At 42.4% G+C, this 71,554-nt stretch overlaps 4 protein-coding genes, 3 non-coding genes and 1 pseudogene across 7 annotated transcripts; 2 read left to right on the plus strand and 6 right to left on the minus strand.

Moving 5' to 3' along the window:
* Positions 1–27,498: 27,498 nt before the first annotated feature.
* LOC121982949 (cytochrome P450 86B1-like) lies at positions 27,499–29,358 on the minus strand. The gene is made up of 3 exons (XM_042535948.1): positions 28,771–29,358; positions 28,049–28,708; positions 27,499–27,976 (listed from the first exon to the last, which is right to left on the minus strand). Exons 1-3 carry the CDS (start codon positions 29,344–29,346, stop codon positions 27,578–27,580), a joined length of 1,635 nt encoding a protein of 544 aa, XP_042391882.1. The 5' UTR covers positions 29,347–29,358; the 3' UTR covers positions 27,499–27,577.
* Positions 29,359–30,328: 970 nt separating this feature from the next.
* On the plus strand, positions 30,329–31,860 carry LOC121980742 (annotated as a pseudogene).
* A 323-nt stretch (positions 31,861–32,183) lies between these two features.
* On the plus strand, positions 32,184–32,698 carry LOC121979701. Its single transcript, XM_042531689.1, has 2 exons — positions 32,184–32,403; positions 32,484–32,698. Exons 1-2 carry the CDS (start codon positions 32,184–32,186, stop codon positions 32,696–32,698), a joined length of 435 nt encoding a protein of 144 aa, XP_042387623.1.
* Positions 32,699–32,797: 99 nt separating this feature from the next.
* Positions 32,798–35,408, minus strand: LOC121980741 (probable prefoldin subunit 5). Its single transcript, XM_042532931.1, has 4 exons — positions 35,105–35,408; positions 34,915–35,018; positions 33,218–33,295; positions 32,798–32,966 (listed from the first exon to the last, which is right to left on the minus strand). The coding sequence occupies exons 1-4, from the start codon at positions 35,319–35,321 to the stop codon at positions 32,883–32,885; spliced, it is 483 nt and encodes a 160-aa protein (XP_042388865.1). The 5' UTR covers positions 35,322–35,408; the 3' UTR covers positions 32,798–32,882.
* A 307-nt stretch (positions 35,409–35,715) lies between these two features.
* Positions 35,716–35,788, minus strand: TRNAF-GAA. The gene has a single exon. It is a non-coding gene; the product is annotated as a tRNA-Phe (tRNA).
* Positions 35,789–35,860: 72 nt separating this feature from the next.
* TRNAF-GAA lies at positions 35,861–35,933 on the minus strand. Its single transcript has one exon. It is a non-coding gene; the product is annotated as a tRNA-Phe (tRNA).
* Positions 35,934–36,005: 72 nt separating this feature from the next.
* Positions 36,006–36,078, minus strand: TRNAF-GAA. Its single transcript has one exon. It is a non-coding gene; the product is annotated as a tRNA-Phe (tRNA).
* A 27,878-nt stretch (positions 36,079–63,956) lies between these two features.
* On the minus strand, positions 63,957–65,787 carry LOC121980744 (DEAD-box ATP-dependent RNA helicase 47B-like). Its single transcript, XM_042532932.1, has one exon. The coding sequence runs from the start codon at positions 65,723–65,725 to the stop codon at positions 64,043–64,045; it is 1,683 nt and encodes a 560-aa protein (XP_042388866.1). The 5' UTR covers positions 65,726–65,787; the 3' UTR covers positions 63,957–64,042.
* Positions 65,788–71,554: the final 5,767 nt, after the last annotated feature.

The following is a 71,554-nucleotide window of genomic DNA, read 5'->3' on the forward strand; positions in this document are numbered from 1 at the left end:
CTAATAAACACTCTTTTTCGGTAACTACCGAAGGCGGAGAAGCCCTTCAAGACTCTCAATACAAGTAGAAGAAAGGGTAGTAATGAATAAGCAAAAGCTTACAAGAGATGCAGTAAAAACCCTAGCTTCTTCTTCTTCTCGTTGCAACTCGCCTCTTGACTTGGATGAACCTCCAAGAACCTTCAAGAACTGGCGGTGAGGAGCTTAGAGAGTGCTGGGGAGTGTTAGGATCTTTCGTACGGCTAGAGAGGGGGGTGTGAATAGCCGCCCCAAATCGCTCTCGTTTCTTCCTACAATTAGGTTAGTCGCAGCGGAAAATACAAAGAAACGAAAGAGAAGAAAACCAAACCTTAACACGAGGATGTAACGAGGTTCGGAGATTAGGGCTCCTACTCCTCGGCGTGTCCGTAAGGTGGACGAGTCCGGTCAATCCGTCGGTGGATGAGTCCCCGGAGAACCGGCTAATATAAACTCCTTATGGGTGGAGAAACCTCGCCACAATCTTTTGCAACAGCAAACAAAGGAGTACAACAATGGAGAAAACAAACAAGAACAATAGAAATTGTAATACACTTGCTTGCCTCTTGTTGTCGACTGGAACCTTGATGAAGCAGCAGCTTCTCGGATCCAGCAGCTAGAACACCAGCAGGAAACTCACGTAGAGCTTCGACGAGTTCAACAGAACTCAGCACAATGAGAGCTCAACCAAAGCTCAGCAGAAGCGAAAAGATTCAGAAGAGAGCGAAGCCTTTGGCTCGCAGTAACCCTCCTTTTATAACTGCGAAAGCGAAGAAAACACGAAGGAATCTGGCGGTTGTGTCGCGGCTAGTGCTGATCGATGCGTGGACCGATCGGGGCTCCATGGATCGGTCCCCGATCCATTCCCTAACTTCGTCCCGATCGGTCCATGGACCGATCGGGGAAAATCGATCCAGACCGATCCCCTTCCTTTCCTTCTCGCGATGCTGCGTCTCGATCGGTCGATCAGACCCGATCGGGCCTCTTTGATCGATGCGTGGACCGATCGGCCTCTCTTTGCCTCTGTTGCCGATCGGTCACCGATCGATCAAGAAAACTAGCTTGATGTCGATCGGTCACCGATCGAGCAAACAATATCCGATCGGTGCGGTGACCGATCCGAGCTGATTTGGCGAAACCAAGTCCCAAGACTTCAAACCAATATCCGGTCAACCTTGACCTATTGGTACTTCATCCCTAGCATCGGTCACCCTTGACTGCTAGAACTCCTCGCCAAGTGTCCGGTCAATCCCTTTGACCTACTTGGACTTTCCTCAACACCGGATGTCCGATCATCCCCGATCCATCTGGATTTTCCTGCCCGGCTTCACTTACGGGACTTTCACCGCTTCACTCACGAGATTTACACCGCCTAACATCCCGTTAGGACTTTCCCTCGGCTTCACTCACGGGACTTTCACCGGCTTCACTCACCGGGACTTTCCCTTTTACCTAGCTTCACTCACTAGGATTTTCACCGGCTTCACTCACCAGATTTTCCCACCGCCTAGCTTCACTCACTAGGTCTTTCCACCTGGCTTCACTCACGGGACTTTCTCCTGGCTTCACTCACCGGACTTTCCCATTGCCCGGCTTCACTCACTGGGACTTTCTCCCGTGCCAAACTCCTGTTTGGACTTTCCCGTGCCAAGTCTCCATACTTGGACTTTCCGTGCCAAGCTACCCGCTTGGACTTTTCCCGTGCCAAGTCTCCGTACTTGGACTTTTCCCCAAGTCTCCATACTTGGACTTTCCGCGTGCCAAGCTACGCTTGGACTTTTCCCGTGCCAAGTCTCCGTGCTTGGACTTTTCGCCAAGTCTCCATACTTGGACTTTTCGCCAAGCTCCCTGCTTGGACTTTTCCGTTGCCAAGTCTCCATACTTGGACTTTTCAGTCAACCAGTCAACCTTGACCTAGGGTTGCACCAATAATCTCCCAACCATCTATTCTTGTCTCACATCAAGAATACAACTCTTCCACGAGTGTCAAACATCAACATGCAACTCAACTAGGTCAATCTTGACCTAAGGTTGCATCAACAATCTTCCCAAGTCAAACATCAAAATACAACTCGAGTCAAGTCAACTCGAGTCGGGTCAAACTTGACCTAAGGTTGCACCAACAATCTCCCCCTTTTTGATGTTTGACAAAACTATAATCAAGTTAGGTTAACCCGATAACCTAACTTAGGTTTTCCAACCATCTTCCAATGTCCAATGTTCTTTCCTTGAACATTCTCCGGACATTCTCCCCTTAGGTTAACCCGATAACCTAACTTGGGTTCTCCAATAGTTCTCCCCCTTTTTGACACACATCAAAAAGAATTCCAATGTTCTTCCTTGAACATTCCTTGACATTCTTCCCTAGCTTAGGTTAAACCGATAACCTAACTTGGGTTCTCTAATAATTCTCCAATGAACACTCTCCCCTTTTTGACACACATCAAAAAGAAAAAGGAGGGTATCAAGGTCAAGAGTTTCTTCCTAATGAAAGTCCCATACCTTTCATTGAAACTCTTATTTTCCCTTTGATACTAAGTTCAACAATCCACTTAATGATAATCCCATATCACTAATCCTCAAGGAGTAAAAACTCCCCCTAAAAGCCAACTCCCCCTTGACCATTGCACCAACAATGTCTTGGAGAGTTTCAAACCCTTAGAAACCTAAACCACAAACTTTCACAGCCGGAATTTCAGATATACAGTTGAAATTCAGCTTTTGGCACGCCCTGATCGGTCACCAGACCGATCAGGATCCCATTGGATCGGTCCCCAGACCGATCCACATTCACTGGGATCGGACTGCCTCACTGCCTCTTACTGGATCGGTCTCCGGACCGATCCACACTTCCCTGGATCGGTCCAGTGACCGATCCACTCCTTCCTGGATCGGTCCAGTGACCGATCCAAGATCCCTTATCAGAATTCCTGAATTTTTACCCGAAATTCAGAAACCCATAAACAATTCCAGAAAATTTCAAAAATTATGAAACTTTGAGGATACACTCCTCATAACATATACTATCAAGGAAAAATAGTTTTCTATGAAAATAGTTTCCATTTTCAAATCTTGATACAAAATTCGAAAACTTTGAAATAGTTCAAAGTTAAGTCAGTTTTGTATCACAATGTTCAATGATGAGTGCTATCACTAGGAAAGCTTCATCAAGGTTTTTCAAATCAATTTCAAAATGATTTTAAACCTTTTAATTTTGGGACCACAATCTTAGGGCTATATGCACATGACTTGTACACAAGCTTTCCCTATGATCCCCCATTTCTTGAATTAGGCTCATCTAGGTACAAGAACTATGTACCTTGATCCTAACTCATGATCCTAATATCTCACACACATATAAGGTGTATCAAATCACATTCAAGTCAATTTGATGTGAGATATGGGTTTAGGTATCTTAGACTAAGGTCTCATGCGTTTTCTAAACACAAATTTGATCTTAATATCAAAATGTGTTTTTCATCCTTAAATCAATTTCATTGATTATTAATGCAAGAGATGATGACATGGCATAAAATGGTATCATAAATGAAAACATGTGCCAATGTCATGATGTCATGGCATAAAGTTTGAAACTAAACTAACACATGACATATAGATAACCTAAGCATTATCATGACATTTCAAATGATAATAAGATAAATATGATGTCATGGCATGCCATATGGCAACCAATCATGGTAAGTTAGCATAGATAAATATACCTAGATTACCTATCTAAGTATCCTTAACCACTTTGCTAACTTAAAATCTAACCCTAGATTGCCCAAAGTGCTCCAAGAAAATGTCAAAACCCAAATTGGCATTTCTTGATCTCTTGTTTGATTTATACCATTTAAAATTCTACAAGAGTAGCACTTCTAATTTAAGGCCCGGATTGCCTTGATTACCTAAGAGAATATCAAAATCCCAATTTGATATTTCTCTAGGTTTTTCAAAATTGTGTCAACTTAAAGTGAGATTAATATATTCTTACTTTGGCACAACTTACTCTTCCAAGGAGTGAATGATAAAGATTATTCCATTTCATTTTCAAAGGTTCCCAAAAACCTTGAAAATGCTCCTTGAGTGTCAATTTCCTTAAAGTTGGGTTAACTACCCTTCTTATTGGAGTTGACACTCTCTAACCCATCTATGGGGTAGAGAAAATGCTCCTAGGAACCCAATACCTACTTGAGCTCATTGGGTTCACTAAAAATTCACTAGGGATGACTTCCCTAGCAACCCTCCTAATGACCCTCTTAGGCTTTAAAGCCTTGGTCATTTGGGTCTCATCAAGGTCAACTATAGGGGTGACTCCCCTTGTGACCTTGGTAATGGTCTTCCTAGCCCTAGGTCTTGTTCCATAATCAAATGGAACATTATGATATGTGGGCTTGACCATTTGGGGCTTAGGTTTGTGACTCAAACCTTTCTTGTCCTTGGACTTGGGTTTTTGACTCTTAAACCCTAGAGATGGCTTCTCCATGTTTTTAAGAGCCTTTTCTAAATTATCAAGTCTTGACCTCAAGACTTGATTTGCCTCTCTCATACCTCAAGTTTTAATTTGTCATTTTCTCTTGAGATATTCCTAGGCATGTGTCTAGTTGATTTAGGGTTTCTACCTTGGTTTTCCTTAACCTTAGAAGTGTTAATCCTAGGGTTAGCATTCCTAGTAGTATCCCTATCTAGGTTGACATGTTTAGCACCTAAGCACATGTATTGATTTCTAAGGTTATCATGCTTGTCATTATCGACAAGTGCAATAAAATTCCTAGCATGCATTTTATTAGAATTGCAAAAATGAACCTTAGAGGTTACCTTAGGGTTTGCCCTAGCTCCCCCTATCGATGTGCCCGGTCTCTTGCCCTTGTGAGGTTGCCTCCCCCTCGGACAATGGCTCCTATAGTGTCCCCTTTGCTTGCATTGGAAGCACACGATGTGTTCCTTGCCCTTGCGTTTCGGGACTCCGGCTTCCTTGACCTTTGGCGCCGGTGGAGTCTTTCTTACCCTCTTTGGACACTTACTCTTGTAATGTCCATGTTCCCTACACTCAAAGCACATAATATGTAATTTAATTGAACTTAAATTGCTTGAGTTACCTAGGGTTGAGGGTGGATGCGAGCTCTCTTCTTCATCCCTCCCGGAGGTAGAAGCTTCTTCTTCTTGCTCCGAACTTGAAGAAGAACTCTCCTCCTCTTCTTCCTTGGATGTTGAGTAGCCCTCAACTCCCAATTCGCTTCTTCCATGATGTGAGCTACTTGACTCACTAGGCTCCTCTTCATGGCTTGAAGTGGAGCTCTCCTCATGGAGTTTGTCCAAGTTGTTCCACAACTCCTTGGCATTGTTGTACCTATCTATCTTGCACAAAACATTATTAGGTAAAGCAAATTCAATAATTTTTGTTACCTCGTCATTGATTTCGGATTGTCGGATTTGCTCTTTCGTCCACTCCTTCTTCTTGATAGGTTTTCCTTCCTCATCCATCGGAGGGGAAAACCCTTCTTGTACACAAAACCAATTTAACATATTAGTTCTAAGAAAATACATCATCCTTACCTTCCAATATGTGAAGTTGTCGTGAGACTCGTAGAAGGGTTGAATGGTGATGTCTTCTCCATAGAGATCCATCTCTAGCCCGTGCTCCCCCGGGTGTTGATCCGTCGAAGAGCGGCCTCGCTCTGATACCACTTGTTAGGATCTTTCGTACGGCTAGAGAGGGGGGTGTGAATAGCCGCCCCAAATCGCTCTCGTTTCTTCCTACAATTAGGTTAGTCGCAGCGGAAAATACAAAGAAACGAAAGAGAAGAAAACCAAACCTTAACACGAGGATGTAACGAGGTTCGGAGATTAGGGCTCCTACTCCTCGGCGTGTCCGTAAGGTGGACGAGTCCGGTCAATCCGTCGGTGGATGAGTCCCCGGAGAACCGGCTAATATAAACTCCTTATGGGTGGAGAAACCTCGCCACAATCTTTTGCAACAGCAAACAAAGGAGTACAACAATGGAGAAAACAAACAAGAACAATAGAAATTGTAATACACTTGCTTGCCTCTTGTTGTCGACTGGAACCTTGATGAAGCAGCAGCTTCTCGGATCCAGCAGCTAGAACACCAGCAGGAAACTCACGCAGAGCTTCGACGAGTTCAACAGAACTCAGCACAATGAGAGCTCAACCAAAGCTCAGCAGGAAGCAGAAAAGATTCAGCAGGAAGAGAGCAGAAGCCTTTGGCTCGCAGCCGTAACCCTCCTTTTATAACCTGCGAAGAAAGCGAAGAAAACACAGAAGGAATCTAGCCGTTGTGTCGCAACGGCTAGTGCCTGGATCGGTCTGTGGACCGATCAGGCTCCATGTGGATCGGTCCACAGACCGATCCATTCCCTAACTTCGCTTCTGTTCCGTCCCTGATCGGTCCATGGACCGATCGAGTGGATCGGTCCACGCCGATCCCTTCCTTCCTTCTCGCGATGCTGTCTCGATCGGCCTGATCGGACAGATGGCCCGATGCGTGGACCGATCACGCGCCTCTCTTTGCCTCTGTTTGGTCGATCGGTCACCGATCGATCAAGAATCGAACAGAGCTTCGGATCTCGATCGGTCACCGACCGATCGAGCAACAGACACCGATCGATGTCCGGTGACCGATCCGAGCTTGGTTTGGCGAAACCAAGTCCCAAGACTTCAAACCAATATCCGGTCAACCTTGACCTATTGGTACTTCATCCCTAGCATCCGGTCACTCCCTTGACCTGCTAGAACTCCTCGCCAAGTGTCCGGTCAATCCCTTTGACCTACTTGGACTTTCTCCACCGTGTCCAATTATCCGTCATCCCTTGACCTACTTGGACTTCACTCACCAGGACTTTCCACCTGGCTTCACTCACCAGGATTTCCACACTGCCTAACATCCCAGTTAGGACTTTCCCACTGCCTGGCTTCACTCACCAGGACTTTCACCTGGCTTCACTCACCAGGACTTTCCCTTTCACCTAGCTTCACTCACTAGGATTTTCACCTGGCTTCACTCACCAGGATTTCCACACTGCCTAGCTTCACTCACTAGGTCTTTCCCCTGCCTGGCTTCACTCACCAGGACTTTCTCCAACTGCCTGGCTTCACTCACCAGGACTTTCCGACTGCCTGGCTTCACTCACCAGGACTTTCTCCCGTGCCAAACTCCCTGTTTGGACTTTCCCCGTGCCAAGTCTCCATACTTGGACTTTCCGCGTGCCAAGCTCCCTGCTTGGACTTTTCCCCGTGCCAAGTCTCCGTGCCTGGCTTCACTCACCAGGACTTTCTCCCGTGCCAAGCTACCTGCTTGGACTTTTCCCCGTGCCAAGTCTCCGTACTTGGACTTTTCCAGTGCCAAGTCTCCATACTTGGACTTTTCGCGTGCCAAGCTCCCTGCTTGGACTTTTCCGTTTGCCAAGTCTCCATACTTGGACTTTTCAGGTCAACCAGGTCAACCTTGACCTAGGGTTGCACCAATAATCTCCCAACCATCTATTCTTGTCTCACATCAAGAATACAACTCTTCCACGAGTGTCAAACATCAACATGCAACTCAACTAGGTCAATCTTGACCTAAGGTTGCATCAACAATCTTCCCAAGTCAAACATCAAAATACAACTCGAGTCAAGTCAACTCGAGTCGGGTCAAACTTGACCTAAGGTTGCACCAACAGGGAGGAGCTGTGATGAATCTGGAATGAATCGGTGAAGTTCTGCTGAAGGAACCGCACGCCAACAGCTATAAACGACGCCAACGGTCGAATCCCAAACGATTGGATTGCTCCCAATCGATTGGGGAGGCTTTGGATCGATCCACGGATCGATCCAGAGCGCCTCTGTGCTATGGAAAAACACCTGGATCGATCCACGGATCGATCCAGCGCTTATCGCGCCAAGCAACAGCATCCCAATCGATCCACTGATCGATTGGGACCTCTGGATTGATCCACGGATCGATCCAGAGGGGTTCTGTTCGCGGGGACTCACCGGATCGATCGGCCGATCGATCCAGATCTTCTGGATCGATCCACTGATCGATCCAGATCTGCTGGATCGATCCACGGATCGATCCAAATCTGCTGGATCAATCCACGGATCAATCCAAATTTGCTGAATCAATCCACGGATCAATCCAAATCTGCTGGATCAATCGGCTGATCAATCCAGATCTTGGTTTTTGCCCAAAACCAAGTCCAAAGCCCCCTAAACCAACATCTAGTCAACCATGACTTGTTGGTACATAAGACCTAGCATCCGGTCACCCTTGACCAGCTAGGACTCACTCACCAAGTGTCTGGTCAATCCCTTTGACCCACTTGGACTTTTCTCTTCTTGCCAAGTATCCGGTCAATCCCTAAGACCTACTTGGACTTTTCTTCCTCGTGCCAAGTATCCGGTCAATCCCTTTGACCTACTTGGATTCTCACCAGATGTCTGGTCAACCTTGACCCCTCTGGATTTCTCCTGCCTGGCTTCACTCACCAGGACTTTCCCAATTGCCTAGCTTCACTCACTAGGTCTTTCACCTGGCTTCACTCACTAGGACTTCCCAATTGCCTAGCTTCACTCACTAGGTCTTTCACCTGGCTTCACTCACCAGGATTTTTCTCCTGCCTAGCTTCACTCACTAGGACTTCCCAATTGCCTAGCTTCACTCACTAGGTCTTTCACCTGGCTTCACTCACCAGGATTTTCCCTTCTGCCTAGCTTCACTCACTAGGACTTTCACCTGGCTTCACTCACCAGGATTTTCCCTTCTGCCTAGCTTCACTCACTAGGACTTCCTAGTCAAGTATCCGGTCAACCTTGACCTACTTGCCTCTTTTTCATCCAACCTGATCAGACCCTGATCAGAGGGGAATTGCACCAGACAATCTCCCCAAATGCACAACTGCATTGTCAAACATTGAAACTCAAACCAAGACTCAAGCTTGGTCAACCATGTCAGCCTTGACCTGAGGGATATTGCACCAACAGGTTCAACAATTATCTTCAGGCGCGAGAGCAAAACTCACTTATAACTCGCTTGATCAGGTCGAGAGTGTTTGACACGCCCAGTCTGAACACCGTGGCAATTACTTTCAAGCGCGAGAGCAACGCTCGCTTATAATTCGCGCGATCGGGTCGAGAATCTTTGACACTTAGTATTTTTTCATTCAAAGTTTCTTGCATCCATAGAATGAACAACAGTACAGGTTACTTCATTCTAGTTACAAACTTACTAGCCAGCCTGATAGAGCTGCAGATGATTCGTGCTCCATGGCCGGTCGAGCTTCCTTCCATTCTCATCTTGTAGATCATATGACCCCGAGCTGAGCTTCTAAATCATTTTGTAGGGCCCTCCCCATGGGGCTTCCAACTTGCTGACATCATCGACTGGCTTGACCATCTTGACATAGCATCGTCAAACGACCAACTGATGAATTTGACAGGCAAGTCGGTGACTATGAAAGTGGTAACCTGGCTGGATGAATTTGGACTTCTTCCTTCTCGTCGTACACCAGTGTGGGAGGTTCCTCTATGATTGCATTTACCTCAAGCCGTTGGGCCTTCCGAGAGGCTTTCAACTCAGTCTTGACCATCTCGACGTAGCATCGCCGAACAACCAACTGATTGCCTTTCACTTTTTTGACCGAGTTCTCAACGGGGAACTTGATCTTCTGGAAAAATGTGGAGACGACCACCCAGAATTCATTCAATGTTGGTTGACCCAGTATGACATTGTAGGCGGACAGAGAGTCCACCATGATGAAATTCGTCATCCTTGTCCTCTTGAACAGCTCTTCTCCGAGAGATATGGCTAGCCGAGCCTGACCGATCGGTAATACTTAGTTGCCGGTGAACCCGTATAAGGGAGTCGTCATGAGCTGCAACTCACTATAGTCAATTTGTAGCTAATCAAATACTTTTTTTGAAGATGATGTTTACCGAACTACCTGTATCTATGAAAGTACAGTAAATATTGTAGTTAGCAATTACCGCTTGGATGATTAGGGCGTCGTCGTGAGGGACCTCCACTTCCTCTAAGTCTCGAGGACCGAGACTGATCTCTGGCCCGACTGCTGCTGCTCTACTCTGCTACACTAGATAACGTGGATTTTTAGGCATCGAGTGTGTGACTTCTGGGCTCGATTGGAGTCGTTGTCGATCGAGCCTCTTGCAATAAATCCTATGTGGCCCCGAGTGGCACTGTGGTGCTTCTCCTCTTCTCGAGCTGAGGTTCGCGGCCGCTCAGTTAATGTTCTCCTGCTCTGCGTCGACTGTCGATGTTCTTCGACTGAGGGCCTTCTCTCTTCCGGCTGTCCTCCTGATCGCATGTGATGATGATGGTTAAGAGACGGGGATCGGCGGTGCGGTCTTGGCGAGGCCACTCATCGGTCATTCGACTTGAGATTGTAACAGTCTCTGGTGTTGTGTGTCGCTACCTGATGAATCAAGCATAAGAGTGGCGTCCATGGTCGTCTTTGGTTGTATCTTCCCTAAGCTTCCACATGTTGGACTGCATGTGTACGGGGTTCTTGTTACGATGCTCCCGCTCAGGGCCCTTTTGGTGGTGGTTTGAATGGGTTGTCTGACGTTCCGATACGATTACTGGCTCGAGGATCAGTTCCCTCCTCCGAGCTGCTTGGGTCTCCTCTACATTGATGTACTTGGTAACACGTTTGAGTTGATGACCGAAGACCTTAGGGGGCCTCTAGATGAGCGAACGGAAGAACTCGCCCTCCAATATCCCTTGTGGGAATGCACTCACAAGGATCTCCGGAGTGGCCGAAGAGACTTCCATAGATATCTGGTTAAATCTCATGATGTAGGTCCGCAGTGCCTCCTTGGGCCCCTTCTTGACCACGACTAGATTAACGTTCGTCTTCTGATGGTGGCGGCCGCTCGTGAAGTGTTGTAGGAACGCTGCTTGAAAGTCTTTAAAGATACATATAGAGTCGATCGACAGACGCCTGAACCACCTCTGAGCTAATCCAGAGAGTAGTGAGAAACACTCGGCATTTGACACCATCGAGTATTAATGGACTGTGCCCATGTTGTTAAACTTGATGAGGTGATCCTCGGGGTCGGTTGCCCATATGTATTCTTCGATATTGGTTAGTGGTGAGCAGTGTCGTTGTTAGGATGTATACTAAAAGCCTAGCTTTTGTATGAACATTTATTTTGAAATGAGAATCACATTGGTCAAATGCCTGCATTTAGTAAAATACAGTTGCCCATTTAATTTATATTGTAGATAACATGGTGTGTGGTGTCACACAGAAGATCATGTTTTCAGTTCCTTATAAATTATAAATAGTAGCTCACAACCAAGATGGATTAGGACAAACTATTGGAATGGTTGTAGTGTAATTTGGTACTAGTTTATCTTGACTATAAAATTACACTAGTATACTATGTGTGTATTGAGCAGGACCATTTGAGGTTGTTCTTTTTATACTGACTGTATAAAAGAACATAACCTCTGTTATTATGGATGTGCGTACTCTTAATCCCGATATAATAACAAGTACATATACTTAGTATTTATTTCTTTGATTTATCAATGGGTGAGATTTATTCGTTAAATCAATAGGCCCGATAAGTTGGGAAATAATATTATTTATATGGTGTGTTGTTGATTATAGAAGGAAATTGTGTCCTAGTTATCTAGGTTGATGATGTCCCCTTGAGGAGCTCATAAGGATTGTCATGTAAATCCTGCAGATGAACTTAGTCCAACATGACAATGAAGTTGAGTAGTACTACTCTTGAAGCTAGATATTAATTAAGTGAGTTGTCAGTAACTCATTTAATTAATGGACATTCGATATCTTAAACACAGGGAGATTAATGCACTCATGATAAGAAGGAGCTCATAATGTAATATGTGATTGGTGTGGTAGTTCAATAATAACTCTTTAGTAGTATGAGTTATTATTGATGAACTTGAGTTGGGTGTTCGGGTCGAACACAGGAAGCTCAAGCTCATCGAGAGGCCAAAACCAATTCCTCCTCTCGATCTCTGTTGTAGCCTCTATAAAGCCTCGTGTTCACCCGTTTTGATTTTCCTTCTTACCCAAATGAGGGGTCGGCCACATCCTTGCTTAGTGCCCAAGCAAGGGGTCGGCCAAGCCCTCTTGGTGCCCAAGATGTGGGTCGGCCAAGCCATGCTTGGTGCCCAAGCATGGGACCGACCATACAAGAAGAGAAAAGGAAGTTTTGTTGAAAACAAAATTTTGTTAAAATATTTCCTTTTATAGCTTTGAGAGATTTTAATTTTGTTAAAATCTTTCCTTTTTTGTAGTTATCTACAATGGTTAAAAGAGAGATTTTAATTTTGTTAAAATCTTTTCTTTTTTGTAGTTATCAACAATGGTTAAAAGAGAGATTTTAATTTTATTAAAATCTTTCATTTTATAGCTTTCTACAATGGTTAAAAGAGATATTTTAATTTTGTTAAAATCTTTCCTTTTTTGTAACCAACCATTATAAGAATAAAAGAAAGATTTTGTTTAAAACAAAATTTTGTTATAATCTTTCCTCTTATAGCTATTTACAATGATTTAAAAGAGATATTTTAATTTTTTTTTAAATCTTTCCTTTTTTTGTAACCATCTACATGTTGGATTTTTCGGGCCGCAAAAACCGCTTTTTACGTTGCGGAAACCCACCCCAGCCACCGGATCCGTGCGAAAATTAAAATTTCAAAAAATATTACGAGTACGAGTTTCTTACACTAGTTCTAAACTAGATCTACAAGGAGAAGGAATTTACCCTTGATGTGAAGCCCTTCGCAATCCTGCTCGTCCTCGGTTCACCGGATCTCGAAAGTGTCAAAGTAGACACTTCTCTATGTGTTTCCACACAAGCAAGAGATGGAGAAGAACCTCTAAGGATGTGCTAGCAACCTTAGAGATCAGTAATGAAGGAGAGGGAGAGCAAGAAAAAAACTAGAGAGGAAGAAGATGATGGAGTTACTCACACTAACACACAAAATGCACTAACTACTCATCAAAAGTGGCCGACCACTTTAAGGGGAATTGTAACCTCCATGGGATGCCAAGAGTCACAACTCTTGGTAACTCTCATGAGGTGGCATTTCACTTAAGTAACTATGATGATGTGGAGCATCATCATTGGACCACTTAATGCCAACTCATCAATGAGGTGGCAAATGGTCAAGTCAAAATTGACCATTCATCTTCCTCTCAAGTCAAGTCAAACTTGACCACTTCTCTCCCTTGGTTGATCTAATCTAACCATTGGTTCAAGTCAATTTTAATTTAATGAATCTCTATTCATTGAATTAAATTGATTAAATGAGTCTAAGTCCAAATTAGACTCACTTAATCAATGAACCAAATTGAGTCCAACTAAATTAGCCTACTTTGGATTACTCTTAATCCAATTTGGTTCATCATATGAACCTAATCATTTAGGTTCATCAAATGAACCTAATCTCCATCTAATTGCCCTTTGTGTGTGACCCTATAAGTTCTTGTAACGTTGGCAATGCTCCTAAACCCATTTAGAAGCATAAGTAATGAGCGGTATCTAGCAACACATCATTACTACCCAAGTTACAAGAATGTTGAGATCCAACATCACCTTGTGACTACTAATTGTGACTCCTCACAATATATGACAAGCGTCCTTCTATCCTAAACATCTAGATTGATTAATGTGAGGCATAGACCATGTCATCCTCTAATCAATCTAAATCTTGAACTCCAAGTAGACTCACTCGATCAAATGAGCTCAATATCTTATATTGACTCATTTGGGCATGGCCATGCACTTAGTGGTCTCACGCTATCAAGAATATCGATGTCTCTCCCGTCATATAGGAGGGATAGATCCCATCTACATCACTCACATCCCTCCGCATAATTTGTTACATACCCAGTAATCGCCTTTATAGTCCACCCAGTTACGGGTGACGTTTGACGAAGCCAAAGTATGTAACTCCTTATGTAGGGAACCATGGTGACTTCAGGTCCAAGGACTAGTAGTCATACTAATAGCCACATTAGAAAGTATATGACACTCATATAACGATCCATGATACTTTCTCATGGCGGGTCATTCAGTATACATTCTCCAATGCATACTCATGTGTCAACTTAATATCTCTATATCCATGACTTGTGAGATCAAGTCATCTAGTTGACCTACATGCAATTCTCGTCGCATTAACATTGTCCCTGAATGTTAATACTTGACTAGGAATGATTAAGAGTAGTGTTCCCTATATCATCTCACTATTGGTTCAACTAACCGATTGATATAGGTAAGAACTGAAAAATCGAAAGCGCTAGAGGAGGTGGTGGGTGGGGGGGGGGGGGGGGTGAATAGCGCTCATGGCTATTTTAGCGATTTAAAACTAAGAGTAGAAATGTAGCGGAAAGTAAATGCAAACACACAGAGACGCAAGTGGTTTACTTCGTTCGGAGCCTATCTCGACTCCTACTCGAAGGCCCGCAGTCCTTGACCGCTTTCGGTGGGCAAGAACTATATGTCAGAAAGATGATTACAAGTTGGAGTACAATTAGTGCAATAAAGGAACTATACCAATGAAAAAGAGAACAGAGAACTTTGGAGTGATTCGTTGGAGTAGCAGAGAGTTGTTGAGGCGTTAGCAGCATCACACGGAATAGCAGAGTTTTCTGTTCGAAAATCGATGATCTGAGCTGCACCTCGAGGCCTCCTTTTATAGCTCTGCAAAGTTTGATCCAGATCCCCAAGCTTCGGGATCAAGTTTGACCCAACGCGGATCGGTCGACCGATCCCAATGTTCGGTCGACCGATCAGGCGATCTTCTCCCAACCGATCCACCCGATCCTCTCGCTCCACTGGTCAAACTCTATCTGAGGTTCGGTCGACCGATCACCATTTTCGGTCGACCGATCAGCTGTTCTGACTCATCCCAGTCAGCTTGATCCAATCGACACCAAACTCAGGTTCGGTCGACCGATCACGAGGTCCGGTCGACCGATCATGAGGTCCGGTCGACTGATCCCCAGGTCGAGCCCAATCTAACCTCTGGAGATTTGATATGCTGGCTTGTGGGTTCGGTCGACCGATCCCGGTCACTTCTAACCCTGCACAAAATGGTTAGTCTCCTGCAAAACAGAGTTAGAGAAAAATAGATAATTTGTAAACAAATGAATTGACAGCCTTCGGACTGTCCGGGTCTGACTTCGGGTTTCCGACCGGAAATCCTAGGTCGACCCGACGCCTACTGTTCCCTCTATGGGGAACGCGTCCTCACCTACTCCACTCAGGAGATTTACCTGTTGTCAGTGCGATCCTCCAGATTGACTGGACTTTTTCTTGGCGCTCGTTGCCTCCGGACTTTCTGTTGGACGCCCGCTTCCCAACCCGTCCAGTCTTCCATCTGGTTCGCGACACCAGGATTTTTCACCTAGGGTTACCACCCCTAGGACTTTTACCTGAAGCACTCAACCTGCCAAGACTTTCCGTATAGGGTTACCACTCCCTATGACCTAGGATTACCACCCCCTAGGGTTTTTCCCTTGCCTAACCACAGCTAGAACTTTCCTGAGACACTCAATCATACACATTAGATAACAATTAAACTTAACTTTGAATCCCTTTGTCATTATCAAAACTTGAGTTCGATCATCGGATGCTTCCCGCACCAACAATCTCCCCCTTTTTTATTATGGCAACCGAAATTCAAAGTTAAGGAAAAAGAAAGAACAAAATGCAATAACGATAAAAGGTAAGCACAAAGCTCCCCCTTAACAAAAGTTTCTTTTTCTTTGAGCTTTCTTTAAATTTTCTTTGAATTTTACTACTCTCCTCCTTTGCCATCTATCAAAAACATATTTGAGAAAATACCAACTTTTCAAAAAGATTTGATAATCAGAGTGATAAAAAGTGTTTGGATAACACTTGGCTTTTAATAGAGTTTAATTTGGGGATAATTTTTGTTAAGTGAAAAATAGAGTTTAATAGAGTTTACTTGGCTCAATTTTGAATAAAATTTGAAAGATTATCTTTACTTTGAAAGTTTGAAAAATTTGATATATAAAATTTTCTCAAAAATTGACTAAGTTTAAAAGTATTTGCTAAAATATTTGCTAAAAATATATTTTCACGTAGCTAAGCATTTTGCAAATACTTTTAGTTGAAAATACTAAATTTTGAAGGATTCTAAAAGGATATTATTAATTTGATAAGATGTCTTAATACAGCTAAAGTTGGAAAGAGGGAGTAGTTAGACTTATAAAATTTTAAGTAAGGTTATTTATTCAAATTCAGTTGGTCCTTAAGTCCAAGCAAGAGTCAAGTTAAATATATTTCAGATTATCTAATTTACTTTAGAGAGGTATTAGAGCCCTAAAGTTCATGCCTGAGTAAACTCAAAAAGATTTAAATATCAAGCACGTTGTTTTGTGGCCACATGTCTAACCAGTTAGCTACTAGCTGATTACCTAGAGGACAACAACTTTCACTTGGTTAGTCAAGTTAAGTCAATAGATCCAGTTAGATTTGACTAGTGCTGGAAGACTTAACTTGATTACTGTTGACTTGGTGTTTAACGCCCAGACTCATATTGATGCACAGATATAAGCATTCTTGAGTCCAGGCTGTACCCTATGCATCTCACGTCGTTCTATATTTTTCAAACACAAGCAAGGTAAGCCTAGGTGTTTGTGAGATTCTCTGGCTAAAACTTAGGGGAGCAAGTTTTCTAAGGTAGAGCCTAAGCTAATTCCATATTTTGAAAATCTAGAAAAACTAGAATTTTAAAAACAATATTTTCCTAGAATGTTTAAAACCTTATTTTGAAAACAAGTAGAACATTGAAGCTAGGATACTGATTTGAAACTCAATACCTACTCTACCCAACACATTCTTATTTGTCTTCTAAGTGAGCTAAACTCAAGTTCAGGTAAGGGCTTTGTGAAGATGTCAGCTAGGTTTGATTTTGACTCAACATAGTTGAGTTCAATATCACCCTTAGGTACGTGATCCCTTACAAAATGGTGCTTCACTTCTATATATTTAGTCCTTGAGTGATGAATTGGGTTTTTTGTTAGATTTATTGAGCTTATATTATCAATTGAGATTTTAGTTTTATGATACTCCAGTTGATAGTCTTTAAGGGTATGCATCATCCATAGCAACTGAGATGTGCATTCACCTAAGGCTATATATTCAGCTTTAGTGGTAGATAAAGCAACACAGTGTTGCTTTCTACTTGACCAACTTACTAGGCATTGTCCTAGAAATTGACAGCTACCACTTGTACTTTTTCTATCTAACTTGCATCCGGCATAGTCTGAGTCAGAGTAGCCGGTTAGGTCAAGGGTACCAGATCTAGGGTACCATAGTCCTACATTTAGGGTTCCCTTAACATATCTAAGGATTCTTTTGACAAGGATTAAGTGAGACTCTTTTGCATAAGATTGGTATCGTGCACACATACCTACTGCGAAAATAATATCTGGTCGACTCGCAGTTAGGTACAGTAGACTTCCTATCGCACTTTGATAGTATTTCAAATCTACTGATTTACCTTCTAAGTCTGAGTCAATTTTAGCATTTGTAGTCATTGGTGTGTTAATTATTTTTAAGTTCTCCATGCCAAATTTTCTAACTAATTCCTTAGCATATTTAGTTTGATAAATATAAATTCCATCTTTAGTTTGCTTAATCTGTAAACCTAAGAAGAAATTAAGTTCTCCTACCAGACTCATTTCGAATTCATTTTCCATTAGTTTGGTGAATTCTTTTAGAAATTTAGAGTTTGTGGAACCGAAAATAATATCATCGACGTAGATTTGGGCGATAAAAATGTCATTTTCTAAGGTTTTTACGAAAAGGGTTGGGTCTATTTGACCTTGGTTAAATCCTTTTGATATTAGATAATTGGACAAATGTTCATACCAAGCCCTAGATGCTTGTTTTAGTCCGTATAGGGCCTTTTTTAATCTAAAGACATAATTTGGTTATTCTAAGTCCTCAAATCCTGGGGGTTGACCTACATATACTTCTTCTTTAATAAATCCGTTTAAAAATACGAATTTTACGTCCATTTGAAATAGCTTGAATCCTTTGTGTGCTGCATAGGCCAGCAACATCCTAATATATTCAAGTCTTGCTACAGGAGCATAGGTCTCATCATAGTCTAACCCTTCTACTTGACTGAATCCTTTAGCTACTAACCTAGCTTTGTTTCTAACTATTTCACCTTGATCATTTAATTTGTTTCTAAAAACCCATTTGGTGTCAATTATGGATTTATTAATGGGTTTAGGCACTAATTCCCAGACCTGATTTCTTTCAAATTGGGCAAATTCTTCTTGCATTGCTAGAGTCCAATCTGGGTCTGGTAGGGCTTCTTCTATGGTTTTGGGTTCGATTTTTGAAATCAGGGCTATTTGACTCTAGTTTCTATAGGATGACCTAGTTCTGACTGCTAAAGTTGGGTCACCCAAAATTTGGTCAGATGGGTGATTTGTGCTTGTTCTTGTTGGTCGTATACCATTTGAGTTGGTGATTTGTTCTTCAGATTCAATAGGTTCAGGTTGAATTTCGTCATCTTCTCTGTTTATTGGGTTAGCATTTTCTGTATTTTCATTTTCATTTATTGTGTTGGGTAATTTATTTTCTTCATCAAATATTATATTTATTGTTTCTTCTACTTTTAGGGTATTTTTGTTATACACTCTATATGCTCTACTGATTGTTGAATACCCTAAAAATATTCCCGGGGTTGTTTTTGATATAAATTTCCCTAAGTAGTCTTTAGTGTTTAAAATGAAGACTTTACACCCAAACACTTTTAAATAGTTTAAGTTGAGAATTTTATTATAATAAATTTCATAGGGTGTTTTATTTTGAAATTTGTTAATTAAAATCCTATTTTGAATGTAATATAATGTATTAACTGCTTCAACCCAGAATTGATTAGATAGTCTATATTCATTCAACATGGTCCTAGCAGCTTCTTGTAGGGTTCTGTTTTTACGTTCTACTAAACCATTTTGTTGAGGGGTCCTAGGGCAGGAGTATTCATGTTTGTACCCATTTATTTCACAAAATTCAGTAAAGTTGTGATTCTCAATTTCTCCTCCATGGTCACTTCTGATTCTTTTTATTTGAGTGTCTTTTTCATTTTCTATTAGTTTACAAAAATTACAAAAGACTTCAAAGGTTTCATCTTTTGTCTTTAGAAATTTTACCCAGGTGAACCTGGAGTAGTCATCGATTATAACTAAGCAATACTGGTTCTTGCTTAGTGACTTGGCTCCATGTGAATCAAATAGGTCTAGGTGAAGGAGCTCAAGTAGACAAGTGGTTCTAACTAAATTGGTTGACTTATGGGTTGACTTGGTTTGTTTTCCTTGTTGGCATGCATTACAGATTGAGTTTTCAATAACTTTTAATTTAGGCAACCCTCTAACTAGTCCATTTTGACTCATTTTTTAAATGAGTCTAGTGTGAGTGTGACCTAATCTTCTGTGCCACAACTCAGTTTCCTCTTATTGTGTTAGAAAACACTTTATTGAGGATGTTGGTAGATAAATGGTGTAGACATTATCTTTCCTAGTGCCCTTAAGTATGATTTTTGGATTTTCAATATATTTAACTATACATTCAGACTTGGTGAAATTAACTGAGTAACCAGTATCGCATAATTGACTTATACTTAATAAATTAAAATTGAGATTTTCAACTAATAAAACTTTTTGAATAATAAAATCGGAGTTAAGTTCGATATTACCTTTTCTGATTACCTTAAGTTTACTGTCGTTGCCGAATGCAACCGATCCTAAGTTCTTTAGTTTGAGCTTAGTAAATTTCAATTTATCTCCAATCATATGTCTGGAGCATCCATTGTCTAGTATCCATTGATCTAATTCCTACACATAAAGTAGTCGAATTGGATTTTTCCTCTTTGATCAAAAGACAGCTTAATTGACATAAACTCCCTAATTTTCAATTTTACCCAATCTAGGTTAATTATCAGTTAATCCTATGGGGGATTGTTAGATGGTTTGAATAATTAAAACATTAATCTTAAGGGTTTTGAGTTAATTAAGAAAAAAAATTTTAAGTTAATTGAATTTTGAAAAATATTTTAAGTTAATTAGTTTTTTTTTAAAAAAATATATATTTTAAGTTAATTTAATTTGAAAAATCTTTTAAGTTAATTATTTAAAAAAAAATATTTTAAGTTAATTGAAATTAAGTTTTATTTTAAAATATAATATTAATTACGAATTTGAATTTGAATTAATTATAATTATGAATTTCAATTAATTATAATTATGAATTTAATTTTGAATTTCAATTCCTTAGTCATCTCACCCGATCTAAATTTTCAATCAGGGACTCATATAATTTTTGTGAGATGAATTGAGGTTCAATTTTAGGATTATGTTTAACTTTGTGTTAGATTCAGGTTTAGCTTTGGGTTCAACAAGTAAGCATTCTTTGGATAAACTGCTGGGCTATGGTGAGTCACAAGGAACTCATTAAAGTAATCATGCCTTCGAGGTTTTCCAAATAGTCTTACTCATTGAACTTAATACTAAACTTTGGTCTAACTAGTTAGGATCCATTCAAGGGTAGCTTCGGTCAGTTCCACTTGGCCAAATGCACCATGTCAAAGTCATATCTTCCTAGACATGCGATGCCCAAGCTTCCCTAACGTACTATCATCCAAAAACTTCACCAGTACCGTGGGTCAAGTTAAACCTAGCATATTTTATCTAACCTTAATTACCCTGCCGGGTAGTCTACTCTTGTTTACCCATTTCGGGTAGATTAAGTTTGGTTACCCAGTCGGGTAGTTTAGTTGCAGGTGCCAGCTATTCTGGATCCTCCTTCTATTTTTAATTGAATTTAAAATGTTAAATTTAATTTTGAATTTTTAATTGAATTTTGAATTTTAATTTCGAAATTTTGATTGAATTTTAAATTTTGAATTTAATTTTGAATTTTTAATTGAATTTTGAATTTTAATTTCAAATTTTTAATTGAATTTTGAATTTTGAATTTTGAATTTGATTTTAATTTAATTTAAATTTAGTTTTATTTTAATCATTTTTCTTCTAGCTCTGATATCAATTGTAGGATCGAAAATAATTTAGATATCTCCACAATTGCATGATATTGTCCACTTTGGGCCTAAGCCCTCATGGTTTTACTCTTGGGCTCTCCCCAAAAGGCCTCGATATGGTCTATCGAGGTAATGTATTTGATCCTTAGGAATCCAATATTGTCCGAGTCCAACTTGATTGACCAGGTTGGACTTGGCAACCCATGCTTGAACCATTTTTCTATTTGTTCTTTGTATGAGAGATAAATATGACTTATACTTCTTTTTCGATTTGTATCCTAGTCCAGTTCAATTGTAGATTGTCCTTTGTGTTCCAAGAATCAAGTCAAGATTCTTGGACCCCAAGGAAAATCGTTCTAAGGTTGTCTTCAAATCCTTGACTTGACTTTTCAGGTTGGAATTCTCTTCCTCAAGTTTTTGAACTTGAGTTGAGGTTCCAGTCTGAACTGGATCAGTCAAGGATTCGTTATTAGTCGTTTCTTTAAGGAGTGTTACCTCCTTCAGAAGCGACTTGATTCGAATTTTGGACTTAGCTACTTTATGCATTAAATAATTAATTAAGCTATATAAACGATTTTTACTTCCAGAGGGGTTTGACCCTTTGGAAACAGATGTGGATCCGTGGCTTCTCTCGGACTCGGCTTCCGATTCGTCCTCGCTTCCAGATTCATTGGTGTAGTCCCGGGCTGTCAACGCGAGAAAATTCGTCTGCTCGAGTTCTTCGTTGTCGGATTCCTCGGAAGAATACTCGTCCCATGTTGCTTTCAAGGCCTTCTTCCTTTTTGGTTTCTTTGGATCCTTTTGGTTCGGGCAGTTTGCCTTGATGTGCCCCTTTTGATTGCACCCGTAGCAGGTCACTTCGAATTTGACCTTTGAGCTTGGTTGGGCTTCTTTGGACTAGATGGCCTTTCTGACATCCTTTTTGTTGAAGCCCTTTTTTTTGCAGAGTTTCTTTTCGATTGTAAGCTCATCGTCATCTTCCGAATCTGGTTCTTCTTCTGACTCTGGTTCGGTTCTGCGCTTTATCTTTGATTCGCGCATTCTCCCTGTTCCTGCAACCAAAGTCAACCCTTTCTCGGTCGGGCGTGCATTAGTCTGTTCATGAAGTTCGAATTCTGCAAAAAGTTCATCTAACTTAATGGTAGATAGGTCCTTAGAAACCTTGTAGGCATCTACCATGGATGCCCACAAGGTGTTCCTCGGAAAGGCGTTTAAAGAGTACCTTATGATGTCCCGGTTATCTACCTTCTGTCCAATTGCATGAAGACCGTTGAGCAGATCTTGAATCCGGGCGTGGAGTTGGGCAGCTGTCTCACCTTCCTGCAGTTTGATATTAAATAATTTATTGAACATTAGGTCTCTTTTACTTACTTTAGTGTCGGACGTTCCTTCGTGAAGTTCAATGAGCTTCTCCCATAGCTCCTTGGCATTGTTGAAGGGGCCGACGCGGTTAAGTTCTTCTTTTGATAGGCCACACTGAAGGGTGCAGGTCACCTTGGCATTAGCTTCCACCTTCTTAATCAGAGATGCGTCCCAGTCCTCGTATGGTAGTGGCTTGCCGGCGCTATCAGTTGGTAGTTGGAGTTTGGTTTTGACGATCATCCAGACTTCAAAATGAGTCTGGAGATATGCCTCCATCCGACCCTTCCAGTACCCGAAGTCGTCTCCGGTGAATAGCGGGGGGCGGGCTGTACTATAGTCTTCTTGAAGGGTCATTTTTGATCAACTATGAAAAAAAATAAACAACAAGAAAATTCCAGGACTTGGTCCTGGATTAGTAGTACGGGAAGAAAAAAATAGAACACAAACTCGGATGGTGTTGCACCAACCTCGAGCAAAAAACCTATTCGAGAAAAGAATTAGAATATAGCTATAAAGCTAAATTCTAATTGACTCCGAAAAATCTGAAAATACCACGAAAAAAAATTATTTTGAATGGTGGTTGTACCGATTCAAAACGACCTCGCTCTGATACCAATTGAAGGATCGAAAGCGCTAGAGGGGGTGAATAGCATTCGTGGCTATTTTAGCGATTTAAAACTAAGAGTAGAAACGCAGCGGAAAGTAAATGCAAACACACAGAGACGCAAGTGGTTTACTTCGTTCGGAGCCTATCTCGACTCCTACTCGAAGGCCCGCAGTCCTTGACCGCTTTCGGTGGGCAACAACTATATGTCGGAAAGATGATTACAAGTTGGAGTACAATTAGTGCAATAAAGGAACTATACCAACGAAAAAGAGAACAGAGAACTTTGGAGTGATTTGTTGGAGTAGTAGAGCGTTGTTGAGGCGTTAGCAGCAGCACACGGAATAGCAGAGTTTTCTGTTCGAAAATCGATGATCTGAGCTGCACCTCGAGGCCTCCTTTTATAGCTCTGCAAAGTCTGATCAAGATCCCCAAGCTTCGGGATCAAGTTTGACTCGACGCGGATCAGTCGACCGATCCCAATGTTCGGTCGACCGATCAGGCGATCTTCTCCCAACCGATCCGCCCGATCCTCTCGCTCTGCTGGTCAAACTCTATCTGAGGTTCGGTCGATCAATCGCCATTTTCAGTCGACCGATCAGCTGTTCTAACTCAGCCCAGTCAGCTTGATCCAGTCGACACCAAACTCAGGTTCGGTCGACTGATCACGAGGTCCGGTCGACCGATCCCCTGGTCGAGCCCGGTCCAACCTCTGGAGATCTGATCTGCTGGCTTGTGGGTTCGGTCGACCGATCCCAAGGTTCGGTTGACCGATCCCGGTCACTTCTAACCCTGCACAAAAAGGTTAGTCTCCTGCAAAACAGAGTTAGAGCAAAATAGATAATTTGTAAACAAATGAATTGACAGCCTTCGGACTGTCCGGGTCTGACTTCGGGTTTCCAACCGGAAACCCTAGGTCGACCCGACGCCTACTGTTCCCTCTACGGGGAACGCGTCCTCACCTACTCCACTCAGGAGATTTACCTGTTGCCAGTGCGATCCTCCAGATCGACTGGACTTTTGCTTGGCGCTCGTTGCCTCCGGACTTTCTGCTGGACGCCCGCTTCCCGACCCGTCCAGTCTTCCACCTGGTTCGCGACATCAGGATTTTCCACCTAGGGTTACCACCCCCTAGGACTTTTGCCTGAAGCACTCGACCTGCCAAGACTTTCCGTATAGGGTTACCACTCCCTATGACCTAGGATTACCACCCCCTAGGGTTTTTTTCCCTTGCCTAACCACAGCTAGGACTTTCCTGAGACACTCAATCATACACATTAGATAACAATTAAACTTAACTTTGAATCCCTTTGCCATTATCAAAACTTGACTTCGATCGTCGGATGTTTCCCGCACCAACAAGAATCCTCTACTCAAGGATGCTATTATACTTAGTTATTTGGCACCAATACAAGTAAGTATAATAACCAAAACAAATGCTTTTATTAATATATAAGAATATGATACAATGAGTCCATACAACAATCATCAAATGATTGGCTCTAGGGCTCTAACTAACACTACAATAACAAATAAAAGGAAATTTTATTAAAAACTTTCCTTATTAGCTGCTAGCAAAGATTATAAAAGAGGAGGAGGGGATGCTCTCTAAGCACAACCAAGGCTCCTCTTCTAATTTCTTGTGGTCGACTCTTCCCTCTTTTCCCTTTCCTCTTCATAAGGGTCGGCGGCACTTGGAGAAGGACCTTCACCTTGTGGTCGATTGCTTGGAGGAGAAGAAGAAGAAGAAGAAGAAGAAGAAGAAGGCCTCTTCACTTGTATTCTTTGGTGGTTGAAAGCTTGGAAAAGAAGGAGAAAGTCGGGTGCCTTTGTCTTGGTAGATCGTCGCTCACACGACGTCCAAGAAGAGGAGAGGAATACAGCAGAAGATCAAGTTGTCTTTAGCTATAAGGAAAGGTATAATTAGTTCTTTATTCCGCTGCGAACTAGTTTAGTTTTTCTTTGTATGGATCCTGAAATACCAACACAAAAGGCTGGCGATTTTGTGTTTCGATTTTGTGCTTCGATTTTGTGTTTCGATCTTGTGCTTCAATTGAGGTCTCTTTAGTTAAACCTAGGGTTTACTGTGAGGAGTTTAAATATTCAATTTTTTTGAAAGACTTTGTCTAGGAAGTAGTGGATGATCCCATAACCAAGAAGGTTGAGTGTCTCGCCAACGACCTGGAAGCCAATCCTTAAAATAGATATTTAATCAACTTCTGTAATATGATTTAACTTCTGAAGAACACATGAGTTGAACTCGGAGTAAAAATGTTAAGTTTCGTTTCCAATCCAAGTTTAACTTATGAAGAACACATGGTTTGAACTTGAAATAAAAATGTTAAGTTTTGTTTCCAATCCAAGTTTAAGAACACATAGGTTGCTAGGAAAAGTTCTATGCTTGTATAAACTTTTATACAGGGGAAACAAAACGGAATTTCGAGTAACACCCAACAGTCGCGACAGCTGGTCATCCAGGATCTCTTGAGAGAATTGTCTGTTTTTCAGTTCGAGGGAGTCATTGAGCCTTGGGGCTTTGCCCTTGTGCTCGTCCCAAGCAGGTGCTTCCTCTAATGATGATCCTTGGGCCCTATCCGTTTGGCCTTATTCCTCTAAAGGGGTGCAGAACAACACTCGATGATAAGGGATTGACACATTCAGTGCATCTCCAAATGTGTCAATTGGCTTGTTGTTCAGCCGACAAACGGCAGCATTTCCCTCTTAGTCTTTATAATCGGCATGTTGACCTATCGTCAATGTCGCGGGTTCATTTACTTGGCGACCGGCTATTTCCTGCTGCTACTCCAACATTTTCACCGCTCGCGCTTGCACCAGTATGTCAAGCTCCTCTAGCGTTAATGTCACCATGGTGAGTCATCAAGCGTCCTCTATCTTGACACTTTGGATTCAAGTAAGCTTCTCACAGACGGCGCCAAATATGATCCTGTCCAAAACTAGCTAAGATGGCAAGCTAGGGATATGGTTGTGCGGTTGACGTGGCGAAGACTCCACGTAACTCTACAAGACAAGAAAACGTTAGTGCCGACTGGGAAGGGGTTCTCGGCGTTGGCTCTTCGACTCTCAAGTCAGTGTTCAGTGATCTCAAGAAATGAGAACTGTAGCAAGTAGATGTAGAAGACGAAGTTGCGCATACCTTTTCCTGTAGTTAAGAACTCGCTTTTATAGTGTCAACCTGATGCTCGTGCACATGTCTCAAGGCGTAGACACATCTTCCTAGGTGTCTTAGGAAGAGACAGGTTAAAAAGTGCTCATAATACCATACCTTAAATAGTCATACAATTCTCTGATGTGACAACCTCGAAGCTTCTAACGTACGAATGTCTGTTGGACATGTCCTGCTGTCAGCTGCACAAAGTCCCAAGAGAATATAACAAGATACTTGATAGGGTCATTCGCAGTTGATCGGGATCCGCTTGGCTAGGTTGCCTCCGCTTAGCGGTGTTCTCAAGACATGTTGACTTGTCATTCTCCTTGCTTCTTAACTGTTCGTGGTTATCTTATTCAAACCAAACGCAAAGTCCGGTCGGCAAGATCAGTTGCTGTTTATTTCTCTTTGTTATCGGAGGGTCATTTTACCCGGCCAGGGGAGAACTTGGTTTACTTGTCCACATAGCTATCAGCATCCGCTCGATCATAACCAACCCGTTCAACCATAACTAATCCACTCAACACTACTTGATTCACTCAGCGGACTAAGATATCTCTTTTATTTTTATATTCCATATCAATCGATCTTCCTTATTTTGATTCACCTTTAATCGGACCTCATATCACTACCAGATCACTGAGATTTACAGAATAAAAAAATATAAATGAGGATAGGGAATATGTTTACTTTCATTCAAAAGACGTGAGATTTAATGAAGTCCTTTTAAAAAGAATTAATGCAGTAGCAGCTGTCGGCCAACCACGGTGCTTAACAAATTTAGGTTGAAGAGCAACAAAAATGCCAAGCATCAAATCTTTTAAGAAAAAGATGGTGCAACCTCATCCTCAAAATTATGGCATGTACAAAATTTTATTTTATTTAAAAAAAAAAAAAAAGAAAGAAGGTAAACACATTCAACAGCCAACCCAATTGCACAATCTAAATTTTCTTACTTGGTTTGATCAATCAAAAGTGTAGAAAGGTTTGGTGCTCTCGAATGAAAGTAAAAACGGAAACTTGTAGAATTGAAGAGGTGAATCGATTTTCTACGAGAAAGGGTTAGGGCTTTTATTCTAGGAGCGTTTTCCATCTTCGTTCCAATTGAATGATTATTTGTTCGGTTAGACTTGAACGCCAAATTAATGGAAAAACTAATGTTGTAAAAAATAATGAAGGATTAGGTCTAAATCGGATCACAAAATTAATTTGGGACTAAACCGTTAAACACTCAGAAGAAACGGACTAAACCGAGAATTTTCCCTGGATTATTCACGCTTTTTTTATATTATTTAATAAAAAATTACACCATAAATTATTACTTATAGATACGTATTCACGCTTTCTCGGTCAACAATCCGGCGCCGTCCCTTCGCCGGAGCGTGACCTTGAGCCCGTGCTTCATGTACATGGTGAGCGCCAGCTTGGGGACGACCGGGTGGCCCTCCGCCACCGCGACGTGGTAGCGGAGCAGCACGGCGGCTGCCACGAACTTCATCTGGTAGTACGCGAAATCCTTCCCCAGGCACAGCCGCGGCCCGCCGTTGAAGGCCGTGAATTTGTACGCCGACTCGCTCGTGAACCGCCCGTCCGCCCGGAGCCACCGCTCCGGCTTGAACTCCAGGCAGTCTTCCCCCCAGATGCTCTCCATCCGCCCCATCGAGAAGATGGCGTACACCACCTTCGTCCCCTTCTTCAGCACCGTCCCGTCCGGGAACACCTCGTCCTCCGCCACCTAGTTAACGATTAGTTTGATCGATCGCGATAAATTTGACGAGGAATAAAGATTCTGGAACAGAGTACTTGCCTCCTTGTGGTCAATCGGCACGGAAGGGTACAACCGGAGAGCCTCCGAGAGCGCCGCCTGCAAGTACTCCATCCTCTTCACCTCCTCCGGCCGAAACACCACCTCATCTTCGTGGAATTCTCTCCCTTTGAGTATATCTTTCGCCTCGTCTAGGATCCTCTGTTCCACCGTCGGGTGCTGGTTCAGCAGCCAGAAGAACCATGCCAGCGCCACCGACGACGTGTCCCGCCCGGCGAGGATAAGGTTCACGCACACATCCCTTAGGAATTTGTCTGAGAAGGCGTTTCCGTTGTCGTCCTTCATCCCGGCGAACACCGTGAGCAGGTCGGACCTTGCTGGCCCCGCGTTGCAGGTGGATGACTCGAGCTCCTTTCTCCTAGCGGCGACGACGTCGTAGGCGAACTGGTCGATGCGACGGATCGAGCAGCGTAGGCTGCGCTCTCTTCCGAGGTTGAGGCGGCGGAGGGCGCGCCAGATGGCGGTGGGCATGATGAAGCGGAGGATGGTGGCCTCAGTGGCGTCCTCGAAGGCCTTGGCGAACGGGATCTCTGGCAGCCCCGGGCGGAGGCAGCCGGGGTCGATGCCGAAGGCGATCATGCACACGTTGTCGAAGGTGAGCCGGAGGAGCACATCCTGGAGATCGATCTCGCCGTCGCCGCCCTGCTTATTTCAATTGAAAATTAAATAAAAATCAAAATTTTGGAAGTAAAATCGAAGATTACCTTCGCGTCAGCAGCGGCCGCGAGGACGGGGAGGAGGCGGCGGTGGACGAGCTCAACGAGGGAGCTGGCGGTCATTGCGCGGAACCCGGCGGAGTGGAACTCGAGGCTGGCCGTCTTTCGCTGCTGGCGCCAGGTCTCGTCGTCGGCGCTGAAGATTCCGTCGCCGAGGAGGTCCCTTACGGTGGCGCGGAAGTACTCGCCTTTAGGGAAGCTAGCGAACTTGGTCTTGAGCAGGTGCTCCAGGTTGCGGGGGTCGGCGGTGAAAACGCAGTGGAGGTTGCTGAACCAGGGGCCCCGGAAAGTGAACGTGCCGCCCTGCCGCCGGAGCACGCAGGTGAGCCACTCGTAAATGTTTTGGCGGATCCCCAGCAGCAGCGACGGCAGCATACCCACCACCGGCCACACCGCTACCCCCTGCCGCTTCCCCTGCCGCAGCGCGTGCAGGACCACGAAGACGCCCGCCGCCGCCAGGAGCTCGACCAAGCGCACCTCCGACATCAACAGCGAGAAGAGCCCGCCACCACTTGCGTCTTCTGCTGCTGCATGCGCGACTGCGGTGTACTTGGAAGACGCCATTGATAGATGCTGAAGATCAACACCGAAGAACAGAGCCAGCGTACAAATAGGCAAAAAAAATTATTTTATTTTTTTTTTTTTTTATCTCAAAATTATCTTTAGGGTTTAATAAATAATAATAATCCGATCCACAAAGCCTTGTCGATGTGAGTTAGTTGGAGCCCCAGGGTTGATCTAGTTGATATACGTATGAATATTTATTCTTAGAGATTAATTATTAATAGGCGTAAAATGACTTGAGTGTATAATAATTTTAATATAAAGAATCGTGGTACTAAAATAAAATATACTTATAATTTATTTATTTATTTATTTTATCTTGTCATAGGACGTATAATATGGGATCATTTGGAGTAGACGATATCATCTTTTGATCTGATATAAGTTAGTTACATTTATTATAAGCAATTTCATCAATATTTTTAAGACTTAATCCATAAACACAAATTCTTATAAGTTGATACAAATTGCTACGAGTACAATAAATATTATTTTATATATAATTTTATTTAGTTATTATAACATATAAATTTTGATAAAAATTATTGATAATAATTTTAATTTTTTTTTTTTTTTACAAAAGCATTGAAAGGAAGATATTTTTAGAATAAGATTAGAAAGATTTCATTTTTTTATTATTATTATTTTGGCAGTGATGGTGGGCGTTTGATTTTGGTGAACTGAAAGTTACAAAGATGGCTGAATCTAGCCGTGTAATTAAGGTACTAGGAATTTAGGCATTAGTTTGAAGGATGGATGGAGGTTGGTGATGATAATGGTGGAGGATAGGAATTAATTGTCAACTTTTGATCTTCCTTTTGAGTGTTATGTCTTGAGTTAGATTAGGTTGAGATTTACTTCATGTGTTCCCCGCATTGTCATGCTTTTGGAAAATCATTATTATAGTAAATGGTAGAATCCATCACTCCAGCGGTCTCATACATTCTATTTCACACGGTCGACTTTATGATTATATGTAAAAAAATAAATCAAAAAATTACAATTAACTATTAGGAAAGGACATTTTTCTCGACTTTATTAAATTTTAATCTCTTATCTATCTATTGTAACAATATCTACCCGCAAGAGCAGCAACTAATTCAATCATAACTCGGGAGCAGAAAAATATTATTGATATAACTACTAAAAGATGGATCTAGAAGTATTGATACTTAATAATTTAAGTTATATTGATCGTCCGATGGTTGTAGAATCACCAACTTGTAGAGAAGGTTTCTTGTTGGATTTAGTATCTGAGGTAGCGTAATGAATAGATGAAAGTAAAAGAGGCTTCTTATGGACTCTGTTTCCTTGAGTGGATGGTCATTTTCATTAGAGAAATCTTTATGGGTGTCCAAGTGGCTTTTAGTACCTTGTACCAGAGTTAGGGTTTAGGGTTTGCATATATATAAAAAAATACTTGAGCTTTCAATCTTTGTTTTTTTGTTGTTGAAAAAAAGATTAAAAATTAATATTTAATCATACAAGAAATATGATCCTACTAAGAACGGTGATGATGCACAATTGTGTGTTATATCAAATAATGGATTTGGTGCGTGGCACTCAGAGGAATAATAAAATAATCAAGATTTAAATTTAAAAACGGAATGAATATTTTATGTGTATAAATTATGCTTTGATTTACAGGATTAGTTGGAAACTGAATTATTTTTAAAAAAAAATAGATATCAAATAATACTATTGCTTGTAGATGGATGAAGTTTTGGCTTCAAACCTTGCGGCGATCTACTTGGTCGATATCACTGAGGTGCCAGACTTCAACACCATGTATGAGTTGTACGATCATACAAGAACGAGCACATCATGAATGATCTCGGCACGGTAACAACAACGAGATCAATTGGGCATTGAAGGATACGCAAGAGTTCATCGATACTGTATATCAGGGAGCAAGTAAGAGCCGTATATTGGGGAGCAAGAGCCGCGGTTTGGTGATTGTTCCAAAGGACTATTCTACCAAGAGTTGCTACGAATGGATTCACAACATCGTCGTCGCCTTAACAATTAACACCCTTTATAATTACACATTTCGTTGTTGCAATATGGACAAAAGGTAAATGAGGCCATGTAGATTTAGAACACTTGACTTGAGATTTCTTGCACTAAAACTAAAATTCTAGTATTTTGCACAGAATGCATAGCTGTTGCTCCTGTCTACTTGGAAGGAAGTAGAGAGCATATATATTTTCTCAATTTTGGGGACAGAAAGTAGTAGATTTACTCTATTTTGTTCTTCCCTACTCTTCTTTTAGGGATGATGAAAGCCAAGAATGATCTTTTATCAACTCACTACTCCTTGAATTTCAGGTAGTTGACTCTTTATTGTATAGAATTCAATCCGATTAATCCTGATTGTCATTGACTCAGTCTCAAAAAAATTTTCCATCACTCATCAAAGTACATCAAAAGGTACTAATGAATCCTAAAGATGCTCCCCATAAATTTTTCAAACTCTCAAATGTAATATATCTTGAATAGATTTAAATCCTTGTTGTTTAGGAAGTTCATCCGGCCTCTTTCCATCGTATTACAGCCCCGGAGGTAAATTTCTATCCTCACTAGTAAACAAAAACTCTAACATTGAAGTATTATTATTATCGTATTGATTTAAATTAAAAGAAAAAACCTGCCACAAAAAGGGCGGCAAAAGGGGGTTGTTCCCGGGAAATCATGAACGACGCCCAAAGCCGCTTTGCTCGCTCGTGTTCCAACTCTGCCATTAAAACCTGAACCGATGGCTTTGTGTCTCTTCGAACCTCTCCCCAATCCATAAATATCAGGCATATCAGGAGCCACCATGTCATCTCAGTCGGGGCATGGCGTTCGAGTCGTGGCTGGCCGAGAAGGCGAGAGAAGAGCTGGAGGTTCTGGAAGCCAAACACCCCTCGCGTTTCCACCTTCTCAAGCTCGAGCTCCAATCCCTTATCTCCCATCCCGACTCCTGCGCCCAACTCTTCTTCTGCCCTGCTTCTGCTGCTCGTGACGACGACGATAATGCCTTGAGTTTTACCCCAACTTCTACTGCTCCGACACAAGGTTTTTGACGTTTCAGTTCTTAACTTCCTCTCCTTTCCATTTTTCTCACACCAAATAGCATGTCGCGATGTGCATTGCAGTGTCGTCCAATAGAAAGAGGAAAATAAAGTGGAGGGAGGAGGAGCAGGAGGAGGGTCATCATCGGAAGAACAAGGAGATGAAAGCGTCAGCAGCAGCAAGAGTTGGTGATGGAAGTGGGAAGAAGAGTAGAAGCAGCAGTGTGGAGGCGGCCATCAGAAGGGCCGAAGCTTGCTTGGAGATGATTCGAAAGGTCAAGCAGAACTTGTTTTGTTAGGTCCAGTGCCTGCCCTCTCCGTGACAAAATCCTGGATATTGTTTTTCCCTCACTCGAGAACAGTCCTCTCTCTCTCTCCACCCCTTAAAACAATAATAATAGTAATAAAAATAGTTGTAATAATAACTGGTGCAGGTACAAAGGTTCACCTCTTAAAGTTGGTGTAGGTCTTAAATCCTAAAATTTACGCACTTGTCGATGCCTGCTTGATTTTTGCTTGCAGTAGCAGACCGGCTTCGTCCGCTACGTTTTTCTTCTTGGCAGCCATCTGCATAGCAAGGAATGCCCATAGCTTGGTCACTACGATAAACAATGACAGAGTAATACGCATGGCAAAAATGACCTACAATACGCATGACAATGTAGCAAGCCCATTTTATAACTTTACAGCAATCAGATAGCTTCAATATATAGTTGTATGTGAAGCTTATACCAGTTAATGAACAAAATATTTGGGATTTAGTGACAACAGCTTAGATAGGTTTTCCAGCAAATTAGAGCTCGAGCAAAAGAAAATACCTCTGAGAGCTCATCATGGTTTGATTTTAACAAGGAAAGTTTCCGGGCACAATAATCTTTGCCTTCGGCCATGGTCTTCTGCTATGAATAAAAATAGCAAAAAAAATTAGGAAAACTATTATAACAGGATAAAAAAAATCAAGTAGCAATACAACAATACATAGAAGAGTATTTCTGAAAAGCAAGGGAGTACGGGGAAATAAAGCTCATTAAAAACAGATTCGGATGGTGACCAGAAAGATGACTGAATCCGAATAAGCATTCTGACTTCTGAAAAGACACAACAATACATTTTATAGAGGTGCTAGATATCAAGCTTAGTTTATCATGGAGTTCATCATCACTTTTGGAATATGGTTTTGAATTTACCATGATGATGGAATCATTCTTAAATGGTTGATTGAACAACCATTGAAAAGGTAATCGCAAATAGCCATCACCGATCTTTGTACAGGGCTACTAAATCCTCAAGAGAAATAGAATTATCATTGGTTGAATTGCTGATTATATCACCACCCTTGACAATAGATTGTAAACCAGAATGTGCCAAACACAACCCTGAGGATGATGCAAAAATATAAATAATGGAAAGTGTAAGGAGGGGCCATCAAATATTCTATTGGCTGAGGAATGGGAAAAACAAATGTCAGGAAACAAAAGATTGAGACATGATTTCAAGAGAAAATAACTAGCTATCGAATATTGACATCGGATTAGCATAAGATTCCCAGCAATAATTATAGAGGAAAGTTGACATGGTTAACTTTCAGGATCTATTTTCTAAGGAAGAACAGAAACAACAAGAACAAAAGAATACATCGGAATTGTTGCTTACATCCACCATCACACAATTTTCTTTTGTTTAAAGAAAGAACAATAAATGATCTTGTCTTTGTATAAGAAGTATTGAGGGAACAAATTAATATTCTCTAGACTGACATTACAAATGTTGTTGACGACACACTCCATCTGCACAAGGAAACAAAGACAATTTTGATGCATGTTCAATTGGACTACAATCAGAACATGAACAGAGATACTGCTATTGAACACTATATGACCTTATGGACTACATCTAAGCGATTTAAATAGTTTTAATCAGCATCATTTGACTCCACAATTGGCATTTTTAAAGCATAACACAGCCCCACAAGATTGATGTGATACACCTCTGGCAGGACAGGAAGTTTCTAATATATTTCAGAAAGCATTGAATCCAAAGGTTCATAAATATCGTTTGAGTTTTGGATCAGTACGGAACATTGTCTAGCTTGTGAAAGAATTGTGCTTTAGGAATTCATTTTCCTTTGCACAGCAAAAATAATGAGTTTTTTTTTTAAGGTTTAGCGACAACTCTGAGAAGTCCTGTGGTTCCTAAATATCCTATCGATCAAATCCCAGGTATAAAAAAGAAATCAAACGTCACAAGAAGTATACTTCCGTAGTTAAAATCTTGTAGTATTCTAACTTTCCAAGCTATCAGGCAAAAATGTTGTTGCTAGGATCCTGAAAGGACTGGAGAGCTCAATGAAAGATTTAATGTTTCAGAAAACAGATCAGTTAAAATTATGAGAGAGGCTTCTAAAAGGGCTTAAGAGATTCACTAGCGCACCAACCAATCACATCCAAAATTTTACACTTATCAATAAAAAGGATTCTCTTATATTCTTATCCATTATCAGGAGAAAAAGAATAACCTCGATAAAATATCCAGTGCCAACGTCGACAAGGATCTTCTCAGAATCATCTAGCGTCCCGGAAACATAGAGCGATGCCGTGAGCGGAACCAGCATCTTCTTCCCTGAGAAACGATAAGGTGATCTCGCTCAACATAAACAGGGAGATCTGGGTGGTCGATAGGGGAATCTTCGAGATAGAAAAGATTACCTTGAGGTCGGAGGCACAGATCATTGAGGGCCTCGGCAGCTGCTTCGAGGCGGGCGGCGGCGACGTTGATCTTCTTGAGGCTATCTTCGAGTAGATTAACCTCGAGATCGGATTGCTCCTTCACGGCTTTGAGCTGATCGAGGTTCAGCTTCTGCAGATCAGAGGGCTTGAGGATGCCACCCGCAGCGGCGGATCCCTTCGATCCTCTGCTCGCCATGGCAGAACCCTTTCCGTTTCTTCCGAGTTTCGCGTGAAATTAGGGATGCGACGCTAGAAAGCAAAATTCACGTTGCCCCACAAAATTTCTAATATTATTGTTTTACAGATAACTTTTGTACATGACTGCTTTGTCCTCAACCTTTGCCCAACAAGAACACCGTGACGCCGTGGACCGTGATCGAAATTACTGTTTTATCCTCAAATGCCAAAAATATGAACTGTCATTCTAAAAACGATGAAAAAAAGCTGAAAACTGCGGTGAGCGTGGATCGAACACGCGACCTTCAGATCTTACGCTCTCCCAACTGAGCTATACCCGCAAGATATTGAAACAATTATATGGTTTTAATTTATTCTATATTTACATTCTAAAACGTTAAAAAAATAAAAACTGCGGTGAGCGTGGATCGAACACGCGACCTTCAGATCTTCAGTCTGACGCTCTCCCAACTGAGCTATCCCCGCAAGATGTTTAAGTTATTATATGGTTTTAATTTATTCTATATTTACATTCTAAAACGTTAAAAAACTTAAAAATGCGGTGAGCGTGGATCGAACACGCGACCTTCAGATCTTCAGTCTGACGCTCTCCCAACTGAGCTATCCCCGCAAGATGTTGAATTGATTATATGATGATAATTTATTTTATATTTAATTCTAAAACGTTAAAAACACTAAAAATTGCGGTGAGCGTGGATCGAACACGCGACCTTCAGATCTTCAGTCTGACGCTCTCCCAACTGAGCTATCCCCGCAAGATGTTGAAATGATTATATGATTATCATTTATTTTATATTTAATTTCTAAAACGTTAAAAACACTAAAAATTGCGGTGAGCGTGGATCAAACACGCGACCTTCGGATCTTCGGTCTGACGCTCTCCCAACTGAGCTATCCCCGCAAGATGGTGAAATTATTATAATAATAATTTATTCTTTATTAAAGTTCTAAAACGTTAAAAAAGCTGAAAAGTGCAGTGTGCGTGGATCGAAGAAGCGACGCTCTCCACACTGAGCTACCCGCAAGACATCAGAATAATTATATGGCCTTCATTTATTTTATATACAAGTTCTAAAACGTATACAAGGGGGAAACCTATGCGTGGATCAAATAATCTCACATCCTCTGTCTCAATGTTCATGTGTCTCCGTATCTTGTTACTTTTTTGCCACATGTATCTCCCTAACTCATTCGTGCTTTTTTTTTGTTTGTTTTCAGACAAGTTGACGAGAGTATTGGGATGAACATATTCATCTTTTACCATAATATATCTCTGTATCTCTTTGTCGATCAGATAAATCAGATCACATTTCAAAAATACAATACACATCACGTGGATATTATATACATTTCAAGAATATCATAACCGTCCGATCAATGAAAAAATACGTAAACATATTGTGGCATAAAAAAACGAAGATATGATGATTGAAATAGAAGATCTTAACTCAGATCGAACACCTTCAAATTTTCAATATCATCCTCTTCTAACTTAGCTATCCTCGCAAGATGTTTAAATAATTATATGATTTATATTTATTCTTTTTTTATGTTTTAAAACCAAAAAAAAATGCGGTGGCCAACCGAGCTATCCCGCAAGTTATTTTAAGAATTATATGGATTTTATTTATTCTATAATTTTCTTCTCAAAGGCTAAAAATGGTAAACGTTAAAAACATCTGAAGAGTTATATGGGTTTTATTTATTTTATAGTTTTCTTCTCAAACACTTATGGTCAACTTGTAAAACGTTAAAAAGATCCAGAAATGCAGATGATCTTTACGTTATACAACTAAATTATCCCCCAGGTTGTTTAAATGTACCTCTATTATCTGAATGGTCCCTCTAGTATCGGAGCAAACTCAGAAAAACGCTACCCAACTTCACAGTTAGGGCATCTCTAATCCTTAAATTTCTTCATAATTTTTTTTTAGTTTTTAATATGTCACATTAATATCTTATCAAAAGTAAAAAATTTTTATTATTTTATCCATAATCAAAAACCTCAAAATAAAGAGCTCTGAAATTGTGCTAGAGCGACTCGCTAATCGGAGAAAAGAGGGGAGGTTGCCCTAGCGTTCCTGTCCGCCCTCCCTCCGCCAATCTTTCTCTCCTCGTCTCCTCTTCCCCTCGCCGCTTGTGACGCCGGCCCGTTGCGACAGATCAAGGGCTGATCTCTTCCGCCAATCTTTATGACGTCGCGATCTGGTTTGTGAGGCAAGATAGGAAGATCTTCGTCTCCAAGGTTTACGATGGCGGCCGACAAGAGCAAGAAAAGGTAAAGGGGGGAAGCACCGGAGATGGGAGGAAGAAAAACCCTCCACGGAGGTCGGTAACCCTAAACCTTAACTTGCTTTTTCTCAGCGCCTTTTAGCTTTGCTTTTACGCTGAATCCTATTCTCTATGGGGAGGAAAAAGCAATGTTCGAAGGATATTTTCCTTTCTCTAAGTTCATCTTCTTGCGATGTTATTGTGCCCGTCCCTGATGTAGTTCCAGATCTGTCCGCGCTAGGGTTTGAGAAATCTCCTAATGATCCTGGGCCTTCTCTCAGTCCTAGGGGCCCTTCATTGGAAAAGTTCCCTGATCTTAGGACTTCTGACCCTGAGGTTAGGGTTTCTGCTCCCATCAATAATGAACCTAAAAATGGAGTCTCTTCTGGTGGTAATTCCAAATGGGTTGATCTTTTCCGTCAGAATCGTGCTCGTGCTCCAGGTTGTGATCTTTCTTATATCCCGCCTGCAGTGAGTAACGGTGTTCGTGTGGTAAAATTTCGTTCTACAGAAGTTCTTGAGGAAACTCAACGGTGGCAACATGCTTTGATTGGTAGTGTTTATGGGTATTCTCCTCATTATAAGCAAATTGAGAATTTTGCTCTTAATCGATGGAAGCAATATGGTCTTTCCTCGGTGATTCAGATTAAGGATAATCTTTTCCTATTTCAATTTGACTCTGATGCTAGTAAAGATAGGGTTCTTAATGATGGTCCTTTCTTTTTTAATAGTAGGCCTCTCATTCTTAAAGCTTGGATTCCTCGAATGAAGCTTGATCTTTGTGACATTCAGGAGCTTCCTATCTGGATTCAATTACCCTTGCTTCCTTGGGAGTTTTGGACAAAGGACATTCTTAGTCGAATTGGTAGTATTCTAGGCAAGCCTCTTTTCTGTGATCTTTGCACCTTGAGACGAGATAAGCTTGGTTTTGCTCGTATTTTGGTTGATATGTGTATTGCTGGGGACTTTCCTGATTCTATCATTCTTGAGGATGAGTTTGGTATCCAATTCACCCAGAATGTCATGTATGAATGGAAGCCTATCCCTTGCAGTATTTGTAAACAATTTGGCCATGATATGCACCTTTGTCCTTCTGCATTGTCTAAATCTAAGCAAGTCTGGAAGGAGAAAGTTAAACATCCTGTTATAGCTGTTGCTACTAATCCTGTTGCCACAAATGTTGTTGCTTCTGTTATCTCTAATTCTGCCTGCGAGATTGCTGCCAAGTCTATCTCTTCTGCTAAGATGGCTGCAGTTAAGGGTAAGGCTGCTTTACCCACTGTAGCCTCGTCTAGTAATTGTGAATCTGGATCGACACTCACTTCTAAAAATGATGTGATTGTATCAGCTCCTTTAACTGGTTCTACTCCTGTCATTATCCCTCCTTCTACTGGTGTCATTGGGGAAGGTAGGCCACGGAGAATTATAAAGCCCCCTGCTAGGGGTCAATGATTTGCTCCTGGAATGTCAGGGGATTGAATGATCCCCTTAAGCAATCAGAGGTGTATCCTTTGGTTACAAAATATAAATTGATAGCTTTAGGACTTCTTGAAACAAAAATAAAGCCGGATAATAAAGATAAAGTCCTCACTCATTTAAAGTTGTGTAATTGGTCCAGCCTTGATAATTTTCATTTGCATGCTCTGGGTAGAATTTTATTGCTTTTTGATGGCTCAAAAATCACTTTTACTGTGGAAAAGGTTACATCTCAGTTTCTTCATTGTAAAGCTTGTTTGGGATCCAAAATCTTTTGGTGGACTCTTGTATATAGCTCAAATTCCCCTATAGAGCGTTCTGTTCTTTGGTCTGATCTAGTTGACCTTGCTCTTTCTACTTCTGGTGCTTGGCTAGTGCAGGGAGATTTTAATGCCATTTTGAATAATTCTGAGAGAATTGGAGGTGCCCATATAACAAATTGTGGAGCTGAGTTTGAGGCTTGTCTTTTTAGGTGCGGTCTTTCTGAGCTCAGCAACCATGGTTCATTTTTCACTTGGACAAACAACCAGGACGCCAAGTCTCGTATCTGGCGAAAGTTGGATAGATGCTTAATCAATTCTGATTGGTTAGATGTGTTTCCTGGGTCTGATTATGAGGTCATTAGTCCAGGATTGTCTGACCATTCCCCTCTTATTGTTCATATTAGGAATTTGATTCCTCGACGTGCCTCGTCTTTTAAATTTTTTAATATGTGGACCACTCATCCTCATTTCAAGCAGATTGTTTCTGCAATTTGGAGATCCCCTATCTCTGGCTCTCATATGTTTGTGCTCTGGTCTAAACTCAAGTTGCTAGCTAAGGAGCTCCGTGTTCTTAATAGAGTAGAATTCTCAGATGTCTCTGTTCGTGTTGCTAACTGTAAAGCTTCTTTGGATCATTTGCAGTCAAATCTTCACCAAGCTCCTCTTGATCAAGATCTTTTAGACCAAGAGCGAGCTTTGGTTATTCATTATAGATCTCTAAAATTCTGTGAAGAGAGCTATTTCAGACAAAAAGCTCGTGCTGATTGGTTAAAGTTGGGTGACCAAAACACTAAATATTTTCATCAATCCCTTAAACTTAGATATGCTAAAAACAACATTGTATCTCTTCGTCTTCAGGATGGCTCTATGTGTTCCGATCATCCTACTATCTCTCGTGCTATGATTGACTTTTATGAGGACTTATTGGGAGTTGAGTCTCATGCTCGAGTATATTCTGATTCTTCTATTTGGCAGGCTGGTAAGCTTCTTTCTTCTGAGCAAGCTACCTATCTTTGTAGGCCAGTAAGCTATGATGAGGTCAAATCCACTCTTATGGGTATGGGAAGTAACAAAGCCCCTGGTGTGGATGGTTTTAATGCTTACTTTTTCAAAAAAGAATGGGATATTGTTGGCCCTTCAGTTTTTGTTGCAATTGATGAATTTTTCAGAACTGGGCGTCTATTGAAGCAATTCAATTCCACTGCCCTTGTGGTTATTCCAAAAACTCCCAACCCTTCTGGCCTTACTGATTACAGGCCCATTGCTTGCTGCACTATCATATATAAACTCATTACTAAAATCCTTGCTACTAGAATGTCTCAAGTTATGCCCTTTATCATAGCTTTGAACCAATCTGCTTTGGTCAAAGGTCGCAGAATAGCAGACAACATTTTATTGGCCCATGAACTTGTACACAACTATCATAGAAATAATGGTAACCCAAGGCTTACTCTGAAAGTAGATCTACGGAAGGCCTTCGATTCAGTGTCATGGGATTTTTTAGAAGAAGCTCTTTTGAATCTAGGTTTTCCTTCTCAATTTATCGATTGGGTTATGACATGTGTTAGAACTGCCACCTTTTCCATTGTTATTAATGGGGGTTTGGAGGGCTACTTTCATGGGAAAAAGGGAGTTAGACAGGGTGATCCTATTTCCCCTCTTCTTTTTGTTATTGCTATGGAATACCTTTCTCGCTGTTTTCACCATTTGATCCCACCTGACTTTGGGTTTCACCCTGGATGTCGTACTCTTCAAATTACTCATCTCTGTTTTGCCGATGATTTGTTGGTATTCTGCTGTGGTAGTCTTAACTCAGTCACTCAAGTTATGTCCATTCTTAAACATTTTGAACAAGTTTCTGGGCTCCATATCAATGAGGGCAAAAGTCTTGTTTTCTTTTCTGGTGTTACTGATCATATCAAAGCTGAAATCTTGACCATGTTAAACTTCAAGGAAGGTTCCCTCCCTGTGACTTATTTGGGGATTCCTTTAATATCCTCAGTGTTAGGATCTTGGATGGCTAGAGGGGGGTGAATAGCCTCTTCAAAAGCTAAAACTTAAAGATAAAACTCACACGAGTGGTTAGCGCAGCGGAAAACAAGTTAAGAACAGAATAAGAATAAGAGAAGAAACAAAGCAAATCACAGTGACTCAAGTGTTTACGAGGTTCGGGGATAACTTGCCCCTACTCCTCGGTGTCCGTAAGGTGGACAAGCCGATCTTCGGTAGATCAACCCCGGTGAACACCCGGCTATGAACTTTCTCCTTCTCGGTGGAGTGACCTCTCAACAAAATCTCAACAGGTATGTAGAATATAGCACAAGACTTACTGAGCTTGGTGACTTAGGAGAATGAAAATTAAGCTTACAGTCACGCGAAGGTCATGAAACAGAGAGCAAGTCGAGACAGCCGCTTCTCAGCCCCGAGCGTCAAAGCTTTTTCACCGATCGACAGAGAGTTTTTTCTTTTTCTTCCCAAAGAAACTTCTTGTTAACCCTCTCTTCAACCAGCCTTTTATGTCTCTGCCATCTCTGCCTTTCGCCCGCAACGGATCCCTGCCAAACTGCAGCAAATCTCTGCATCCAGCCATAGCATCGCCAATCACGCTTCTTTCTCATCTGATCATCTGAGCTCACACCAATGGAATTCTGGTCTTCACTGGTGTCTCTGAGCTCCACCCAATCACCATGAGTTGAGCTGATCGATGCCAGATCACCGCCAGATCGCAGCCACGACTTTGCTGCTTTAACAGGTTTACAGTGGAACATAGCAAAAGTCTCTCTGGTATCCTCTACTAATGAAGCTCAATTTGAAATCAACCAATTGCAAATTACCAGTAACCTGCACCTCAAAATCTTGCAGCAGATGGTTAGAAATATTTAGGCAAAAGCAACTTTGAATCAGAAAGAATCAGAGAAAGTGCATGCAAAACAGACTATAGTATGGATCGGTCGGCAGACCGATCCATACGTTCAAATCTCTTTTTCGATCGTTACTGATCGGTCTGCGGACCGATCAGGAACTAACCTGATCGGTCCTCAGACCGATCAGGTGTCGCGCGCACAAGCCTGATCGGTCTCCGGACCGATCAGGCATCAATCTGACCGGTCCCGAGACCGGTCAGTATCGATACAGTAGCATACTGAGTTCTCACTGATCGGTCGGCGGACCGATCAGTAACAACACAGTATGCTACTGAGTGTTTACTGATCGGTCCGTAGACCGATCAGGACACACTTAGTGTCATGGATCGGTCTGCCGACCGATCACCCGTGCCACTTGTGCCACTGGATCGGTCATCAGACCGATCCAAGGCTGTGATTTAAGAGGCAAGCTTCCAAGCTTGCTACCCTTAATCCTGACAGTCCAGAGACCGAGCTACCGAGCTCTTCTCCGACTATACATGCCAAGTTTCCATACTTGGACTTCCCAACACCAGATGTCCGATCACCCTTGATCCATCTGGATTTTCCCTGCCGGCTTCACTCCCCAGGACTTTCCCCTTGCCTGGCTTCACTCACCAGGACTTTCCAATTGCCTGGCTTCACTCACCAGGACTTTTCCAATTGCCTGGCTTCACTCACCAGGACTTTCCAATTGCCTGGCTTCACTCACCAGGACTTTTCCAATTGCCTGGCTTCACTCACCAGGACTTCTCCAATTGCCTGGCTTCACTCACCAGGACTTCTCCCGTGCCAAGCTCCTTGCTCGGACTTTTCCCAATCAGATTAATCAGGTCAACCAAGTCAACCCTGATTTGTCTGAGTCAATTCAATATCTGATTGAAACTTAAATCAGTGTCAACATCAAAACAACATCCAGGTCAGACTGTATCAACAATCTCCCCCTTTTTGTTGTTTGACAACACGATTTAAGTTTAGATCAGAAATGCTTTCATATCCATAATTTTAGGAAAATCGGGACCCTCCCCCTAAGACGGATATATCTCAAATATCTTCTCCCCCTTTTTCATATTGAGTTTACAATTCGTCTCTAAACTTCAAATACTCTCTCCCCCTTTGTCAAACACCGAAAAGGTATATATAAAAAAAAAAAAATATGAGGACTGACAAACACCTCCCCCTTAAACCCATATCATAATCCACAAAAAGAAGTAAGATATGATAGAACTCAAGCAATGTCATATACATAGCATGAAAAAGATATCATAGGAGTACAAAACGCATGAAAATAAACATAATGTCTAAAATAGCAACCATCCAGGACAGGCAATCAACATCGTATCTAGAACAAAGTAGCACAATCAACAATCAATCACATAATCAAAATCAACTCGCATCCTCATCATGAGGAGCAGTGTCATCAGCAACAGGATAAGAGAATCCCTGAGGGGGCACGCCGCTGCCTGAAGATGGATCGTCTGTAGAAGGCTGAGGTGGTGGGTGGCTGGCCATCCATCCTAGAAATGCCTGATGTGTCGCCAACTGCTGTCTCTGTAGAGTATCGAAGCGCTGATCAATCTGGAGGCGCAGGCCATCGAACTCTGCAGCCACCATCTCCTCGTGGCGGTCAAACCGGCTCTCCAGCTCAGCGATCTGCCAGCGCAGATCTGGATCCTCCTCGCCATATGCAGCAGCAGCAGGAGGACGAGCAACCTGTCGTGGAAGTGGTAGCTCACCCAGTGCCCTCCCATCCTTCCACCTAACCGTCCCATCCTGACTTAGGATTCCGGACTTGGAAAACGCACGTTTCCCAAGTCGACAATCCTGCCTGACCATCTTCACTATCCTCCCCCTAGAGACGTCAATACCCATGGACTCGAGCCAATCAGTAATTATATGCCCAAAAGGCATATAGATGTTGTCGCCGCTCGGTTCGCTATGGGAAATGATAGACATATAGACACTCGACATAATATCAAAATCTAGACGTCGACGTAACCCATAAAGCATCAGACAGTGATATGGTCGAATTTCTGCCAACGGTTTAGAGGTGATAGGTAGAAGACATTGTGTGACAATTTTGAAAAGAATGTAGTCAGGAGCAGAGAGTCTAAGGGCTGCAAATGTAGGAAAGTCGTCATCTAACTCATCTAAACCATCCAGTCTCGGATGACCAAAGAAGTACTCATAGATTGAGTCAGAAGAGACATTAAGAGGATGAGGTACGGGTTCAGGCAAAACAGGATAGATGGAGAACACCGTCCCCGAACACAAACGACAACCTAAATACCCAAAGAAGGCAATTATGTCGAGATCAATGTTTTGCTTAGCCACTCTTGTTCTATAACTACCATCAGGAGTCGGATGAAGGTTGTTATAGAATTCAGATACAAGATCGAAGTTGATGTCCCTTTCTAGAAAAACCAAAGAATCGAGCTTGTAGTAGGCAATGGTTTCTAAAATAGAGGGACAAGATTCCTGCATGAACTTCTTATCAACAGATCGACAAGGGAGTAATTTGAAAGTCCTGTCCTTAAAGTTTTTCTCAAACTGTTGGTTCGGGAATCTCCCCGAACTGGATGGTTGAGGTCGGGAAGAGGTAGGAACCTTAGATTTGGACTTATCCGACTTAGAGGTACCCTCCCCTGCAGATTTCTTCCTAAGGATGGGAAATGGGACATGACCGGGGTACACATGGGAGCACAAGACCACAACGGATGAGTACCGACCCAAAAACGCAAATGCAGTGAGAACTAAATTTAAAAAAAAATGCTAAGGATGAATAGAATGGGAAGAGGAAGTTACCTTGGAGGCATTACTTCGTTCGTCGGAGAAAGAAACGAGGGTCGGCCGGCGCTGGGAAGAAGAAACGAGAGAAGCGGAGAGGTAGGGTTCGCGTGAGACGCCAAAGAATGGGAGGTTTTAAGAGGGTAGGTGACCAACCCGATCGGACGGCCGTCCGATCAGGAGAAGAATTGAACGATCAGATCCTTGGATCGGAGATAGCGGATCGGTCCCTGGACCGATCAGGCATCCTTCAGATCGGTCCCGGGACCGTTCAAAACGCGAACAGAACCTATCGAAATTTCCTGATCGGTCGGCAGACCGATCAGGAAACCTCCTGATCGGTCCGCAAACTCTCTGTTCGATATCTGAACGGTCTGCAGACCGTTCAGATATGATTGTCGCAAGAGAGCCCCTGACCGGACTGTGGACCGATCAGGGAGTCTCCTGACCGGTCCAGCGACCGATCAGTGTCTGATACTTCAGACTTCTGATATCTGAAACTCGTATCAAAAGTCCTAAATTTTGTTCCAACAACTTCCTAGGATCCTAGAAGCCCATAGATTATAGTTAGTGATATCAGATGGATAATTCCTAATGATTTGCTCTCAAGAATTGAACTCATTCAAGGCTTAGAAATTCAAAATTTAAACCTTCTCGATTCTTAGCTTCAAAATCAGTGAATCTCCACAAACTTAGGAAATTGCTGAAACTACAATCTGTAGTGAAGCAAAGTCCCAAAACTGACATAGGCTACCTATAACCTATTCCAAAATTCGTCCTCTCTATGATTAGTTTCAAGTTTGTCAAAATAAGTCTTAGTTCCTAATACTTCTTTATCAACTTGTCCTAACATCAATCAAAGTCATGAAATGTATCAAGCAGAAAGTATCAACCAAACACATTAACTATGTTAGACAATTTCTAGACAAAAGTCCAACCAAGATTCCTTGGTTGGAATGTATGAGTAAGATCTAGGAACCAAATACACATGAATTGTGTAATGGTGTTCCCCAAACTCAATTAATGTCTCTTCAACCTAATTATTCAAGGGATGCATGATACATTTTGAATAATTTGGTTGATCCTAGCATCTCACCCCATTTCTAGCAAACAAAAACATTTTGTTAAACCTTATAGTGTATGTGAGATGTTCCCAAGTTGCCCAAATTTTTGTCCCAATTACTCTTGTCATCTTAATAGTCCTTATTGATCATGGTGAAACTCTAATGACCTAAGGAGCCAAACACATTCCCAACTCCCTCCTTAAATGACTAAATTCATTTTCCGGAAGGGTTTGGTGAAAATATCAGCTAGGTTTGACTTTGACTCAACATATGTGAGTGCAATGTCTCCCCTAGCTACATGATCTCTAATGAAGTGATGACGCACTTCAATGTGTTTTGTCCTTGAATGATGGACTGGATTTTTAGTTAGGTTAATCGTGCTAATGTTATCACATAGCACTTGTACACCCTTGTAAGAAAATCCATAATCCTCTAAGGTGTGTATCATCCACAACAATTGCGATACACTCTCTCCCATGGCAATATATTCAGCCTCGGTCGTGGAGAGAGCAACACAATGTTGCTTCCGACTTGACCAACTAACTAAAGATGACCCTAAAAATTGGCAACCCCCACTCGTACTTTTCCGATCCAATTTGCACCCAGCATAATCGGAATCGGTGTAACCTATCAAGTCAAAAGACTCGGTACGAGGATACCAAAGACCTACTCTTATTGTGCCCTTAAGATATCTCAAAATTCTTTTAACTGCAATTAAATGAGATTCCTTTGCACAGACTTGATACCTAGCGCACATGCCCACAGCAAAAAGTATATCGGGTCTCTGGTGTGAGATATAGAAGACTACCGATCATGCTTCTATATTGCGTTAGATCAATGGTTTCCACTCTCATCATTGTCAAGGCGAGTGTTTGTCGCCATTGGAGTGGACACTTCCTTAGAGTCACTCATATTGAATTTTCTGAGCATCTCTTGAGTGTATTTTGCTTGATGGACATAAATACCATCTCTAGTTTGTTTGATTTCGAGTCCAAGGAAGAAAGTCAATTCTCCCACTAGACTCATCTCAAACTCACTCTCCATGTGAGTGATGAACTCATTTAAATAGCCCTTGTTGTTTGAGCCACAAATTATGTCATCGACATATACTTGGGCTACAAAAATATTTTCACCATCTCTACGTAGAAATAGTGTTGGGTCTATTTGTCCTCTAACAAAGCCCTTCTCTAGTAGATATGTTGACAACCTTTCGTACCAAGCTCGTGGTGCTTGTTTAAGCCCATAAAGTGCTTTCTTGAGCTTGTACACGTGATTTGGAGATTCGGTATTCACAAATCCCGGTGGTTGTTCAACATAAACTTCTTCCTTAATGAGACCATTTAAGAAGGCCGATTTTACATCCATTTGATAGAGCTTGAAACCTCTATGTGCAGCAAAAGCTAGCATTAAGCGAATGGACTCTAATCGGGCCACTGGAGCATATGTCTCATCATAATCAAGGCCTTCAACTTGACTATAGCCCTTGGCTACAAGTCTTGCCTTGTTTCTAACTACCTCTCCCTTTTGGTTCAATTTGTTCTTGAAGACCCATTTGGTTCCAATAATGGTGGTCTTCTTAGGTCTGGGAACCAAGTCCCATACTTGGCTCCTTTCAAATTGACCTAATTCGTCTTGCATAGCTATGATCCACTCAGGATCATGCAATGCCTCATCAATTAATCTAGGTTCAATTTCTGAGATCAAGGCGACCTCATTGGACTCATTTCTAAAGAATGACCTAGTCCTAACCCCTTGATGGATGTCTCCCACAATCTGGTCTTGGGGGTGACTAGTGTCTAACCTAGACTGCCTTGGTGCTGATGGTGCCTCATGAGTGGTCTCACTTGGCACAGACAAGGACTCAATATCAGACAATGGATCCACCTGAGTTCTTTGTTGTCCTTGCTCATCATTATCAGAGTCAATTTCGACTCTTTCGATGTTTTGGTCATTCAAACTTCGCCTTCTAAGTTCGAATTGAATTTGTTCTACATCCCTTGATTGATCATTTAAATTAGGGATTTCTTCAAAAGCTACATCAGAGGACTCTTCAATCAATTTAGTCCTCTCATTGTAGACTCGATAGACTTTGCTGGTGAGTGAATACCCGACCAGTATCCCTTCATCAGCCTTAGCCGTGAACTTCCCAAGATGATCCTTTGTGTTCAAGATAAACACCTTACAACCAAACACCCTAAGATGTTTAATTGTAGGTGGTTTCCCAAACCAAAGTTTATGAGGGGTCTTTCCTAAAAATCTGTGTATTAGGACTCGATTTTGCACATAGCAAGCTGTACTCACAGCTTCGGCCCATAAGTAGCTCGGCAAAGAGTACTCATGAAGCATGCTTCGTGCAGCTTCCTGTAGGACTCGGTTCTTTCTCTCCACAACCCCATTTTGCTGTGGGGTCCTTGGAGTAGAGAACTCATGTCTATAACCCTTCTCTTGACAAAACTCTAAAAACCTATGGTTTTGGAATTCACCACCATGATCACTCCTAATGGTTTTAATTGTGGTTGATTTTTCATTTTCCGTTCTTCTACAAAAAGAAATGAAAATATCTATGGTTTGGTCCTTATGTTTCAAAAAGAAGGTCCAAGTATATCTAGTGAAATCATCAATAATCACAAGACAATATCTACTTCCATTCAAAGATATTACACTACTGCAATCAAATAGGTCCATGTGCAATAAGTCTAACGGAGTAGAAGTACTTACAATGCTTTTACCTTTATGAACCGCTTTTGTTTGCTTACCCTTTTGACATGCATCACATAGTTTGTTCTTTTGATATTTGATGCTTGGTAAGCCTCGCACTAATCCTTTGTTTGCTAGCTTCCGGATGTTCTTCATGTTTACATGTGCCAACCTTCTATGCCATAGCCAAGACTCTTCTTCTTTTGACATGAAACACTTAATCAAAGCATTAGTAGCACTTTTAAATGATACTTGATAAATATTGTCTACCCTTGTGCCTACTAGTACTGTGTCAAGTGTGTCAATGTTTTTAACCAAACATTGACTTGAATGAAATTCAATTGTGTAACCCGTATCACACAATTGACTGACACTTAGGAGATTAAAAGTCATTCCCTTGACTAGAAGGACATTCTTGATATGAAGGCATTCGGATATATGAATGTCTCCAACTCCTATTACCTTAAGACTACCATTGTTACCAAAGGACACATTACCTCTACTTTTGTTTTGAAGAGAAGCAAATAGAGATTTGTCCCCGGTCATGTGCTTGGAGCATCCACTATCAACAAACCAAGTTGATAGGTGCTCCCCCTCGATCAATGCCTACAAGATACGAAAGATAGATGTTTTAGGTACCCAAATCTTGGGACCTAATGCATCTACAAGAAGTGACCTAGGAACCCATGCTTTGGTCATACCCTTCCTAGTTCCATGAACCCTAGAATCATTTGATCTATGGTATTGGGTCCTAGACACTAATGAGATAAAACTCGATTCTTTGGGTTGATAACCTATCCCGGCTTTGTTGTAGACTGCCCTTTGGGCATTTAAGATCATGTCTAATGTCTTAGAGCTAGTTGAGAATTTCTCAAGCATTTTCTTGAGCTTCTCAACCTCACTCTTCAAAGCCTTGTTCTCATCTTCAAGAAGCTCTAGATGAAGGTCATCAACCTCATCTTCCCTAAGAGCCTTTAGCATTTCTACTTCTTCTTTTAACAATTTATTTTCTGTTTTCGACTTTTTAAGCAATGTAGATAAATGAGTAATAGTCTTATAACATTTTTCTACATGAGAAGAGGTTACCTCTTCATCATCCGAGGATGATGAGGCCGCGTTTGAAGCATCACTTGAGTTGCCATCGCTTCCGGAGTCCTCCCTTGCCATGAGTGCTAAATGGCGAGTGCTCTTCTCCTTCTTCTCTTCTTCCTCGGATGAGCTTGAAGATGACTCATCCCAAGTGGCCTTAAGGGCCTTCTTCTTTTTGCTTCTTTCTTCTTTCTTCTTGGCTCGTTCTTCCTTCTTCTTGGCTCGTTCTTCCTTCTTGAGCTTAGGACACTCACTTCGGTAGTGCCCTTTCTTACTACATTCATAGCACGTAACGTTAGATTTATCTATGTTCGGATCATTAGGTTTACCTTTGTATCTTCGGCTTCTTCTCATGATCCTCCTCACGAAATTCGCCATTTCGCTTGATGACGATGATTCGCCTTCGTCATCGGACTCGGAGGAAGAGGTGGATGAGGAGATCTCCTTTTCTTTCTTCTTTTCCTTCTTCCTTCTCCCATCCTTGCTCCTTTCTCCTGCAACAAGAGCAATACCTTTCTCCTTTTGGCCTTTGTTAGCAAGTTCATGTAATTCCATTTCACAGAAAAATTCATCTAACTTGACAATTGAAAGATCCTTGGATACCTTGTAGGCATCTACCATAGATGACCACAAGGCATTCCTAGGAAAAGCTTTAAGTGCATACCTTACAAGATCGCGGTTTTCTACATGTTCATCTATGGAATGGAGACCGTTAATGATCTCTTTAAACCTACCATGAAGTTCACTTACATTCTCATTTTCCTTCATGGTGAGGTTCTGGAGTTGGTTGAGGAACAAGTCTCTCTTGGCAATTCGAGAGTCCCGAGTTCCTTCTTGAAGCTCAATGAGCTTGTTCCATAGATCTCTTGCACTAGTAAAAGGACCTACCTTGACTAGTTGGTCCTTGGCGATTCCACATTGCAAGGTGACCATGGCCTTGGCATCGGCTTGTGCTTTGCGGAGTTGTTCGGTAGACCACCTTGACGATTCGAGCTCCTTACCTTCCTCATCTCTTGGTGGTGTGTAGCCTTCCTTGACTGAGAACCACATGGCAATGTCCGTCTTTAGGTAATACTCCATGCGTCCCTTCCAGTACTGGAAATCTGCCCCTTCAAAGTAAGGTGGTCGATTTGTGCTAAAACCTTCCCTCATGGCCATCTCTTTGCTCTTAGGTTGTTAAGCCGGATGAAGAGCTCCAAGCTCTGATACCACTTGTTAGGATCTTGGATGGCTAGAGGGGGTGAATAGCCTCTTCAAAAGCTAAAACTTAAAGATAAAACTCACACGAGTGGTTAGCGCAGCGGAAAACAAGTTAAGAACAGAATAAGAATAAGAGAAGAAACAAAGCAAATCACAGTGACTCAAGTGTTTACGAGGTTCGGGGATAACTTGCCCCTACTCCTCGGTGTCCGTAAGGTGGACAAGCCGATCTTCGGTAGATCAACCCCGGTGAACACCCGGCTATGAACTTTCTCCTTCTCGGTGGAGTGACCTCTCAACAAAATCTCAACAGGTATGTAGAATATAGCACAAGACTTACTGAGCTTGGTGACTTAGGAGAATGAAAATTAAGCTTACAGTCACACGAAGGTCAGTGAAACAGAGAGCAAGTCGAGACAGCCGCTTCTCAGCCCCGAGCGTCAAAGCTTTTTCACCGATCGACAGAGAGTTTTTCTTTTTCTTCCCAAAGAAACTTCTTGTTAACCCTCTCTTCAACCAGCCTTTTATGTCTCTGCCATCTCTGCCTTTCGCCCGCAACGGATCCCTGCCAAACTGCAGCAAATCTCTGCATCCAGCCATAGCATCGCCAATCACGCTTCTTTCTCATCTGATCATCTGAGCTCACACCAATGGAATTCTGGTCTTCACTGGTGTCTCTGAGCTCCACCCAATCACCATGAGTTGAGCTGATCGATGCCAGATCACCGCCAGATCGCAGCCACGATTTTGCTGCTTTAACAGGTTTACAGTGGAACATAGCAAAAGTCTCTCTGGTATCCTCTACTAATGAAGCTCAATTTGAAATCAACCAATTGCAAATTACCAGTAACCTGCACCTCAAAATCTTGCAGCAGATGGTTAGAAATATTTAGGCAAAAGCAACTTTGAATCAGAAAGAATCAGAGAAAGTGCATGCAAAACAGACTATAGTATGGATCGGTGCAGGCCGATCCATACGCTCAAATCTCTTTTCGATCGTTCGATCGGTGCGGACCGATCAGAACTAACCTGATCGGTCCTCGGACCGATCAGGTGTCGCATGCAAGACTTGATCGGTCTCCGGACCGATCGAGCATCAATCGACCGGTCCCGAGACCGGTCGATGTCGATCTGATAGCATCGAGTATTCTCGAGTTCTCACCGATCGGTCGGCGGACCGATCGACTAACACCCACGCGACTGGATCGGTCCGTGGACCGATCAGGACCACTGTATCCTGGATCGATCGGTCGCCGACCGATCACCGTGCCACTTGTGCCCGGATCGGTCATCGACCGATCCAAGGTGATTTAAGAGGCAAGCTTCCAAGCTTGCTACCCTTAATCCTGGACCAGAGACCGAGCTACCGAGCTCTTCTCCGACTATACATGCCAAGTTTCCATACTTGGACTTCCCAACACCGGATGTCCGATCACCCTTGATCCATCTGGATTTTCCTGCACGGCTTCACTCACCGGGACTTTCCAATTGCCGCTTCACTCACGGGACTTTCCAATTGCGGCTTCACTCACGGGACTTTCCAATTGCCTGCTTCACTCCAGGACTTCTCCAATTCCCAGCTTCACTCACCAGGACTTCTCCAATTGCCTGGCTTCACTCACCAGGACTTCTCCCGTGCCAAGCTCCTTGCTCGGACTTTTCCCAATCAGATTAATCAGGTCAACCAAGTCAACCCTGATTTGTCTGAGTCAATTCAATATCTGATTGAAACTTAAATCAGTGTCAACATCAAAACAACATCCAGGTCAGACTGTATCAACACTCAGGTCTGAAAAAAGAGCATTGTGACAAAATTATTCATAAAATCACTGCTAGAATTACTTGCTGGACTTCTCGTCTTCTCTCTTATGGGGGTAGGATCCAATTGGTTATTTCTGTTTTACAAAGTCTCTATGTCTATATGTGCTCTGTTTTTATGCTTCCAAAATCGATTATTCAGTCTATTGACAGGCTTTGTCGGGATTTTCTCTGGCATGGCAATTCCAATTCCAAATCTAGACCTGTTGCTTGGCATGATGTTTGTCTACCTAAAAAAGGAGGCTTGGGACTTAAGTCACTGTCAATCTGGAACTGTGCTGCAGTAGGTAAAAATATATGGTTTCTTTTAACCTCTTATGAAAGTTTATGGGCTGCTTGGATCAGGGCAAATAAGCTTCGAACCTTGAGTTATTGGGGGATAATCAAGCCCCCTGATGCCAGTTGGTGTTGGAGGAAGCTTCTTGATCTTCGCTCTATGTTTAAGGGTTTGTTTTCTTACTGCCTTGGTTCTGGTATGCATTTCAAATTTTGGACTGATCCATGGCTTTGAGGTGTTTCATTGATTAAGAAATTCCCATCTATCTGTATTGTTGATGCTAATATTTCTAAATCGGCTTATGTTGCTGATGTTTGGCATGACAATCATTGGCAGTTACCTGATCCTATTGATTCTATTACTGCTCAAGCTTGGGACTTTATTACTGCCCATTTCACTTGTTTTAATGAATCAGACATTATTTCTTGGAAGCTTACCACTTCTGGTATATACTCAATTGCTTCTGCGTATGAATATTTCAGGCCTAAAAAGCCTGTTGTGACTTGGTATAATTTGATTTGGGGCTCTTCTCATGTCCCTAAATGTAGTTTTATTGCTTGGCTTGCAATTAAGGGGAGACTTGCTACTCGTTCTAGACTGCTCAGATGGGGGGTCACCTCCTCTGATCTTTGCAGTTTGTGTGGTATTCATAGGGAGACTATTCCTCATCTTTTTTTCGATTGTCCACTTTCAGCTATGGTTTGGACTAAGATACTGCATTCTTGTTCTATCCAAAGAGCCCCTTTACGTTGGAATAGCGAAGTCAGTTGGTTTTCCAGGCATGCTTCTTCTAAGTCCAGACGCTCTCAGATTCGTCGAGCTGCTTTCTGCTCTACTGTATATTGGATTTGGAGAGAGCGCAATGATGTTATTTTTAAGGGACAAACTCCTAACTCTGAGCATATTTTCCTTCATGTGCAAAATTTGATTCGTTTTAGATTTTTTGATTTGTTTCATCCTTGGATTGAACATTCTCCTTGGGTTGTATAATTTCTGTGAATTTGGAGGACTATTTCTATATCTTTGTTGTATTTCTGTATGAATGACAGCTAATAAAATGAACTTCATCAAAAAAAAAAAAAAAACCTCAAAATAATTTTTTAAATGGTTCTACGTTATAAATTACATATTTTTATTTATTATTTTTTCTTTTAATATCTCTATATAATTTTTATATAATATTTTAATTAATCCATATCTTTAATTCAATTTATTTATAATTTTTAATTAATAAATTAATCAAATTATTATTTTAAATTTAATTTAATTTATAATTTTTATATAATATTTAATTAAAATTTAATTTAAATATAGTTATTTATATTTTTTAACTTATGAAATATATTTAGAAGTATAAATTTGACAATTAAATAAACTATTTTAATTATTTAAAATATTAATTTTTCAATGAATAATAGCTCCATCTTCAAGAAGAAAATCAAATTTCCCTCCAAATAAAAATCTTAAAGTTTATTAAAATAGGAATGAATTCATTCTCAAATCTTTTATTTGGTTGATGGAAATGAAATTAAAATTTTAGAATGAAACCTAAAAATTTGGATATTGATAAAACTAACCTCCTTCCTTAGGTTTTGATGAGAATGGAAATGAGAATTAAGTTTTGGACAAAAATACCTTTAATATATTTGTTCAATTTTTTCTTTCATATCACTTTCTCTCTCCTTGTTATTTCTCATCATATTTTCTCTCTCCTCATTGTATCATCACACTTTCTCTCTCCTTATTTTTTTCTTATCACATTTTCTTTCTTTTCATTCTCTTTCATCATATTTTCTTTCTCATCATACTTTCTCTTTCCTCATCCTCTTTCATCATATTTTCTCTCTTATCACACTCTCATTTCTCATTTTTTTCTCATCATATTTTCTTTTATCATACTTTCTCTTCTCTCTCAAATTTTCTCTTAACACACTTTCTCTCTTTTCATTTTCCCCCATCAAACTTTTTCTCTCATCATATTTTCTCTCTCCTCATCCTCTCTAATCATGCTTCTCTCATCTCCTCCCCTCGGATGGATCTAGTGATTAGCGCATGAGGTGTTGTCATCATAAGATATGGGGTTCGAATCTCGGCAAAGCCGAGGTAATGCCTCTCTTATATGCTAGTCACTATTCTGAATGCTAGTAGCCGCCCATGATTTACCTCCTCCATGTTGACCCTGGGACGGGTTGGCGGGGGCACTGGGGACGAGCGTATTCACCTTTTGCCATCATGCTTCTCTCATCTCACTCTCTTTCCTCATTTTTTTTTATCACACTTTCTCTCTTTTCATTCTTTCCCATCACATTTTCTCTTTCATCATTCTTTTTCATTATATTTTTCTCTCACATTCAACTTTCTATCACATGTGTGTTTTTTCTGTCATTTTTCTATAAGGGTAAAAAGGAAAATTTTGATTTATTCCGATAGAAAATATTCAATTAACCAAACATTATTTTTAGGTGGTGAGAAAAGCCGAACCTTAGTGAGTGAAGCTAGGTGGTGGAAGTCTTGGTGAGTGACGCTAGACCCTAGTGAGTGAAGCTAGGTGGTGGAAGTCCTAGTGAGTGAAGTCGGGCCCTAGTGACTGAAGTTAGGTGGTGGAAGTCCTGGTGAGTGAAGTCGGGCCCTAGCGAGTGAAGCTAGGTGGAGGAAGTCCTGGTGATTGAAGTTGGGCCCTAGCGAGTAAAGCTAGGTGGAGGAAGTCCTGGTGAGTGAAGCTAGACAATGGAAGTCCTAGTGAGTGAAGCTAGGCAACCCTAGGAGGTAACACTAGGTTATACTTGAATTCTGTTAACATTGTTTTTATCTATTGTGCTAACTCAGTGTTGCAGGGAAGTTCAGCTTAGTCGACGGGCTGACCAGGTAGCTGACATGAAGTCCAGACTGGTCGACGGGCTGGCTGAACATCTGGCGGGTAAGTTGAGGTAAGTCACTGGAGGGGAGTGACTGTGAGGACACGTTTCCCGGATGGGAACTTAGGCGCCGATCCAACTTAGAACCATTTCAGAACTCTAAGTTAAGATCTTGACTAGATTCCGGTCTTGGTGAGACGGAATTTAATTACTACACTATTCCTTTTTATGACTATGCTGTGCTAATACTTTATTTTGCAGGGTAATTTCCATTTTACCTCAGACTAACACTTTCATGCAGGTAGCTGGTAAAGTGGAGGTCTGGCGCGCCCGGAACGAGTCTGGGCGCCTAGAATGCAAAACTTATCCCCAACGATCTTCGCCACGTGGAGCACCTTGGTTGGCTCGGCTATGTCACGTTCAGGGCACCCCGAAGGGATCCGGGCGCCCCGAACCTCCTATATAAGGAGGGTGAAGGTTGGAGCAAAAAGACAATGAACAACAAGATCTTCCAACGATTGTTCTGTCGTGCTACGCTCCTGCTCCTGCGACGCTGCAAAGCTCCTTCGACAACACGCATCTTTCTTTTTTATTTCTTATTGTTGTCAATAAATTTTCTTAAGTAATTGTACTTTCATCTGTAATATTTCGAATTACTAGTGGATTGTCTAACGAAAGCACTCAACGAGTGCGGGTCTTAGAGTAGGAGTCGACCAAGGCTCCGAACCAAGTAAATTGCTTTTGTGTTAGTGTTGTTATTTTCGTGTTCATTCTGCTGTATACTTTTAATAAATTTTTTTTATCGCTATTCACCCCCCCCCTCTAGCGAATTCACGATCCAACAAGTGGTATCAGAGCAGGTACAGTTCTGATTTAGTGCAACCACCAATCAGGCAAAGGGGGATCTTTTTAAAGAAAAATTAGATATCGTTTGTTCTTAAAATATATTCTTACGTCTTTCCTTTTTTCCCTCCAAAAATATTTTTTAAAAAAATTATTTTTTTACCATTGGTTAATATTAATAAAATATCACATTTATTAAAATTTGAAATAATAATTTATTAATATTTTATTATTTTTTAATTAGTGAAATATTATATTGTTTCTCCAGCACTACTAATTCAAGACCAAGTCTTAAGATTTTTTTGTTTGTTTCCTTGTGTGCAAGACCAATGTCTCTTCTAGAAGGACGAAGCATCCACGAACCACCTCCATATGAGATATACGAGAGACATGAATTCAATCTGTGGAGGATGCAGATGGAAACCTTTATTCTTATGAATGACCTCGATGGTGGCATGACACTGAGAAGACCAACACAAAACTCAGAAGCAAACCAAAAGGTAATAAAGTTAGTTTCAGATTTATTACCTAACGGAGTTACTTGTAGGATAGGGAAGGTCAAGGATGTCCACGAGTTTTGGACCTACCTGACCAAGCTTCATGAGGAGCCGATGGAGCTAGAGGATCAAGTCGAAATAGAGTTCGGATCTAAGTCCGAATCCCCAGAGTCATCCTCAGAATCAGACCAAACAAGCTTTATGGCCTTAATGACATAAGAAGAGATGGAAGGATCTGAATCAGAGTTAGAACAAAATTCAGAATTTGAATATGAGACGACGATGGACAAGGAGGAGAATCCTAACAAGGATTCTAAAGGTAAATTTGAAATTTCAAAATTTAAATATCATTTAATATGTTTTAAATGCAGTGAAAGAGGACATTACAAAAGTAAGTGTCCCGCTTATAAGACTCAAACCACACAATTAGAGGTAAAGGAGAAGTCGACACCTAAAATTCAAAAAGGGAAGGAGCATATCCAATGCTTCAATTGTAAAAAGATGGGTCACTACAAATTTCAATGCCCAAAAAGAAGACCCAAGGATCCAGGAGTTGACCCAAACAGGACTTGATATTTGGAAGAGAGAAGTTTAGTCAGGACTAAGTGACTAGCAAAGGTAAGTCATAACCAAAGGTTAGGAAAAGTGGAAGTCCTGGTGAGTGAAGTCGGGCCCTAATAAGTGAAGCTAGGTAGTGGAAGTCCTAGTGAGTGAAATCGAACCCTAGTGAGTGAAGTTAGGTGGTGGAAGTCCTGGTGAGTGAATCCGAGCCCTAGCAAGTGAATCCGAGCCCTAGCAAGTCCTGGTGATTGAAGTTGGGCCCTAGCGAGTGAAGCTAGGTGAAGGAAGTCCTGGTGATTGAAGTTGGGCCCTAGCGAGTGAAGTTAGGTGGAAGAAGTCCTGGTGAATGAAGCTAGATAATGGAAGTCCTAGTGAGTGAAGCTAGACAACCCTATGAGGTAACACTAGGTTATACTTGAATTCTGTTAACACTGTTTTTATCTACTGTGCTAACTCAGTGTTGCAGGGAAGTTCAACTTAGTCGACAGGCTGACCAGGTAGCTGACATGAAGTCCAGACTGGTCGACGGGCTGGCCGAACGTCTGGCGGGTAAGTTGAGGTAAGTCACTGGAGGGGAGTGACTGTAAGGACGCATTCCCGGGATGGGAACTTAGGCGCCGATCCAACTTAGAACCATTTCGGAACTCTAAGTTGAGATCTTGATTAGATTCCGATCTCGGTGAGACGAAATCTAATTACTACACTATTCCTTTTTATGACTATGCTGTGATAATAATTTGTTTTGCAGGGTAGTTTCCATTTTACCTCGGACTAACACTTTCATGCAGGTAGCTGGTAAAGTGGAGGTCTGGCGCGCTCGGAACGAGTCCGGGCGCCTGGAATGCAAAACTTATCCCCAACGATCTTCGCCACGTGGAGCACCTTGGTTGGCTTGACTATGTCATGTTTAGGGCGCCTCGAAGGGATCCGGGCACCCCAAACCTCCTATATAAGGAGGATGAAGGCTAGAGCAAAAAGACAACGAACAACAAGATCTTCCAACGATTGCTCTGTCGTGCTACGCTCATGCGACGGTACAAAGCTCCTCCGACAACGCGCATCTTTCTTTTTCATTTCTTATTGTTGTCGGTAAATTTTCTTAAGTAATTGTACTTTCATCTGTAATATTTCGAATTACTAGTTGATTGTCCAACGAAAATACTTAACGAGTACGGGTCCTAGAGTAGGAGTCGACCAAGGCTCCGAACCAAGTAAATTACTTTTGTGTTAGCATTGTTATTTTCATGTTCATTCCGCTACGTACTTTCAATAAATTTTTTTATCGCTATTCACCCCCCCCCCCTCTAGCGAATTCACGATCCAACAGAGAGATCATGTCAGATGCTCAGCCGGTCAGTCGGTCGACACCACTCCATGATCAAGTATGACAAAGGCTCTGCTACCTCATATTGCTATAGGCTCCGCTTCTATGGACTTCAGGGCTTAACCTCCCCCGTTCGGGGTCGAGTGGTCTTCACTAGTCTCGGACCAGCCTATTGGATCCCTTATCTCCCCAGTTCAGGGTCGAGCAGTCTTCACCGGTCTTGAATCAACCTATCGGATCTTTTATCTCCCATGTTTGGGGTCGAGCGATCTTCACTGATCTCGGACCAGCTTATCAGATCTCTTTACTCTCCCGTTCGGGGTTGAGTTGTTGCCATCGATCTTCGACCGGAGTATCATCACCGGTATCGGACCGGAGTATCGCCATTAGTCTCAGACCAGAGTATCGCCACCGGTCTTGGATCGGAGTATCGCCACCGGTCTCAGACCGGAGTATCGCCATCAGTCTCAGACCGTAGTACCACCACTGGTCTCGGACTAGAGTATCACCACTGGTCTCGGATCAGAGTATCGCCACAGGTCTCAGACTGGAGTATCACCACTGGTCTCAGACCAGAGTATCACCATCGGTCTCGGATCAGAGTATCGCCAACGACCTCCCGGTCAGGCTCTAGACTCTCATCCCAGCGGGAGGTATAAGCGAGCATGCTCTCGCAACCAATGACCTCCCGGTCGAGTTCCAGACTCTCGCCCCAGCACGAGTTATAAGCAAGCATGCTCTCACGACCAACGACCTCCCGGTCGGGCTCCAGACTCTCGCCCCAATGCGAGTTATAAGCGAGCATGTTCTCGCAACCAACGACCTCCCAGTTGGACTCCAGACTCTCGTCCCAGTATGAGTTATAAGTGAGCATGCTCTCACACCTCCAGACTCTCACCCCAGCGCGAGTTATAAGTGAGCATGCTCTCACGCCTCCAGACTCTCGCCTCGGTGCGAGTTATAAGTGAGCATGCTCTCACACTTCCAGACTCTCGCGCCGGTGCGAGTTATAAGTGAGCATACTCTCACATCTCCAGACTCTGGGCCCAGTGCGAGTTATAAGTGAGCATACTCTCACTCATCCAGACTCTTGCCTCAATGCGAGTTATAAGTAATCATGCTATCACATTTCCAGACTCTCGTCCCAATGCAAGTTATAAGTGAGTATGCTCTCACGACTAACGACATCCCCGCCAGGCTCTCACGCTCAACTATTAGTTGGTCGGGTTACTCCCTAGTCAGGGACTCACAACTCACTCGCCGCTCTACCCGACACTCATCACACTCGCTTCACTCGCCGCTCTGCCCGGCACTTACCATTCACGTTTCCCGCATCGCTGTTACCCGGTCGCTAGTTATTGTCTCTTGGTCGACATTTTTCTATCGCCCGATCACAGTTTATTGTCACCCGGTCGATATTTTTCGATCGCCCGGTCGCGAGTTACTATCGCTCAATCAGCAATTTTCTCGATCGCGGTCACGACTCTGCTCATCCATCATCCCCTCTATTGTCCGGTCGCGATTTACTTATGTTCAGTCGACATTTTTCTCGGTCGCACTCCCGGCTCTGCTCGTTTATTATTCTCTCTATTGTCTGATTGTGATTCACTGTCGCTCAGTCAACATTTTTCTCCGCCGCACTCCCGGCTCTGCTCGTCTATTATTCTCTCTATTGCCTAGTTGCGATTTAGTGTCGCTCGGTCGGCATTTTTCTCAGTTGCGCTTCCGACTCTACTCGTCCAGCATTCTCTCTATTGTCCAGTCACAATTTATTGTCACTCAGTCATCATTTTTCTCGATCGCGGTCACGGCTTTGCTCATCCATCATTCTCTCGATTACCTAGTCGCGATTTACTGGCGTTCGGTCGACATTTTTCTCAATAGCGCTCCCGACTCTACTCATCTATTATTCTCTCTATTGCCCAATTGTGATTTACTGTCGCTCGGTCGGTATTTTTCTCGGTCGCGCTCCCGGCTCTACTCGTCCAACAGTCTCTCTATTGTCCGGTCGTGATTTACTGTCACTCAGTCGTCATTTTTCTCGATCACGGTCACGGCTCTGCTCGTCCATCATTCTCTAGATTACCTGGTCGCGATTTACTGCCACTCAATCGTCATTTTTCTCAGTCGCAGTCACGACTCTGCTTGTCCATCATTCTCTCGATTACCTGGTCCTGATTTACTGTCGCTCGTTCAACATTTTTTTCGATCGCGCCCACGACTCTGCTCGTTCATCATTCTCTCTATTGCCCAGTCACAATTTATTGTCGCTCGATCGACATCAGCTCGGTTGCTCACTCGTACCGTTCAGCCACTCACTCAACATTCTCATAATCACCCGGCCTGCATTTGCTTAGTCGCATGCTCAACCCCGTACGACCGTCTTCTCAATATCACTTGGTCTCCCGAATGGCATTCAATTGATCACTTGCTGCGTATACGTTCGGTACCATTTTTTGTTGCTCACTTGGTATTACTTCAGTCACTTACTCGGCACCATCATAGCTACTCGTCCAACACTATACGACAAGCCTAGCGATTTGACTCTGTATTCAAGAGGGATTTTGCTTTTCGTTTGGCTGGGTCTAGTCAGTCGGACTTGCGCCTCTTTCGACTAGACTTGAAGGGGAAGCTTGTGATACAGATATATCTAGAGGGTTTAGAGGGAATTAGGGGAAAGAGGAGGGGCAATTTGGTCAAATTACTGTAGCACCCCTTTTAGGTTACTGTTCATGCGCGAAGGAAAGAGGAGGGGGTTCGTTTTTTGTGGCGACGCCGCCACCACAAGCAAGGGGAGCTTCTTCTCTTCGTCCCAGGACCTTGTCGCTGGCGAGCCACCGCCCCCTTCTGCTCCTATATCCTTCTCCTCTTGCCACACATGCCGACACCGACACCGCCAAGGTCGCCGACACTTACACACGCCACCCCTCTCTCACGCTCTCTCGCCTTCGCCGCTGATGGGAGCACGCTTCTGACTCTGATCGCCTCCGAGGCTAGCTGTCTCTTTTTCCTCACACCGCTTCCGTTGCCGACGCTGCACTCCGCCGCCTCATGCACATCGATGTTGCCTTCGCTGCATCCATCGACAAGCATTGAGCACCTCTTCTCCTACGTTCCTCTCTTCGTTCAGAGGTCACCTCTCATCATCGTCGGCCTCCTCATTGCTGCTGCTGCTTCTAGCGATCACTGCCTGCCCTCTTTAGCGTTAAGGGCACAACTCTTCGCTGGCCAACCCCTTGCCACCATCATTGACCAATGCCCACAGCCGCCTCCAATGGTTGTCGGCAACCCATCTCCACCTCCCTCTCCCGTCTTACCGGTGCCCTTCTCTCTGATGTCCACCGCCATCTGACGCTGCCCTCCAGGGCAGTTCGAATCCTCTGCCCCCAAATTTCTCTGTCTCCTGTCAATCGGACGGATCAGATTACATCTCAAGGCATCATGACATCCTTAAGATATGTGCAGTATCCTCGTGATGTATAAGGTATCCTTTAGATGTAATCTGATCCATCCGATCGGCAAAGGAACACGGGGACAGAGAAATTTGGGGGCAGAGGATCCGAACTCCCTCCGGGGTCGTCGCCCACCTTACTGTCGTTGCAAGGTCGTCGACTGACCACGCCATCGCAAAATCTACCCTAAGCCGTAGTCGGGTCCCATCATCGCAAACGGCCTCCGAGCCGCAACCATCCCTCATCGTCGTAGACGACCTCTGATCCGCATTGTCGTACACTTTCGACGTCGATCCGGTATCCGACCCACATTGACAAGCGTCTTCGGCACTGTTCCGGCCATCGAGCCATTGTTGTGTTTCAGCCTTCAAGCCGCGGCTGTATTTCAGACTGTGTGATTTGTGTCTAGCCTTCTTGTTGTTATTATTTCCCGGCCTACCTGCCGAGATCCTATTCTGGCTTATACGCCGATATCCTATCCCGATCTATGTGCTAGTGTCCTATCTCGACCTACGTGCTGCCATCATCTCCCCGCCTGCGTGTCGATATCTTATCCCGACCTACGTGCCGATTTCATATCCCAGCCTGCGTGTCGATTTCATATCCCGGCTGGCGTGGCATGACGAGGTTCCGACTTGCATGCCGTCTTCCAGATCTAGGTCATACTCGACTAGGTGTCGTCAGATCCAACTCTTCATCTAGCTTATTCATCTACACTTCCGGGTCATGACAACTCGAGCAGTGTCCCATTCAGGGACGCCCCCTGGGCCAGGGTATACTCTCCGTTCATGTTCTATACGCATTTCATTATTATATGTCTTAGTCTGTTACTTATATATTTCGTTGGATCTGTCTCGAGTCTCGGAGTACCAGGAACCAGGGTAGTCCAGTCACTGACTACAGATAACATTGACCAGAGGATTTTTGACAACTTGATCGACACAAAAATCATCTCAACATATCTCCCTCCGAGTTATCATGATTCCATTAATATTTTATTCATCTTATTTGATGGTATGTTTGACTCAAATTCCGGACAACGTCATTGAGCTAAAGCACATGCTCTGAACGTGGCGTTGAGAGGCATAGGGGGCATACTCCTACTGAAGGATACCGATCAATAAGCCTACTAGGGCTCAGCTCCGGTTTGTGTTCTCCCTTGTTTCAACCAAACTATAGATAGTTCTTTCCGAGTCTCATGCAATGGCAACATTCTCCTTTCCCATGTCGTAACAAATCATGAACAGCAAGCAAAGTTGAAAATCATCGTTGTGCATACATTCATTAATTGGCCAACAAGTTTTGAAGAGGATCATTACCCCTCATTCCACTCATAAATCTCTCATTCTTCCTCCTTGACGACGACGAGTTTGCCTTCGGTAAATTCGCAAGGATGGATTCCTACTCCCAGGTGCCGCCGCAGCTTCTTCACGACAAACACCTCCGGCTCTTCGCAAATGGTGACCACGTTTCCCTTGCGGCCAAGCCGGCCGGTCCTTCCCGCTCTGTGCGCGTAGTGAACTGAGTCGGTAGGCAATTCCAGATTCACAACGAGGTCGCATTCGGGCACGTCGAGCCCCCTCGCGGACAGTTCGTTGGTCACGAGGACTCGGAGTTCTCCATCCTTGAATCTCTTCAGAGTAGTCGATCTAGCGAGCTTGCCGAGATCCCCGTGCAATTCCGCAGCACTCATTCCGCGCGCCTCCAGCTTGAAGACGGCATCCTTCAGCGGCTTCGTGTTGTTCATGAAGGCGATCACAGTCCTCGCGTCCAGCGCGTGAACGCATCTCCGCAAGGTGTCGACTTTGTGCCGCGCCTGGGAAATGCAGTAGAAATGCTCCAGTGACGGAGGCAAGCTTTCAGTTGTTACCTGAGAGATCGGGACAGATGCAGCGTTTGCGTCCGGATTGGAAGGCGAAGCGCCGGGACTTGGAGGGGGCAGTGAGTCGAGAGGTACCACGCTCTTGGCCCTGACGAGAAGAGGCTCGCTTCCCCAGTCCCTCGCCGCTCGCACTACCGAAAATGGTATTGTGGCAGAGACTAAGATCGTCTGGCGCTCAGTTCTCCTTGCGAGCGGCCCCATGACCGAGCTCGGTTTGGTCCCTGACCTTCTCCCCACATGCTCCAGAATTCTGTGCAAATCTTCCCTGTAGTTGAAAGATAGCAACTGGTCGACTTCATCCAGGACCAGGAACCGGCATCCGTGAGTGTGCAGCTTCCCGGAAGTTGAGATCTCTGCGATCCGGCCAGGAGTGCCGACCGCGATGATCGGTTTGTTTTTCTTCAACGCCTCCTCCTGCCTCGACCGATTCGCACCGCCGACAAGCTGCTGAACGAGCTTTCTATCCGAGGGACCGAGCAACCTCTCCACCTCCCTCACGATTTGCATCGCCAACTCTCTTGAGGGAGCGATAATGACCGCTTCGATGCCTGGCTTCTCCTCAGGCGCCTGTGCCGCTCCGTCACCGATCAGCTTCTTCAACGGCCCTATTTCTGAGAGTATGGGGAGAAGGTAAGCCAGCGTTTTTCCAGATCCGGTGTAGGATTGAATAACCACATCGTGCTTCAGCGCGATAGTAGATATGGCGGTGGACTGGACCTCAGTCGGAACGCTCAGGCCGACCTCGTTAAGCCGATCGACCAGACGGGGAGACAGGCTGAGCTCGGAGAACGACTTGGCGGAGAACAAAGACTCGTCAATTTCAAGTTTTTTCTTACGGCGCTCGACCGACTTGTCCTTTGCCGGAGGAATTTTTGCGGCGGCATTCCTCGGTGCTCCGAATTCGACGGTGCGTCGATCTTTCTTCCGTCTGGGCTTGATTTCGGCGTCCAATTCGAGGTTGGAGATGGTGAGGGGCGCCACAGGAGATTCCGCGCGGTGGTTCGTGCGGACGGCGCTGCTGAAACCGGCGGCGCGGATCGCGAATAGACACCTCAGGGGAGAGCGGCCGCCAACAAACGAGCGTGAAGACGCGAGAGCGAGGGCGATCGCGCCGTGGTGCGCTTGACGAACGAGGAGCTCCATACGATCGCAGGAGATGGAGAAGCGTAGGGTTCTAGGATAAGATTCCAAAAGGGCCTGAGACAATGTAGATCAAATCAACGTCATAAGGCCCATATGAAATTAGGGTTTGGAATAACTTGACAAATTGAACAAATTAAAATTTTCCTTTTTATAAAAATAAGTACTCATATTAAACATTTGTCGACTTATTTCTTTAATTTACTTTAGGTTTTATAAAAACAATTTAATTTTTAAGTTAACTAAACTAAAACAGAGTAATTTATTTGAAAAAAAATATTAAAAAAACTATCTTATCCTATTTTTCAATCTATTTTTAAATTTGATATTATTATTATTATATCAATTTTAATCAAAATTGCATTAATTCAAAATGATTTTAATCAAAATTCTCCAAATAAACTAGTTAAAACTGTTACTATTTGATTAAAATTATTCCTACTTAATTAAAATTAACTTAACTTATACCCAAATTATAACAATTTTAATTAAAACTCTTGGCGTATAAGTATAGAACATATATTTTGCTGTATAAAATTTAAAGTTAAAACATTATGAATCTAATTTGGTTAAGTGTGTAAGTCAATAAGAAAAGTTTTAACGAGCACTAGATAAAAAGAGAAATATTTATTAAATTAAATGGATCAGACACCAAATAAAAAAAGATCAGATAGATTGATGAACCAATATTTATTATGAAAAAAATTTAGTGGGTACATCAAATAAAAAAAAATGATGGATCAAGAGACTGAACACTAAGCATGATAAATCCAAATAGATCAGTAGGATAAGATATTTGGTAAAGTAAAAAAAGTAAAGGAAATTCATGAGATATCCTTTTGAAAGAAAGTTGTGAGCAGCGTCTTCATCGTGGGACGGGAGCAAAGCAATCCTATAGTCCGACTAAAAAATTAACATAAATTTCAAAGTCGAGAACACATCGTTTTAACTATCATAAATTATATCATACACATACATATTGTTGTATTTTTATGCTAAACTTTATTTTACATGATCATCTTTTTCAGGTGATCGAGAAGAAAGTTCGGTCAATAGATACTTTTATCCGTAGATCAAAAAAAGACCTAATCAGCACAGAAATAGTATTTCAATAGATGACGTGGCATGGTTGTCATCGAGACAATTAGTCAGTATGAACATTGTCACTAACTTATTCTTGGATAATCTTTAGATTGGAGGTGATCCTATCTGAGATGTGGGGGAATGACGTGTTATGTGTAGAAATGACCCGTTAGATATAGTGGACGAATAATTAATCAAGAGAAGATTTTTTTTCTTCGAAAGAAGTTTCTTCTTCGATCCTCTGTATAAGAAGACGATCTAACAAAATATCAATACTTAAAAATTAGAGGATCTTTGATGAAAATTCTTCGATATTCAAGTCAGTCCTAGTCTAAACTGAGGTGTAAATAAACTAAGTTATTCATGAGCTATTCGAAACTCAATTCGATAAGAACTCGTTTGAGCTCGTTTAATGAGACTCATTCAAATAAACAAACCAAGTTCAAGCTTCACAATATTCAATTCGTTAGCTCGTGAACATGTTCATTAAGCTCATGAATCAACTTTTAAATAAATAATAATAATTTTAATATTGAATTTATAGATTTTACACTCTACTTATGAAACATATTAACAAATATATTGTTATGTGCTAGTCACTATTCCAAAGGCTAGTAGCCGCCCGTGATTTACCTCCTCCGTGTTGGCCCTGGGACAGGTTGGCGGGGACGCTGGGGGTGAGCGTATTCGCCTTTTGCCACCATATTAACAAATATATTGTCCCCTCGGATGGGTCTAGTGGCTAGCGCATGAGGTGTTGCCACAATAAGGTCTGGGGTTCGAATCTCGACAAAATCGAGATAAATACCTCCCTTATGTGCTAGTCACTATTCCAAAGGCTAGTAGCCGCCCGTGATTTACCTCCTCCGTGTTGGCCCTGGGACAGATTGGCGGGGGCACTGGGGGCGAGCGTATTCACCTTTTGCCACAATGTTAATAAATATATTAAATTTATTTATTAGACTAAAATTATAAATTGTAATAAGAATATTATAATTTTATCTAAATATATAATTTAATTTTTTAATGAATATTTAAATTTATAATTTATATTTATTAAACTCGTTTAGACTTGATAAAAGCTCAAATAAGCTCGTGAGCCATGAATATATTCGTTAAATAAATCTCGAGCTCGGCTCGATTATAAACGAACCAAACTCAAACATTCAAGAGTTCGACTTGACTCGGCTCGATTACACCCCTAGTCTGAACGAATGGAAGAACAATTAGAGTGTATGTGAAAGAGTAGAGTTGCAGATGTCAGTGAACGTATCTTCGTCATGGAGAGGACTCTCCTTTTGTATACCACCTCACATAACCTCCGCAATTATGAGGTGGCGAAGTGTGTCAGAGGTTGTTTGGCAATGCACCATAATTATTTGAGGAATCTTTTTCTTACCCCCACATGTATACCTCTTTTACCATTTATAGCTTATGTTATTGCCGAGGTTGATGAAGAAATATGCTGTTATTATTGGTCTACTGATAGGAGACACGATAACATCTGAAAAAGGTTCCAGAAGAATATTCTTTGCCACAGAGTTGTTATTGTAACAAGTTGTCGGAATATTGTCTACTGAATATGATTCGGTCGATCCTTAAACCGACCGCCCTGTTAAGATACTGTTATCAATTGAATATAACCCAACTAGTCCTTAAGCTGACCACCCTGTTAGAATGATGGTGTTGACTAAATAGGTCTCGACTGGTCTTTAAGCGGCTATCCTGTTGGGCTGATGTTATTTGATAAGCATATCTCGGTTAGTCCTTAAGTCGCCCACTTGATTAGAATATCTGTTGAATATATCTCAATCGATCCTTAATCCGAACGCTTGATTGAAATACCTGTTGAATATATCTCGGTCGATCTTTAAACCGGTCGCTTGATTGGAATACTTGCTGAATATATCTCGGTCGGTCCTTAAGCCAGCTGCTTAATTGGAATATCTACTGAATATATCTCGACCGATCCTTAAGCTAGCCGCTTGATTGGAATATCTACTAAATGTATCTCGACCGGTCTTTAAGCTGCTCTGTTATATTTTTCGTGGCCTCGAGGCATTAATTTAAGAATGATATAATGTCATGTTGGAAATTTGCTCAAGGAATAATATAGCGCCTCATGCTTCCTAGAAGTCCTTCTGATACCATATGTTTTGCTGAAATCTTGTCTGGGTGATAATATGAGGATAAATGCTGCAAACTCGGTTGCCCCCTTATCCGCCCAGGCCTATAAGGGGTTACTAAGAAAGATGCAGCCACACTATGTCATTTCCCGGTCGGATATTTATATGGCTGGATATTTAAGACAGAGTGGATACACGTGCGTGCTACCCTCTATAGTTGGTATGTTATAGAGTGAATCAGTCATTCTGGCTAATGCGTAAGGCTGGTCGGCCTTAATCTTGGTCGCCTCAAGGTTTGACCACCCTTAGGACAATAAATTCCTTGATTCCCTCGGCCTAAGGGATGACCATCTTTCCCCGATCGACTTAAACCCCTGTCCTCTGATGATTTCTTTGTTGGTGACTTCCGCTTGAATATTATTTTGAGGATAAGCTAAGAAAGTAAAAGCTTGCAAGATGTCATAACTTGAGCACCACTCTCAGATTTTATGACTCTGGAATTGCCTTCCATTGTCTGAGATGATCTTGTCGGGAATTTCATACCGATATATGATGTTCTTCCATAGGAACTTGATGATCATTCAATCAATTATCTTTGCTAGAGCCTCAGCTTCCACCCAGTTGGAAAAATAATCAACAACCACAAAAAAGAATCTTTTCTACTAAATTATGGAATGATCATGAGTGACAATTGTATTATGGAATGATTGGCCCTCCCACTATCATGTCAATGTCTCCTCAAGCAGCATTACTATGGTTTTCTTCTTGTCGAGTCGGGGTATGCTCGTGCTTGACTCGGGCGAGGGCCAAAGCCATGTTCTCTTGCTGCTAGGGTACTTGTTGGGACCGAATAGAGTCTCGGATGTCTCTTTTAGGTGGTTTGTTCGACCGCTGATAATGCCTATTGTTCGGAAATAGTGATAGCCGATGGACTTGTATGTGGTTTCGTACACATTAGATATGATCCGGTAGTAAGAACAGGGGACCCCGCCCTGTGGAGTCAACGCCACGCGGAAGGAACAGTGGCAGTTGTCCATCCGGAGAGGGCCGGGTCCGACCGGCCGGCCGGCCGGCCGTCCGGTGGAATCGAACGTCCGGAGAAGGATGGGCCCGATCGGCCGGCCGACCGGACGATATTCGGCTGATAGAGAGAGGCGCCCTGTCGAAATCAGGGTTCCGGCGCTCAGTGGAAAAGGTCGCAGGGCCGAGCGGACTGCACGCTCGGCCAAAGCCATAAGGTAACACTGCTAATAGTCTCCACAAAGCACGTGATGGAGAATCTCCCCAAGTAAACCACCGCATATGTCCGGCCGGATGTTGAGGGAGCTGTCCGCCCGGACGCCAGATCTGGAGCAAAGGAGAAAAGGACAAGGGACGTCTTTTTCTGACAACAGGTATGTTCCACGTGTAGGCCATGCTCCAAATCTTGTGACAGGGGATTCCGCTGTCCCATCGAGGACATGCTAAGACTGTAGCAGTATGGGTTAGGGAAGCTCACTGACAAGTCCTTACTGGGGTATGGGCCATGGACACGTGTACACCTCGGTAGGTGTACACTCATTTCTTCGCTGCCCTATATAAAGGCCCTCATTCTTCGTCGGAGGTATGCATTCTACGCGTTTTGAAGCCACTGTTTCTTTCTTGAGCTTCGCCTGACTTGAGCGTCGAAGGGTCGCCGCCGGGAACCCCTTCCCGGCCTGACTACTGTGCAGGTCCGCCGGAGCTAAGTGCCACCAGTCGAAGATCCACGGCAGCAGTCGAAGAGCGCCCCGTGCCCAGCGTCCGTTGACTCAGCATTCGGACAGGATCAAGATACAAATGAGATGTTAGGGTGATGAACAAAACTCAAGGTGTTGATTAAGTGCATTCTTTTGAGTTTTAAGTTCATTAAAATAACACTAGTTATGTGTTTTCCAATCATTGGGAAAGCTAATATACAAGTCATGTGTATTGAGCCCAAAGAACATGGTTGGGTATTGGTTTTGAAAAAGGTTTTAAAATGCTTTTAGAAAACCTTGATGAAGACTATTTTTTGATAGTAATCATCATTAAAAATTTAGACACAAACTAAAAGAAAATACTAAAGTTTTTACAAGTTTTCAAGTTTATGTCAATCTTGAAAAATAGAAAGTATTTTCATAGAAAACAATTCTTTCTTGATAGTATATGACCTAAGGAATGTCTACATGAATTTTCATGATTTTTCGAGTTTTGTAGAATTTTTTGGAAGTTTCTGAAATTGACTGAAAGTGAATTTCAGCATTTTCAGAGCTTCAATCGATCACCCGATCGATTGGAGTGCCTCAATTGATCGGGCGATCGATTGAGAAGGCATATCTCGCGAGCAGAAGCTCGCTGGATCGATCCACCGATCGATCCACGTAGTCTGAATCGATCAGTGGATCGATTCAGCTGGGTTCAATCGATTGGGACCCAACTCCAATCAATTGAAATGCTGATTTTGGCTGGGTAAGCTAGAGTTCAGCATTTTTTAGTCTATATAACCCCTCCTTACCCCTCAAAACACATTTGTATACATTTAGGGGGAGTTTTCATGATGAAAACAAGAATAGATTGGTTAAGGAAAACTAAGTAGAGGTTTAGGTTGAGGTTTGATTTCAAT

The sequence above is a fragment of the Zingiber officinale genome, chromosome 5A (assembly GCF_018446385.1).
Source record: "Zingiber officinale cultivar Zhangliang chromosome 5A, Zo_v1.1, whole genome shotgun sequence".
Lineage (NCBI taxonomy): Eukaryota > Viridiplantae > Streptophyta > Magnoliopsida > Zingiberales > Zingiberaceae > Zingiber > Zingiber officinale.

Bases quoted from the DNA above. Each gene is read 5' to 3' on its own strand.
- LOC121979701 (XM_042531689.1), top strand. From the start codon at position 32,184: ATGGCGTTCGAGTCGTGGCTGGCCGAGAAGGCGAGAGAAGAGCTGGAG. The intron at 32,404-32,483 runs GTTTTTGACGTT...TGTGCATTGCAG, and splicing joins TTCTACTGCTCCGACACAAG to TGTCGTCCAATAGAAAGAGG.
- LOC121980744 (XM_042532932.1), bottom strand. From the start codon at position 65,725: ATGGAGCTCCTCGTTCGTCAAGCGCACCACGGCGCGATCGCCCTCGCT.
- LOC121980741 (XM_042532931.1), bottom strand. From the start codon at position 35,321: ATGGCGAGCAGAGGATCGAAGGGATCCGCCGCTGCGGGTGGCATCCTC. The intron at 35,019-35,104 runs GTAATCTTTTCT...ATCGTTTCTCAG, and splicing joins TCTGTGCCTCCGACCTCAAG to GGAAGAAGATGCTGGTTCCG. The intron at 33,296-34,914 runs GTTATTCTTTTT...TATTCATAGCAG, and splicing joins GCACTGGATATTTTATCGAG to AAGACCATGGCCGAAGGCAA.
- LOC121982949 (XM_042535948.1), bottom strand. From the start codon at position 29,346: ATGGCGTCTTCCAAGTACACCGCAGTCGCGCATGCAGCAGCAGAAGAC. The intron at 28,709-28,770 runs GTAATCTTCGAT...TGAAATAAGCAG, and splicing joins CGGCCGCTGCTGACGCGAAG to GGCGGCGACGGCGAGATCGA. The intron at 27,977-28,048 runs GCAAGTACTCTG...ATCGTTAACTAG, and splicing joins TGCCGATTGACCACAAGGAG to GTGGCGGAGGACGAGGTGTT.